This window comes from Chinchilla lanigera, unplaced genomic scaffold (genome assembly GCF_000276665.1).
Source record: "Chinchilla lanigera isolate Chin_1 unplaced genomic scaffold, ChiLan1.0 scaffold00072, whole genome shotgun sequence".
Classification (NCBI taxonomy): Eukaryota; Metazoa; Chordata; class Mammalia; order Rodentia; family Chinchillidae; genus Chinchilla; species Chinchilla lanigera.
The window spans coordinates 5216157-5280762 of record NW_004955473.1 but is presented as its reverse complement, the minus strand read 5'-3'; the positions used below and the strand labels follow the sequence as shown (position 1 = coordinate 5280762).

The window sequence follows — 64606 nt, the reverse complement described above, 5'->3', positions numbered from 1 at the left end:
TCCCCACTCCAACCAAGAGAACTGCAATCACATCAACCTCTGCTGCCCTCTGCTGTCTGGCTCCAGATGTGCTGACCCCAGTTGGGCCCATAAAGGCAATTTCCAAGGACACATCAGTATTACCAAGCCCTGGTTGCCACTTGGCTCTCTCACTAGTATATGGGGATGTGTTGTCAGTATCCAAGCTCTCTCCTGATCTTCACAAATACAACCTATCCTATTCAGACCCAGCATAACCAAGCCGCAGCTGGTGTGGTCCACGACTTTGGAGCTACTGTCTTCAGCAGAGAAGGTGTGCTATTAGAGCTATCCGTATTCTCTCCAAGTCCCCTTTTCAAACATTTTGCAATCATTTACTGAGCATTTGCTGTGTGACCAGCACTATGTAAATGCTGCACATGCATTATCTTATTGAATCCTGGCACCAACTTTGCAAGCAGGTAAAATTATTATCTTCATTTTACAGATGAAGAAACTGAGCCTCAGAGAGGTAAATGCCATGCCCCAAGTCACAGGGCCAGTGAAGGGCAGGGATGGAACCTAAAAAGGGATCTCTCTAGTTCCAGTGCCTGTGATCTGCACCACAGGCCTTGCTGGGGAAGGTGGTGGGAAGGGTAAGAGAGTGAAGGTAGACAAGCTAGTTAGGGTCTGTGGCAATAATCCATGGCAAAAAAGCCGGGATGCTCTTTAGATGTACTTAGGAGGTGAACTTGACAAGACATGGTGACTGACTGAATGTGGAGGCAGGGGCCCAGGACTCTGAAACGGCCCTCTGGTTTCTGGCTTGGGCAACTGGGTGAGTAGTGACGGATTTGGCTATAGGGGAAATGCAGGGATTCATTTTAGATGTGCTAAGAGTGAGACATCCAGGTATAGCTGATCAAGAGGAATTGGTTTCATGAGTCTAGAGCTTAGAAAAGAGGCCTGGGATGCTTTCAACTAGGATGAAGGTGAGATTTTCCAGGGAGAGTGTAACTCACCAGAAAAGAGGGCTGAGCCTGGAACATCAACATTTAAAAGGAAGGCAGAATAAAAAGCATATAGATAGAGGACTAAGAGTAGACTCGGTGCAAGGCTGGCCACCGTGAATCCAGAGTGACCCAGATCCACAGGAGGTGGTCTTGCACAGAGAAAACAGATATTTCAAATGTCTTGTGTTTCATTCACTCATTCAACAAATATATAAGAGCTGCACAGTGCTAGAGCACTGGCCCTGGGATGTAGCTGTGGACAAAAACAAATAGATACATAATTTAATGCCAGGTAGATGCTCTGAAGAATAAATAAAACAGAATAGAGGATAAAAGTGACAGAAGCAATGGCTAAACAATCAGGGAAGGCTTCTCTGTAGAAATGACATTGAAACAGAAGTCTGCATGAAATGAAAGAATGAGTCATGTTGATTTCTGGTAAAAGAACATTCCTATTAGTAGGAACAATATGTGCAAAGCCCCTGAGGTGGGAGCATGCTTTACTTTAGGGTGGAGATGGACAGCGTGGATGTGGTCAAAGGACAAAGCAACAAGAGTGTTAAACGTGTTTAGTAAAAGGGAAGTTAGAATGATGGGTCACGTAATTTGGACCGAATAAGAACAGAAATGACACCAGGGGATGCTGATAAATGAAGAGAAGCACATAACACAAGGAATGCAGAGAAGTTGAATGTCAGGTGTAGTAAGAGGGTGGGAGGAGGGTCTACTGTCAGAAGGACGGAGGTTGTAGTCAGAGAGTGGCAGTTTGGAGTTCAGTGTGGTAGAGGACAGCAACCCCCGGCAATGACAAGGTGCAAGATGCTGCTTTGAGTGGGTGAGGGGCTGGGGCAGCGGTGTAGCTGGAGTTCGTGCCTCTGGGAGGGGTCCTTCGATTTGCTGCCCTCCAACATTTCTGAATATGTGAACCTGTTTAAATACTGCCCCAAAAGGTGCTGCCTGGGACAGACTGCCTCTTCTGCCCGCCACACACACACACACACACACACACACACACCACCGGTTCATGACACACATGGCTGAGCACATGACCCAGCTGGGGCTCGGGATCCAACTCAGCCTGTGATCACAGAAGCAAACCAGGTTAGCTGGCCTATCCAGAGCTCCAGTCAGGCCCCACTTATTCCACAAGGAGGAGGGGGAAAGGAAAAGAGGGAGGAAGAGGAGCTGTGGGCAGCTGGGAGCTACTGGAAAGGAGCTTCCCACTCAGTCCTCCAACTACAGCAAAGAGACGACCAACACTCACTCTCAGGACAGACCCCTTCCTTGCTGGCCAGCTGTCTGGGTAGGAAGGTCATGGGCCGTACAACACCAAGGATCAGCTCCATAAAACAAATTCTTGCCCCTTTCCCTCTGACCAGCCCTCCCTACACACACACACAGCACAGCAGGTATGATGGAATGAACACACACCAACACATGCTTTCTGGGGCTGGGAAAATACTCTCCATTTAGCACATGCCTTTCAGGCAAGGGATGAAGAGGCTGAACCACACACAGCTGGAGTTTCGTGTTCACTCAACAAATTTGTATTGATTTTTTGCTGGGCTCTGCCCTATATGTTCTGGTGGATCTAAAGATTTACAAAAGCAAGATCTTACCCTCAGGGATGGGTGACTTAGGAGGTACAAGTATCCTACTCACTTTCCTCATTGCAGAGACACAGTACGAGACACCCACAACTTAAAGGATGAGAGGTTTATTTTGGCTTACAGTTTCGCAAGTTTCAGTCCCTGGTTAGCAGACTCAAACACAAAAACAACCTGGTGGAAGAACCTGCCTCAGAGGAGAACTGCTCGTGTCACTGGTGCCAGGAAGCAGCGAACAAAGGGAAGAGCTAGCCAGGAAGAGAGATATACACTTCCAGGTCACACACTCAGTGACCTGCCTCCTCCAGCCAGACCTCACCTCCCAACAGCACTCTCATCTCTGATTCCTTCAATGGATTAATCCACTGATGAGTGTAGCTTGAGCCAATCATCTTCCACATACATGAGGCTTTGCGGGGGACACCCCAGATCTAAACCTCAGCAATAAGTAGAGGAAGCAAAGGATTAGTGCAAGGCTTTTAAAATAGATGCTCAACCAAAATTCTACAGGAGATGGAGAGATGAATTTGAGGCAGTCAGGGCTTAATGGGTGAAGTGGCTTTTGAGGTAGACGTTGATGGATGGTGAGAATGTGAACAAGAAGTGATAGGTAATGGGACGCATCAGGGAGAAAGGCTTTTTGGCTGTGGGGATGCAGAGATTGAGTTCACTGCTGAGGGGAGTGAGAGCCATGGGAAAACTTTAGGTGGGGGAAGACAGTGGGCCCCAGCGGAAAGAGCACAGGCTTTAAAAACCCCCGATCCTGATTAGAGTCCCAGTTCTGCCAGGGGGTCAGCTTGGACCCGTGAAAAACCACTATTCTTCTCTGGCCCTATTTCCCTTTCTACCACTGAGGACCCCACTTGTCTCCCAGCATGCTGCAAGGCCTAACGAGAAGGTGTGAGAGGGTTTGGAAGAAGCAGTCACGTGCTGTGCCCACAAGGCCAGGGGTCTTCAATCTGTCAGCCTCCAAGCTCACGTCAGCACTTAGGCCCGACGTGGGTTAGCTCAAAAGGCCCCTCCCCACTTGCAAACTGCAAGACTGCAGGTTTTCTTTGACTGTTTTCTCCTCTCAGTATCTTGGGACACTCCCAGGGGTGGTCAGCAGTCGTTGGAATCCCCCAAGGACTCTGCTTCCCCCTGCCACAGGCCATGGGGCTGCCCACCTGTGATCCCTCATGCTGCTCTTTGTATCGCTGCCACCAACATGCACCAGACTTCCGGCCCTCCCCAGAGCAGCAGACCGCTGCCTGCTCTGCCCTGCTGCCTTCACCTCCTCCTCCCTGCCTGCCTCTCCCTGCTGCCTTCACCTCCTCCTCCCTGCCTGCCCCACTCTCCAAGAGGGTCCCACAGCACAGCTGCTGGCGGCCCTGGTGCTAGAGCTCCTTGAATGCTGCTCGTTTTATACACATTTTCGCATCCACATACATCAGATAGGTGTTACTGTAAGCAGAGCTGTGATCCAGACACGGAGCAGATGCCACCCGGCAGGAGAACATGCGTGTTGGTGTGCTGCATTCTGATGGAAGTTAGGCAGTCATTGGTGCCCAAAGAGTGTAGGCCCAGGTCGGAAGCCAGAGCAACAAGACTCAGGTGGGCTCAAGTTGCAAGAAAAGAGAAAGAGACCTGGCAAAACAGCTTCTCCAATTTCAGAATTTGGCCTTTAAGCTCGCCCTGGACCAAAAAGTGCAACAAGTAGAGGCCAGCTGCCTGCGCGGGCCACTGTGGGACTGCAGTGACTCACAGCTCTTCCAAACACCGTGGATACAAAGACCCTTGTCCGTTCACCCTTCCCATCCCGAATCACTTCTTTCCACTTCAGGCCTGTTGCCAACTTGGGTTCAAGTCCCCATCGATGGGTGTAAAGATAGTGCTTTCAAGATAAGGAGATAAGGGAGGAGCTGAAGGTGAAGGCGGCAGGCCACCTTCACTGCCAGGGCCAAGGTGGACCCGGGGTGGGGGGTAGAAGTGGAGGCCATGTGCTGTGTGGAGACCATCCCTGGGCAGAGTCCAGACGCTGAGGGCAGGCTGCGGTTTGCTGGCTCCTGAGGCCCTGAGGCCTTGCTGATGTTTGCTAGAACAGTAACTGCCATTTCAGCAGTGTGGGAGGCCAAGGATGAAAAGAACAAGGTACAGATGAGACTCGCTTCGGTTCAAGTTTGGTATTTGCATTAATAAACACGTATATAACATTTACTCTTTACTCTCTGCCAGGCATGTTCTAGGAGCTTCACAAGCATTAACCCGTTCAATCCTCATCACACACCTAAGAACTTAGGGTTACTGTGACCCCCATTTCACAGGTGAAGAAACTGAGTGTTCAGAGAGCTGAAGTCACGCCCAAGCCCATGCAGCTAGACAGTGCAAGAGCTGGCATTAGAACTCAGGTAGTCTGGCTTCCAAGTTGTCCTAGCACTGCTCATAAAGAGGCAGGACTGTGTTTGTCCTTCAAGGCTGCCTTTGGGCCCCTGCTCTGTGTCACCCCATAAACTACCTGCTTGCCCTTCGGTATGGCTAATCCAATGCACAGAGGGAGCAAGGGGCTTTGAGGGAGCATCTCTGTGGTCCTCTGGCCTCCTGGAATAGCTTCATCATCAGTCCTAGAAGGAGTAGAAGAAAGGGGACAGGTACACAACAAGAGCTTCCTGGTCGGTCCTCTGCCCTCTGCTTTTATTCCTGAAGGTGGAGTTCACAGAGCCCCTCACTCATTCAACTCTGGCTGCCACAGGGTCCATGAAAAGTCCCTTTCCTTCCATAAAATAGCCTTCTGTACAGTCTTTGAATGCACTGTTACTGAAAGCTGCCTTAACATGATTGCAGATGTAGGGAGAGAATAAATACATTAAAAATAAAATCAGGAGGGACGGGCAGTATGCTTCTGGCCTGCAGCGTGAGCACTCAGCCATGGTGAGCACAGGTCTGATTGCCTGTCGGAAGCATTCCTCTCTGGTCTCCTCCTTGCCCGAGCCCAGAGGTTCTACAGGGGTGAACTGGGAGCTGACTTGCCGCTGGTGCTGCCTACTACTCGCTGATGTAGCTAGGTGTGAGGACGCGGCCTCAGTGTGTCCGCTTCGCTCATAGGAAGTCATGCTGTTTAGGAGTGACCTGCACTGCAGGGTAGCCAATCCCTGTACTAAAGCTTTGAGAGAAAGGGCATTTCCAGTTAACCAAATCTGTCTTCTCAGAGCCCCCAAACTCTGCTTTCTCGGTCTTCTCCCTTCGGTGGTATCATCCCCTGATCCCTCCAAATTGAGATGCCTTTGGGTTTCTGTTCCCTGCCAGGTGTGAATGGCTCTAAACAATGTGGACTTTGCAAAGCACAGAACGCGCAGCTGAATGGGACTCATAGGGTCTCTGAGGAGGGCTGCAGGCAGCTTCATGGAGTGGATGTTTCTGGAAGAACTCACACCAGCTCAAGCAAGGAACTCTCCAGCTGCCACCACCTTCCCCAAGGGCTACAGCGGGGCTTTCCTGTCGCAATGAAAGAGGACACTGGCTTTTTCTGGGAATGGCCAACTTGGAGGGGGAGCAGAAGGAGGGACCGATATTCATCCCAAAGCAAAGACAGGGCTGTACCCGAAGCCCCATGGGGGGAGCTAATGGGAAACAGCTTGCAGGAGGGAGGGAGGGGGACAGAACTCGGGAATGGCAGGGGCAGAGCTTATGAAGAGGGGGCTGGGAGAAGCAGGCTGATTGAGAACAGCTGTTGCTCTTCTGTCTCAGAGACCTTTGGACTCTGCCCGGGGCAGGCTCATAGCGCATGCCAAGCTACAAGGAGCCTGCACAGGTTGCCGGAGACAGCCCAAGGTTCCTCTGCCCACCGTGGCTCCCAGAAACTTCTGAAACAAAGGACCAGAGGAGAACTCTCCACCCAACAGCCGGACACATCCTCCCCATTGCCAGCCCCATCTCTGTCTGCCGCTGCCCAGAAAAGGCCTGGAAGACGAGACAAGAGGAACAGCCCTGCCCTCTCAACCAGCCCTGCGACTCTCTCAGCGCTGGCATCTGGAGACCCCATGGCCCGGGCTCACTGGGGTTGCTGCCCCTGGCTTGTCCTCCTCTATGGTAGGTGCATCCCGGCCTCTCTTGGAGAGCAGCTCCAGCCTGTCCCCTCTGGGCTCAGGAAGGGTTGGAGTGAGGGCTGGGGCCCAGGTTGTCTCTGTCTCTTGGTGGCCCTGTCTGTCTCGAGGAAGAGGCTCCATCAGGGTCAGTCTTCAGGGTCCTTGTGGCTTAGGTCAAACCTAGTTTTGCACCTTCCCACTCCTCACTACCAGTGACAGGATTATTATGACACTGGTTCGGAGGTAAGGAAGACTTTATTGAAGACTATTGCAATGGGCACCACGCAGCAGGGGAGATAGCAAAGACCACTGGGGATTTATAGCCAGTGAGCAGAGTTGGGGGTCAGTGCACGGAAAGTTAGTAGGAGTCTCCCAGAGGAGTCACCAAGGGTAGTGGGATTCTTGCTGATCTGACTTCCCAGGATTCTTGCTGAAGGCAAGCCAGGGTGATCAAGAATGGCCATGAGAAATCTAATCAGATATCAAGGGTTCTCTCCAAGCTCAATTGACAGGATTCTTGTCAAGAGGGGGCAATGCAGGCCTGGCAAGGACGGCATAGACACAAAAGGCCAAGGTTGAGGCCTTGTCAAGAAAAAATCTCAGAGGAGCCTATCTGAAGTTCCGTCAAGGAGCTTCTTTGTCACCCACACAGTGCCCTGTTTGTCCTCAACTAGGTGCACAGTTCAGCTCCTCTCCCTCATCCTGGCTTTAGGGAGGCCTGTCTTCCCTTCGCTCCCTGTCAGCAGGACCCTACTCAACATCCAATTCAAGTACTCCCCAGCGCTGGGCCCTGTGCTGGCACCACAGAGTGATTCGGCTGCAAAGCCTGCTCTAGGAGAACAGCCTCAGAGAACAGCAGATCCTTGTGTCCAGAAGGATATGCATTGGGGCTGGGGATTTAGCTCAGCGGCAAAGCGCCTGCCTGGCAAGCGCAAGGTCGTGAGTTCGGTTCCCGATACCGGAGAAAAACCAAACCAAAAAAAAAAAAAAAACAGAAGGATATGCATTAGCTGGGTTCTGATTCTCAGATTGGCATCTTAGTGCCACCATCTTGCGAGAGATCTGTTCCTGTATAAATAGATGTTTATTTTCTTAACTTAATAGTGTCAGTTTCATCTCACGCTTGAGTTTATGAGACTAACAGCCAGGCAGGGCGTCCATGGTGTTAGTCCCAGCCACCCTCCTTCTATCTCACCTCGGAGGTAAAAATACAGTCTCTCAATACTTTGGCCTCCATGTCTCTCTAGGGAATTCCAGCCTAAAATACACAGAGTGGAGAGAAAGACTACTAGAGATTACTGGACCTTCAGGGCAGGCAAGGACTGTAATGCAGCCCTCTCTTTTACAGAGGCTCAAAGCTGGAGAGCAAAGCCCAGTGCATGACATAGAGTAGGCCCTTAGGAAACATTTGCTCAATGAATATTGGGTCACTCTCCTAGGATCACACCAAATTTGGGGCAAAGTCCAAATTGAAAACTAGGTCTCCCTGTACTCTATCCCTTCTAAGGCATCCCAGCCCCTTCCAGGCCTACCTTCCAAGGTTGACACTGAGAGGATGGAAAGGTTAACCCCCAGCTTTTGTTTGGTTGGCAGTGCTGAGAACTCAACCCAGGGCCTCGTACAGGCTAGACAAATAAGAGCTCTACCACTGAGCCACACCCCCAGCCACACTCTTGTTTTGTATTCCAGTGACTTGGGTTCAAATCGCCATTTGACCACTGACTCATTGTGACAAAACTTGGGCAAGTTACCAAAACTATTTGGGCTTTGGCTTCCTCCTCTGTAGAAAAAGAACAATAATATGCACATGGGGTTATTCCAAGTATCAAATGAGATACAACTGTGCATTGCTTAATGATGGGGACATGTTCTGCAAAATGTGCCATTAGGAAATTTTGTTGCTGCGTAAACATCACTGAGTGACTTACAGAAACTAAGATGGCTATGAGATCATGATATAATCTTTCAGGTCCATTGTCACATCTACAGCCCTTCGCTGACCAGAACAGCAATATGCAGCACATGACAGTGCTGTAGACATACCCATTGCTGACTTGAATATCTGGCACCTACTAGGGGCTCTTTAAAATGCTAATCGTCTTTCTCCATCAGGCCACGATGTTCGACTAGGAGTACTGTTTATAGATTTAGAATGTGCCTGCAACAATAAGCAGAGATTTGGATTATAAAAACAGTACAAGTGGGCCTTGAGTTTAAGTAAACCCAATACAAAGAATTAGATTTTTTAGGAGGCTAAAAGGAAGGTGATTATTTAGTGAGATCCTCTAGAGCATTTCAAAGAAAATTTGATTACAAAAATTTAATTTACACACAACTTTTCCACTTCACTAGACCCTGAAAAGACCCAATTAGATTAGAAGAAAAATTGATGTAACGAACACTAAACCCATCCAAAAGTGGCAATCGTTTGTCGATGAAACTAGTGTCTTTGATTGTGACCCAGGGTGCCATCCAATTCAGCCTGATTTCCTATAAAATGAGATTATTTTTAACCTCAAGTAGAGTTGGTGTGTTCCAAAGGGTGGAGTGGGGGAGGAGGCTGGAGGCTATCCCTGCTCTCTGAGGTCTCTCTGGTCTCCAAATAATCCTGAATTTTTTTCCTAGCTTGTGTCTGGTGCCACCCAAAGCCAGGGGACCTTGGAAGAGAAGATGTGAGAAACTGTTCAGCCAATCCTCAGGTGAGGCCTTGGGATCACCACGCCAGGGTCTGCCCTCACGCGTGGCCCGACCCTCGTCCCCTCCATCCCCCTACTGACTCAGTTGCTAGCCTCTCCGCCTATAGGCTTTCTCCTGATTCCTTGTTCTGGGGCTTCTATTTCTTATTAACATGCATCAATCCGGTCTGGCAGCTGTAGAGCTCTCTAACAGACCCGGACCCCTGTCGTGTCCCTTACTCACTACTTCAGCTCTCTATTTCCCCCTTAGGGCCTGGGAAACACCCGCCCCCAAAGGGAAGAGAAGGAGGGAGAAGTAACAAAGAGGGAGGGGCATCTTCCAGCTGGTCTTTGGGTGAGGCTCAGCGGAAGCTAGGCAGAGGCTGTGAAGAAAGAAAAATTCTAGAAGAACGGCAAAAAGGGAAGCACAGAAAAGAGGAGGGAGGAAGTCAGTGGGCCAGAAGAGCCAACGGAAGCGCAAAAGAGGGAGGCCTCTAGGCTATGAAGAGCAGAAGGCCAGGCAGTTTGGAGCCAGAGGGAATCAGGTGGTCAGCTTCCCAGCTGGAGACCAGAGGGACGGTGAGCTAGAGTGGGGCTTAAAGATCTTCTCCAGGCAGGGGTGGCCCCGAAGTATGAGGCGGTGAGCAGACATGTGAGCACCCTGAGCCACAGGATAAGCACAGTGCATCTACATGTGGGGTCGACTTTATCATACTATTTAGTTAGGCAGATGGGTGGGCAAGCACATTGCTTTTATATTAAAATAACCCTGGATAGACCCTTTAGTAGAAAACAAACAAAAAACATGGTTTTCATTTGAAAGATAAACTGGCCTTTGTTTTTTTAGTTTGTTTGTTTGTTTTTGGTTTTTCTCTGGTACCGGGAACTGAACTCATGACCTTGCGCTTGCCAGGCAGGCGCTTTGCCGCTGAGCTAAATCCCCAGCCCCTAAACTGGCCTTTGAAGATGCATCAGGCTTGGAGGGGATCTTTCCAAGCCATGCCTTACACTGACAGGAGTGCTCGTTCACTGTCCTCTGCCATTTGGGACCAGTGAGAAACAACCTGAAAAAGCACCCAAGATAGGGTTGCCAGATAAAATACAGGACACTCAGTTACATTTGAATTTCAGATGACAGACAATATTTCAGTCGAAGTTGCCCCAAATAGTACAGGCGACACACTTACATTAAAACATTATTCACTGTTCATCCGAAAGTCAAATGTAGCTGGGTGGGTGTCCTACATCTTTATTTGCTGAATCTAGCAACTCTAACCCCAAGGTACCCACACTGGGGGCTGTCCCGCTGGCCTGGGCCAGTGCCTAAGCTCAGGCCCTGCAGTTCTCACCCACACCCGCTTCCCAGACTACAGTGCCATTACTGTCACAAGGAGTCTTTCCCCAAGCTCTGCACTTCCATCTCAGCTCAGCACAGACATCTGAATCTAGGCTTGGGAGGAACATCTCCTGCCCCCACATCCCACTCAGGACTAACCACCCCCAGCCCTGCCTCAAGAAATGCTGGAGGCTCCTCTAAAGGCTTCGGTGGTGATGGCTGGAGAGGGGTGGAGGTGACATTTTCTCTAAGCAGTGTATGTATTTGGGTGTCTTCCTGTCATCTGCTAGCACCTTCCAGTCACTGTGGTCAATACCACAGTGAGGCTCTTAGCCCTCCGCCAGCAGATGGAGGCCTGGAATCTCTCTGCCTACATCATCCCGGACACGGATGCCCACCAGGTAAGGGACTGCTCCTCGCTGCCTTGCCATTGCCTCTGCGCCGGAGTTGGCCTATGTGCACAAGCACAAACAGGACACTTTGTTAAGACTCCAAAGGTGAAGGCAAAGAAAAGATCTGACAGGCCAAGAGGTAAGTGGAGAGCTTGCAGACAGTAGTTTTAGGAAAACTGAAAGAACATATTCCTTTACTTTACACAGGAGGGAAGACATAGCCAAAACTCCTTGACCTCAAGAAATGAAACTATAAAACAACTTGAGAATCAATTCCGACCAATTCCCAGGTGGCAGATCCAGAAGGAATAGTTAAGGCATCCCTGCCCTAGGAGGTTAGAATGGAGACTGGGAATTGGATTGGAAGGACCTGAAGCTCCCTCCCAGCCCAGGCCCTCCCACAGACGGAGCAATGACATGATCCAGCATTATATTATATATTATTATAGATATCTGCATTATTATAGATATATAATCTATGCACACTCTTCCATATACTTTACATCTCAAGATTATGTATAAACCTAATACAAGGCAAATGGATGTCATACTGTGTTATTTAAGGAATAATGATAAGGGGAAAAGTCTGTACATATTCAGTACAATCACAATTTTTAAAAAACTATTTGGGCCTGTGAGGAGGTGAAGCTGCAGATGTGGAATCCATGGGTACAGAGGTCCGACTGGCACAATACCCAGAAGCGATTTATGATGTGCCCGGTGTACAGCAGGCGAACAGAGAGGGAGAGGAGCTATCTGGAGGGCAGAAGCAGGTGTCAGGACCCTAGATACACACAATTCACATTCTGATCAGGGTGGCAAAACTCCTTTACAGAATAATCCAGTGAAACCCTGAGTCCATTGTTGGACAGTGGGGTTGAGACCCCAAGAGCTACAGTTGTTCAAAGGTGGGGGAGACAGAGGGCTGGGGCACCTATAGAAAGCTTCCTGGAAGAGGTGCCCGGGATGCTTAGCCATTTGGGACTGGTTGCAGCTGACCAGAAAGAAAAAACTGGGATGTGGTTAGGGCCCTTCTTTACGGTGTCTGACTAAAGAAAGCTAATAATTATGCTGTTGTTGATTTCCTAGAATGAATACATCGGAAAACAGGACGAGAGGCGGGCATGGATGACAGGCTTCACAGGGACTGCAGGTGACAGCCATTACCTCCCCTCGTTGCTTCTGTTGGTACATCAGCAGACTTGGCATAGCTAGCTCCTTCGCAGCCAAGGACCTCAGGACCTAGGACCCAGAATCCCCTTCCTTTCTCCCTGCCACCCACTCTTCTGCCACCCTGAAGACAGGTTCCCCAAGATACATCCTTCAAAGCACAGTGGCCACCTTTCTGTGGAGAAAGGAAGCAGATGGCCCTCCTGGCTTCCTCGCCATGCTCACTGCCTCTTCTACAGCCAGGCCGAGTCCAGTACTCCCCGGGCTCCATTTCTGAGATAGTTGCTACTTATGGACCCGTTCTTCCCTTCACATGTTGGCTCATTTGGGGCTAAAGTTTTACTTGCAGGTCTTTTTATAGACAAGATCACTTTACATGGTGGAAAGAGACACAAACACAGAGACCCATAATGCTGTCCCAGTTTCTGAAGGGACATCTGATCCTAGCCCATTGAATGCAATCTAAGCTGCCTTTGTTGATCCTCTAACATGCTTTCCTGAGCCTCGAGCTGTCCTGCCTTGCCTATCATAAGCCTTATTTCTTTGCCAATGTTGCTGGATTTGTCTTCCCTACCAATCCTCACCTAAGCCTCTGGCTTAGTGTGCCCATCAGCCACCAAATCTTAACACTAAATCTCATCTTTCCTGAGAGCACCTACATGCAGCATGAGTTCCTCAAGGCTGGCCAAAACAGACCCAGTCTCCTGCCAAAAGTTCTGATGACCCCCTGAAGAGGCCCTCAACCCAAAGCAGAGATGCCTGCCTTGGGACACTTCTTCTGCCAGACCCTCCTTCACACTTCCTGCCTCACTGCCTTCCAGTGGAGGAGACAAACTCTTTCTAGCGATACCTTGTGACATTCTCAGAGCCCACACTGTATCACACATCTACCATCTAAAGCCATAATCCTCACCTTCACCTTCACCTCCACCTCACCTGCAAGTCTCCCTGTTGTGCCCCAGGTACTGCAGTAGTGACCATGGCGAAAGCAGCTGTCTGGACTGACAGCCGCTACTGGACTCAGGCAGAACGGGAGATGGACTGCAACTGGGATCTCCATAAAGAAGGTAGACAGCCACATGGGTTTGTCCCCATCAAAGACATATGTGGTAGGACTGTCACAGACAGAATCCCGGCTGGAGGGCCTAAGGCTGGCCCTGCGGGTGACCTCTGAATTTCCTCATGTCTTTCAGTTGGTATCAGTCCTATTGTCACCTGGCTCCTAGCTGAGATTCCTGCTGGAGGGCGTGTGGGCTTCGACCCCTTCCTCGTCTCTTTTGGTATGTTCTTCCTTCAGTTCCATGGATTTGTCCTCAGCAGCACGGGTGGCTCGGTTTCCCTAGGAGGTGAAAAAACACTCTTTTAGAAGGAAGGGCAAGGGGCTAGGGATTTAGCTCAGTGGCACAGCACCCCCTGGCAAGCGCAAGGTCGTGAGTTCAATTCCTGGTACCAAAAAAAAAGAAAAAAAGAAGGAAGGGCAATGTGACCATAAAGCTCAAAGTGTTTTGAAGACATGGTTGCAGAATATTTTAAAACAAAGATATATTCATGGATTGTATAAGTTAGAAATGCTAAAGGAGGGCCAGGGATATAGCTCAGTACCACAGCACCTTCCTGGCAAGTGTAAGGTCCTGAGTTCGATTCCTGATAACAATAAAAAAAAATGTTATAGGGATGAATACAATTTTTTTTAAAAGTAGTAAATGCAGAAAGCCAACATAGAAGACAAGGGATCATTAATATCTCTTACACGAATAGACCCAGATGTCCTTGCATTTGAACCATCATCTGTGTCCTGAAACTACTCAGGGATAGTACTCAGAATGACTGGGAAGTCCTCTTCTAGAAAGTACCTTAGAGGATCAAAGGAGTTGGTAGGGACTATAGCTTGCCGAGCTCCATGCCCCAGATATCCAGCCTGCCCATGACCTCAGAGGTAGAATCCTCATGAATATGCACTGACAGGCTCCTACTTCTGAACTGACTTCTTTGCTAGCCTGCCCAGTGACCTGAACATCACCATTCCCTTGAACCATAGCATGGAATCTTGGTGAAAATAGTACCCAAAATAGGGACTACCCCCAGCCATTGACACTTACAAAGGCAAGACCAGCCAACTGTTGGTGGACACCATTGAGGCAGACTCAGGGTATCTCAGCTTGGAAAGCAGAAAGAGGAGAGGCACAGCCCCACGGTGGGGCGCACATTACAGAAGGTCCAGATTGCTGGGACAGGCTCGGAGCCACTGGAGCTAGAGGTGGGACTGGGGCAATTGGGAACGAGACTAACTTTATTTGAGCCACAGGTTTTCCTGAGATGTAAACAAGCAAGGGGCAAATGACTCCTTCCTGTCTCCACAGGCTCCTGGAACAATTATGACACAAACCTCCAGGGCTCCAATCTACAGCTGGTGTCCATCACAACCAACCTTGTAGACCTGGTGTGGGGCTCAGAGAGGCCCTCGGTGCCAAGTGAACCCATTTATGCCCTGGAACAGGCATTCACAGGTGATTCAGCAACCTCTCTCCTTTCCAACTTGTACCAACACAGGTCCCCACTACCATGGGCCCCCACTGCTGCTCCTTTGACTGAAAACGCACCACTGGAGGTCCCAAAGCAATGGTTTGCAAAGCTTAGCAAAGACCAAAGTTGCCTGACATGCTTGGTTAAAAGGCACATTTTTGGACCCTCTGTCCACAGAGAGTCTTAGTCCAAAGGTCCCCAGACCATATTTAGAAACTTGTGGAATAAAGAGTGTCAGGATTTAAAGCAAAAGGCAGAGGCAGGGGAGAAAACAGGAGAATCAGAGAAAGACGGGACAGAACCCTCTGAAGAGAGAAAACACATGACGTGCTTTGCTTGTCTGATAGTGGAGGCTGGTTCATGTTGAATCATTCATCCCTTTCAGTGATGACCCTCCTGTGATGAGATATTTAGATTTGTGAGATGACTGGGGTAGACAGAGGAAGTAAATAAGTGCAGGGTCAGTCTGTGGCACAAATGAGGGTTCAGGTTTTAGCTGGACCACAGAGGAAAGTTAACTGACCTAGAAAATTCTAATACCGTCTAAATCTTTCCTCATAAAAGATCAGTATGCACTCTGATTCTTGTAAGTGATAACTAAAGTCCTGACTGGGCTAGGTTACTTATTATGAATCAGCATCTTGGCTACCAACCACCCCTACTTCTGGGAATTCTGAGAGAGCCAATAGATTTGGATTCCCAGTCACACTGGGCAATCTGAGAGACCCCTTTCCACATGTGGGTCTATCTATGTTTCTAGTTCAGAAAGGAGTCAAAAACTAGGAAGAAAATTTCAAAACTGTAGCTATGATGAAAGTAGTGAAAATTGTGTCCAATTCTTTTCATGTGTTCCAATCTAACTTGCAGAATCTTTCTTCTGCATCTTGACAGTTTTTAAAGAAACTTTCAATCCAAGACTGATCATAAATAAACTCATTTTATTGAGATAAAGAAAGTCACAAACATGGCAGGAAGCTGCAGGGATAAAAAGGAAAAATCTATCAGGGCTTGGGACAGAGTCATATGGGTTTTGTCACTTCCCACAAGTGAAGGGATGGCAAGGCATCACAGGCTGCTAGTCTTCAAGGAAAAGCTATCTGGAGCCAGAACCAAGCGTTGGAGGCCAAAGGACAGAGTTCAGCTTAAAGAAGCTTTGACAAGAAAACTTTTAGGTTGTAGGTTTCAAAGGAAGGGTAGAGGGGCAGGGACAAAGGAAAGAGCATGAAAAGTTAACTACTCAAAGGTAGCTGTATGCATCAGACCATTTCAACTTGGTTTCTTTTGTTTTCTCAAAAATGTGTCATGTTCATGAATCTTAAAAACATAATTCTAAGAAGCCAGTCAGAGAAAGCCACATATTATACGATTCCATTTATATGAACCAGCCAGCGTTGCCAAATCCATAGAGACTGAAAATAGATTAGTGGTTTCCTGGGCCTGGAAAGAAGGGGGAATGGGGAGTGAGTGCTTAATGGGTACAAGGTTTCCTTCAGGGATGATGAAAACGTTCTACCGATAGCAGTGATGGTTGCACAACATTGTGAACGTCACTTAAAGCCAACTGAACTGTGTACTGTAAAGCGCTAAATTTTATGTGATGTCTATTTTACAACAATAAAATAAACCTAAAAAAGTTTATCATACCCAAAGTTTTGGTTCTTGTTGAATGGTTTTACCTGTTTGCATACAGTTTTTAATGGCATTAAGTTATAATTTATGCTGTATCTGAGCCCAAGTAATGCTTCCTAATGCTTATGATATTTTGCCCCCAAAACACTCCCTAGTGTTGCCTAAAGGCAGACTGTTTTCAGTACTGGGAATTTAAACAGGGCCTTCACCATGAGCTACATCCTCAGTCCTTGTGTGTTTTATTTTGAGACAGGGTCGCACTAAGTTAGCCAGGTGAAACTCAAATTTGTGATGCCCTTGCCTTAGCTTCCCAACTGCTGGGAATGGACAGTAGACTATATGTCTTACCGGGGCAGGGATAGATGATACAAACTAAAACCCTAGATACAAGCGTCCTAGAGAGGACTACGCTGGGACACCGAGTGGGACAGGTTTGGAGACTGACAATGCTGTCAAGGCAGTACAGTGTCTGCACAGATTAGTAGTTTGAGCCATATAGCCAGACAGACCTGGGTTCAAATCCAAGCTCCACCCCATGTAGCTATGAAACTCTAGACAAGTCACTTTGTCTCTCTAAAGGCTCAGTTTCCTTATCTCTAAAATGGGGCTAAGTGAGACTTAAAACAATGTACATGAAGTGCTTAGTTAGCCTAATACCTGTGGCTTAATGGGGTTAGTGCAGGGAACAGTTGAACATGGTCACGGCCCTCTCCCTTTGCCCTTCAACTAGGGCCACTCTCCTGATCTCTTTGTGCATACTTATTTAAGAGTGAGAAAGCTATACCAGACTTATTATATACCACAGCACCTTTCTATATGCTTTACAAATCCTCATTTGATCCTCATAGCAACCCTGTTGAGGTTCAAAACTATTATTATATCCCATCCTCATTTTATAGCTGCACAAAATGAAACACAGAGGGGGCAAGTAATTTGCCCAAAATCACCCAGCCAGTAATAGCAAAGCTAAGATTCAAGCCCAGTCTGGGTCCAGAACCCATGTCATTAATGACCACATAGGTTTGTTTGAAGGAAGGTTTCTAGTGCTTCTTAAGGAATGAAAAGGCATTACCTTAAGGGAAGCAAGTGCCAAAGGTAAGGTATGTCACTTACAATGTCTTTGGGTTCCTTTGCTTCTAGGGAGCACTTGGCAGGAGAAAGTATCCAACATCCGAAGCCAGATGAAGGAGCATAGAAAGGCCCCGACTGCTGTCCTTCTGACGGCGCTTGATGAGACGGCCTGTGAGTGTGGATTTGTGCACGTGGGTGGGTGCCATCCCCTCCCCAAACCTCCTTGGCCCAGCAGCACAGAGCTCTTCCCACAAACAACCACGCACACACCCATTGTTGCGAGCCACAGTAACCATGGCCTCGGGGAACCGAAAGGGGTAAGGGAGCAGCAGCTCATCCCTACAGAATAAGGAAACCCGCCCCCTACCCCCAGCAAGCCAGGGCCAGCCCACAGGCCACCAGAGGAGTGGGCTAGCCACTGCAGCAGAGTACATCTGCTTCCTTAAAGAGAAAAGGACTAGCAACACCTCCCACAAGCCTGGCCACGATCCCAGGACATTCACTCCCCCGACTTCAACACCAGGACAACCCTACTTGGTCCCAACATGTCTCAGAGCTTCTTGCCCAGGCCCTACGGCTGGGCCACAGACATCCTGGGGACCCACTGAAAGTGCGTGCTCACTGTAGGTATCCACATTTTTCTAGAGGGAGAATTTTATAGTGCTCCTCCACATCTCAACGACGTCCACACAAAGATTGAGAGACACGCAGCGGCACATGCTGGCAATCATTTGGGGCCAACGCAAACAGTGGGGCAGAAATGCTTTCTCCCAGGCAGATCAGCCTCATACAGTCCCCACCGATTCTCTTTCCAGGGCTCTTCAACCTTCGCAGCAGTGACATCTCCTATAACCCCTTCTTCTATTCCTATACACTGCTCACGGACTCTTCCATCAGGTACCGCCTTTCCTCGGCTTCTGTCATGAGCTTCCTCTGACTTCCACACTCTCGTTTTCCCACCACTGACCCCACCCCAGTATATAGTCTTCACGCTGCCCACGAGCTCGGCACCTGCCCTAGCAAGATCCTCTAGGAAACCATCTGTTGGCTTTTCCTAACCCCTTGACCTCTGCTCCCAAGAAATCTCAAATTTGGGTGCTTGGCTCCCTATGCTGGCTTCTTCTGACCTTCAGGAACAAAGAAACTGTGTGTGCCTCTGGTTCTTTGTGCTGTCCTTAGCAGACACTCAGGACCCTCCCGGTCTTCCCTCCCTACCCAGGCTGTTTGCAAACAAGAGTCGTTTTAGTCCTGAGACCCTGCAGTACCTGAACTCTGGCTGCACGGGGCCCATGTGTGTACAACTTGAGGACTACAGCCAAGTCCGTGACAGCGTCCAGGCCTATGTCTCAGGAGACGTGCGGGTCTGGATTGGGACCCAATACACCATGTATGGGCTGTATGAAGTGATACCCAAGGTGGGTTTGCAGTGCCCTAGCTCATGCCAAGTACTGACCCCTGCTCAACCGTTCAGTCTGCTCGTCAGTGGACAGAGGTGCAGTGTGTTCCCTCCTAGGCCTCTCTGGGAAGAGGTAGAAGAGGAAGAAGTAGGTATGTTTGTCCACAGAAAGCTCATACAGTTGTTGAGGAGGCTAGAGAGAATGCAGCCTGGTCAGCAGAACCTGACACTGAATCTCGGCTCTGCTCCTAACTGGCCATGCAGTGACCTTGGGCAAGTAGCTTAGCCAACTAGGTCTCTGTTTCACTGCGTAGAAAATGACAAGAGTCCCGCCCCATAGGAGTTGCTCTGGGATTTAAAGGAGATGGGACACGTCAAGCCCAGTGGCTGGCACAGGGTGGGCGCTGTCTGTAATCTGGACAGGAAATTCACACTGTCCGAACAGTCTGTCACCTGACCCAGGCTAGGATCTGAGCCATTCCAGAGTGCTCATGTCACTAAGCTGCCTAGCTGGGCAGTGTTAATCAAGGAAGCCTGCCAGAAGGGAGAGAGGGAAGGAAAGAGGGCAGATGGGAAGGTTAAAATAGGCCCTGAAAACTAGGGAAGACATATAGCCAGAGAGCACAAGAGGAGAGGCATTGCCACAATGGGGAGCAGCAAGTCTCACCTCCGCTAGGACTTCCCAACAGTCCTGGACAGCACTACTGTGCCCTAGAGGGTGCTCCCACCCTCCTCTTCCCCCTCATTCCCAACAGGAGAAACTTGTGGCGGATACCTACTCCCCAGTGATGATAACCAAGGCGGTGAAGAACAGCAAGGAGCAGGCCCTCCTCAAGGCCAGCCATGTAAGTCCATGTGCAGGCAGACATGGCCTCTTGGGAGCTCCTGGTCTGATGGGTCAGAGAAGAAAAGCTTCTAGAGCTTTCCAAAGCCTTCTAGGGCTAAAGAGAACCTCACTGAAACAAAGGAGTAGACACCAAACTCCTGGGCAGCCCCCAGCCCCTTGGCCACTCACACCCAGTATAGTATAGTGGTTTAAAATGCAGGCCTAGAAGGTAAAGGGTCTAAGTTCAAACCTCGGTGTCACCTGCTTCCTAGCTGGGTAACCCTGGGCAATCACTTTTATAGGCCTCAGCTACTTCATTAGTAAGGTAAGAGGGATCAAAATAGTAATCTTACAGCATATAATTATTGTGACAATTCAATGAAAGCTATACATAAACATTACACAGGTTGATCAAAATACACTATGAATGTTTACATTTTAAAAATGTATTACAGTAAAAGACACATTGCCATAAATTTCCCTTGCTTTGAATATACTTATTCCATTGTCATGGCACTTTCTGAAGCAGTTCTGGAAGTCCTCCACTGTGAGTGTGTTACGAGGTTTGATCAAGATGTGGGTGCTACTGCCAAGGGCCATCCAACAGAAAGGCAGGCTCATAATGTCATCACTGTGTGTCCTTATCGACCTAATTCACTGGATCTGGCACTGTATGACTTCTGGGTCTTCCCCAAAGTCAAAATAACCATGAAAGTTAAAAAGTTTTAAATCAATTCAAGACATCGAGACTACAGAAGCATAACTCAAGACACTTATGAAAGAGGACTTCCAAAACTACTTCAGAAAGTAGCAAGAATTATGGGGAAAATGTGTTCAAAGTGAGAAGCACCATATTGAGGGGATTAATGGCAATGTGTCTTTTACTGTAATAATTTTTTAAACTTTAAACTTTCATTTTTTGAATGGGGGATCCCATCACTCAGGAGGCTGAGTCAGGAGGATTACTGCAAGTTCAAAGCCAGCCTGGGCTACGAAGTGAGTTCAAGGCCAGCCTGAGCTGCATAATGAAACCCTGTCTCAAAAAGACAACAAAATTAAAAAATAGATAAGCTTTCATTTTTTCAAACATCTCTCCTCTCTCTCTCTCTCTCTCTCTCTCTCTCTCTCTCTCTCTCTCTCACACACACACACACACACACACACACACACACACACACACAGTGCTTTGAGCACTGCCTGGAGCATCCTAAGTGTTAGTTGCAATGATTTCCTCACCCTGGCAAGAGAATGGTTCACCTTCTTTTTTGTGTGTGGAATTTTCTTGTTAAAATCAGAATAAAATAGGGCTGGGCAAGGTGGCACACACCTATAATCCCAGCACTCGAAAGGCTGAAGCAGGAAGATTGTCATGAGTTTGAGGCCAGCCTGGACTACATAATGACTTCAAGGCCAGCCTCAACTATTTAATGAGACCCTGTCTAAAAAAATAATAAACAAATAAAAAGGCTAAAACATTTCACAAATAAAACACCTTTTCTTAGGGAAGCTTTTCAACATAGACTATGGTAGAGAAAACAGCGTAACGACCCTTGTGTCCCCATCGCCCAACTTGAGCACTCACCAGCGCTCATCAACTCACGGCCAGTTGGGTTTCCTCTGTAACCCCGCGGAACACCCCACGCACGACCTCCACTGCTGCTGGCTTATTTTAGAATAAAACCCAGATATCATATCATTTCTGCTGTCAACACTTCAGGAAATATCTCTAAAGATAAAAATGCTTTTCAAAACATGAGCACACTGTGATCAGATATAAACATTAATGAGAATCCTTTGATATCAAATAGCCAGTCAGATCCTGTTGTTTTTAACGCTCCAAATCCCAGAGCAGCCATGGGGATCTGTGGCTGACACTCTGACCGTACCTCAGCCCGCTTCTCCTGACTCCCCGCCCACCCCTGCCGCAGGTGCGGGACGCTGTGGCTGTGATCCGGTACTTGGTCTGGCTGGAGAAGAACGTGCCCAAAGGCACAGTGGACGAGTTCTCAGGGGCAGAGTTCGTGGACCAGTTACGAGGGTGAAGGATGGACTCTCGTTCTGTCTGAGGGCAAGGGCAGGGAGGGGTCATTATTCTCCTAGGTGGGGATCAGGATGATCCTCCTCCCCATTTGAAGTCAGAGTAACAGGTTCTTGGGTGGTCTGGGAGCTGGCAAGGGGATGTTGAATGACATTCCCCAGCCCAGCAGAAAGCTGAAAGTGGGGACAACCCAACAGCACCCCCTAGTGTCTGCTTCAGACCCAGGCTTGCCATGCCTGGGAGAAGCTGGTCCTGGCCAGGCTACACTGGACCACTTGAAAATTGCCGGAAGGGAGTAGGGCTCCCAAGGTGCTCTCACACTGTAGGTTTGAGGCGTATGACACCGGCCTGGGCTCAGGTAGATTTCAGATACAGGAAGCTAGCTCTCTTCTACTGCAGTCTGTAAAACGGAGATGGAGGTGTAAAGTCTATCCTCCGATCTTGAGTTCTCTGTAAGTGACAGGACAGGGTTGAGGAGATGGAAGCAGGAGGTGGGCCGGGGTGCGAAATGGAGTTGGGCTGCAGTAGAGACAGTCGCGACCTTCATTGGACCTGGTGAGATATCAGGGCACAGCCTAGTCCCTGAGCACATTCACCGACCGTTACTTGTCTGGCACTCTCCAGAAAAGAAGACTTCTTTTCTGGACCCAGTTTCGAGACCATCTCTGCTAGTGGCCTGAATGCTGCCCTCGCCCACTACAGGTACTTCAGGAGAATGAATTTGCTGGGGCTCCGCGTGGGGACTTCTAATGGGCGCAAAGGGTTGGGGGAGGGGAGGGAATGCTGTGGGCCTTGAGCCCACGCTTAAGGTTCAAGGCCCTCGGCGGTGTGAGAGGTGGGGTGGAGCTTGGTTTCAAGGAGCCTCCTTGAAATGGAAAGGCCTGAGCAGCTTCTCCCCAAGACACTGGGACTTTGTGAACACTTGGATCTGAGGGGTGTGGAGGGCAGACATGGATGCTATCAGATGCTTTTCTTCGGCTTTCTGTGAGTTCTTTATGTAAGGTAACCCTTAAACTTCATGAGCAGTCATGGAGAGAGGGCTGTTCACTCAGCCTGAACAAGCCGTGGTGGCCCAGGATGCAGACTAGCCAGATAGCAGCCCCACAGAAAACAAGCCACGGCGCCCTGCCTCATGAAATGCGGGGGAAGCACACTGACCAGATGCCTCAGCCTAGCATGAGCATAGCAGCAAGAAGGTGGATGCCCCTCCAAGGGATGGCCTGACATAGCCTGGAACTCCCACCCCTGGTGTCTCCTGGTCTCTCCCAAGCCCTCGGCTGCCCTGCTCCAGCCCCTCCTCCCCAGCAGAGCTAGAGGGTGGCAGGGTAGCTAATCCTTACCCCTCCCCACTCTGCCTCTCCAGCCCCACCCTCAGGGTCTCCTCCCTTCCTGTGCCCTGGCTTCCTGAGGCCCTCTGATCTGCTGGCAGCAGGAAGTTAGAGAAAGAGCACAGGATGGAGGATCCAGGTCCAGGCCCAGCTCCTCCCTGCTCTCCTGGGTGGCCTTGTGCAAGCTCCTTTGCCTATGTAGGCGCGCTTCTCCTTGTGTAAAAGGAAGTACTAGACTGGGTGATCTCTATGACTCTCCTAGCTGCCACGTTCTGGGTTCCTTCCCTTATCCCTTCTTTGGAGACCAAGGCCTTGCTTGGCCAAATGCAGGATAATCTGAAGTGTGCTGCGCACAGTAGCAGCTGCCGTTTGGACTCTTTGGGAGACAATGACTTCCCCAGAGTACCGAGCTTGCAAGCTCAGCCCCCAGGGTTAAGCTTTCCTCTGCTGTCACTCAGGGACACCCTCCCAGCCCAGCGCAAGGTCAGGCTGCTCCCCTCTCAGCATTGTCTCTCCTTCTCAGCCCGACCAAGGAGTTGAACCGCAAACTGTCCTCAGATGAGATGTACCTGGTGGATTCTGGAGGGCAATACTGGTAATGTACTCCCCACCCACCTGGCTAGCTCAGCTCAGAGATCCTGAGGTGGGCAAAGCTTCCCTTTCCTGGCCCATGGGTTCACCTGAACCTGGAGAAACCTGCATTGAATGGACCCTGAGCATCCTTCTCATTTTTAACTTGGGAGGTCAGTGCGCAGTGGGAAGCACACAGAGGCCCAAATGGTGAGGGTATCCATGCAGCACCTCTGTGAGAATAAGGAAAAGACTTGCTCATTAAAATACTTTTTTAAGTCCACACATTATTGCACAGCCCTGCCTGGATGCACAAACACACCCCCATAGTCTCACACAGCCCCCACACCGCCAGCACCACACGTACTCCTGAGCCCCTGTCTCCCCAACGGTTCAGGTGAGATGACCATGTCAAGTGGGGGTGGGGCAACTAAGAAAAGCAAGCCTTTAGATATGTATATGTTCCTTGTGCAGTGCACAGCGGGACACTCAGACAAGACAGCCACGCAGATTAGGCCAATGCTAATCCTTCCAAGCATGCGACTGTTCTTTCACATCAGACCCGATCTAACTGACCTGACCCCAAAGCTGTTCCATTCTCATCTAGGAAGCAAGTAGGCTGAGGGATGTGCTGAACTGAGGACGGAGCAAGGAGTAGTTTCACATGGCTTCCCAGCTGCTTTCCCGGGCATATAGGGAAGATGCCACGACAGAGGCTCTTTGCATGTTCTCAGTGCAGCTCTCGGGAGCCAGTGTGGCAGGTGTGAGCTCAGCAGCCTTTGCTAGTAACCAGCGCGGTGCCGTGTGTATTTGAGATGGCTGATGTGCAAAGGGAAGTGAAGTTGTTGGGGCGTGTGGGCTTGGGCCATGCTCAGAGTAGGGTGAGGCTGGGGAAATGGTCACCTCACTTCCTCTTCTCTCCTTCTGAAGAAGTTCACCACGCCCCATGACCTACTCCTGAGGAGGAGCCCCTGGACCATAGGACATTTCTCCCCTCCCCCCTTACCCTGGGAGGGAATCACAGGCACCATCCCACTGCAGCTCGAGGTTGGGGGTCAGACCTCTGGCTTCTGGCTTCACCTCGCTGGGACCCTGAGAAAATCCCTGGATCAGATCCACGTTCACAGGGAGTGTGGAGAGTCAGTGCTTGCTCTGAGCGGCTTCAGCAAGGCCCAGGGTCTCCCAGCCTCAAGGCTTTAGTTGCCTCATTTGTGAAATGCGGATGATGAGCCCTGCTCCACCATCCTGCCCAGGGAGCTGAAGAAGCATCCTCCAAATGGTAAATAATTGTGTGAATATGGGAGTGTTGTGGTAGTTTCAGAAACTCAGTCTCCTCTATAAAAAGGAGATAATCCCTGCTGCCTACCAGGAAGCCTGGAAGGAGCCTTGATTTTAGAGCCAGCCTGACCCACAGACACTAGAGCTACAAAATAACCAAAAGGGAAGATGTGTGTGTGAGGAATCGAGATTGTCGGAGAGCATAGTGACTTGGAACTTCAGAGTTCTGCAGAGCCCTCTCGGGTATGGCTGCTGAAGGTGTGATGTCAAGGAGGATAACTACCTTCCTCTCACCTCCCTTTGGCCTGATCCCAGCCCTGTCGCTGGGATCTCAGTGGAGGACACACAGGAAGCCATGGTCCCAACCTTCTGCCTGTTCCCAAGCAGTCAGCAGGGCCAGACATATCGGTTTCCCCTTTCCCCAGGGACGGAACCACAGACATCACCAGAACAGTCCACTGGGGTACCCCCTCTGCCTTCCAAAAGGTAAGCCCCACGCCCAGCACTCCCTTGTGCACCCTCCCGAGAGGGCCCCAAGCTCTCGCTCCACCAAGAGCCCTTTCATTTGACAGATAGGATGAAACAGAAGCCCAGAGAGGTTCAGTAGTTTGCCCAACAACTTAGTTCCAGGAAACTCAGAGTGCTCTGCGGGTCAGCCTCAGAGATTTCGGAGCAATAAGAAGGCCCCAGTGCAAGCTTATCCTCCTCCCATTTTGGTGCATTATTGCCCAGATGTTTCTTCCGTGCTGTGTGACCTGCCTTGTGCTTGGCAGAAAGGCGGAAGAAGGGCATCCCAAGTGGAGGAATGCTGCACAAGCAAAGTCTCAGCATGGAAAAGATCTGGAGGGGTTCAGGAAGCCTCAAGGGCTGGTCAGCTAGGGCAGAGGCTGGGGTGTGTCTTTTTGCCTAAGGGGCCGCTAGGGGTGGAGCAGAGAGCTGTATTCCTGTATTGAGCAACACACTGTGAGTCTGACATGCTGGAAACAGAGAGAGGAAGTGCTGTCTGGACCTACTGCCTTCAGGCTGCTGGGCAGCAGGTGACAAGTCTGTGTGGACACATGGTGAAGACTGACAGCATGGGCACTGGTAGTGACCAGAAGAGGCCACCCTCAGCCCTGACAGAGGAAGGCTGGCCTGCCAACTGACCAGGCCCAACCTAAGTTTCAGGTCTTAAGGAAACTAAAGGTTGGGCTGGGAGTGTGTCTCCGTGGTAGAGCACTTGTCTAGCATGTGTGAGGCTCTGAGTTCCATCCGTAACACAGAGAGAGAGAGAAAGACAGAGAGAGATAGAGACAGAGCTCATCAGAAGCACAGCGATTAGAGTGCTAATATTTACTTAAGGATTTATTTACTACATTACATTTATTATTGATCCATTCCTCCTCTTGACCACCTTAGGAGCTAGGTACTGTTATCACCCCATTGCAGAAGAGGCTCAAAGAGGTAGAACTGAGGCAATAAAGAGGTGAAAGTTATTATCCCTAGGTCTCAGAGTTTGAGAAAAGGGAGTGGCCAAGGCAAGATTCCAGCCCAGGAAATGTGCCTGACACCCTCTGCAGTCACCACCTTCTACAAGCGTGTCCTAAGCACATTAGAATGACCCCTGTGGACCAGGCAAAGGAAACCGCAGGGACCAACACCCAGCTTTGGGGATATCCCCCTCGGCCGCCTTTGGCCATCATCCGGAACCTGGGTGACTGCGCATGAGGACATATCTCCCTAAACCCCGCCGTAGGCACCACCGCCTGGGCACCCACACCTGCATGCCCCCAGGCCATGCAGCCAGGAGCTCCCGGCCCCTCCACACCATTCCTTCCTCTCTCGTTAGGAGGCATATACCCGCGTGTTGATGGGAAACATTGATCTGTCCAGACTCATCTTTCCTGCTGCTACATCAGGTGGGTGTCAGAGACCAGGCTAGACCTAGAACCCCAGACCCTGATGTCATGAGACTCAGACCGCCACCCCGGGAGGCTGCTGGAGCAGGGATTATATCATCATCCCACCCCCATGTAGGTGAGAAAAGCTAGCCTAGAGACAGAAAAGGATTACCTAAGGTCACAAAGACCTAGGCAGATCTCTTAGTGGGAGAATGGGGCCGGGAACTCAGATCTCCTGCCTCCTAATCCATTATTGTTGCTCAGGGATAGAGGAGATCAGTGTGGGCTCCAACAGTCATAGGAAGACTCTTGGAGGAAGTAGGTATCAAAGTGCTAAGCCTTGACCCAGGGAAAAATTCAGTTCCATTGTCATCAGTCCAGGTAATGGGTGCAATGTACAGTGTGCTGCAGATAATGAGGATCTGGGCTGACTTCATCCATGAGCTGCTGTCCATCCCAACCCAACCTCACTGTGTCATTGCAGACTTTCCTGCCTCTCAGGACTCTCCCTCCTCTGGTCCCACCTTGGTGGTTGAACAGGAAAAGGCAAAGTGGGCAATCTGGGATCCAGCCAACTAACCAAGAGTGATCTCTTTTCCCTCCCAGGGCGTGTGGTGGAAGCTTTTGCCCGCAAAGCCTTGTGGGATGTTGGGCTCAATTATGGCCATGGAACAGGCCACGGCATCGGCAACTTCCTATGTGTGCATGAGTGTAAGGACTCCGCCCCCACCCCAGAGTCCCTCCTTAAGTACACTCCCCTCTGAAAGAGAGCATTTCACAGGTATGGGAATTACCAAGATCCACAGAGATGCGATGAGTCATCCAAGGTTACTCAGCTGGTGGGAGGGCATGCTCCACAGAGTAAATGAGCAGTGCCAGGAGCTGGCCAATCCTGCTTCCTGTTGGTATACAGAAGGGCACCAGAGAGAGGACAAAGGTCTAGTGGCTGACTGGTATAGAGCCCAGAGAAATAAAATCCGGTCTGATGTATGCCAGCTCCAGGTAGACAGTGATGTGGTGGACAAGTAGTAGGATGCCCCCAGTTAACTGGACTTTCCCAGAACCTGCTTGTTCCAAGCTAGTGAGGACAGGAGAGCTGACACTATGCCTATATCTTCCTTTCCAGGGCCAGTGGGATTCCAGAGCAACAACATTGCCATGGCCAAAGGCATGTTCACTTCCATCGGTATGGCTCTTGAGCCCCTCCACCACACTACCCCATCCCAGAGCCAGGCTCGCTGGGCACTGCAGTCGTAGGTGTGCTGCTTACCTTCAGAGAGTATTCCAAGCACAAGTACAGAGCCAGCCCTGGGTTCCACTGCTTCACCTCCTCGCTTCCCAGCTCCCGTTCCTACTCTTACCCACAGGAAGAAGGCAATGCCTCCAGAATCCCAGTGGGCTCTTCAGTCTTCCCTGCTGTGGTACAAGGGAGGAAGAGTCATGCCTGGGGGAGAGCAGAGGCTACACAGTTACCTCTGCTTACCCAGTGAGCGTATAACAAGTTATGGGGCTGCCAGAGCCAGTGGCCAGAAAGCAGCAAGGTAGCCTGGCCCTCCAGCTCCTTGTTGATTGGTGTAGAACGCCTGGGCATGTGTACGCTCTGCTTAAAGCTGTTAGTATCTCTGTGTCTCCCAGAACCTGGCTACTATCAGGATGGAGAATTTGGGATCCGTATTGAAGATGTGGCCCTTGTGGTGGAAGCAAAGACCAAGGTAAAGTGACACTAAGCTGGGCTGGAGGTGCGGATGGTGTGGCAGGCACTTCGGGTTGTAGGGGGGGTTGGTGAGGGAGACCAAAGGAAAGGGCCATTTTAGTGTGCATGGGAGCACACTTCATTTGGAGTCTTCCTTAGTGCCATAGGAATTCCATAAATCAGCTTCTCAAACTGCAGGTTAGAATCATCGGAAAGCTTGTTTTCTAAATGTCAATGCCAGGCCTTGCTCCAAACCAAGTGAATCCATATCCCTGCCCTAAATCATTTGGTTCTCAGCGCACATAATATTCGCCAGAGGAGCCTGTTAGAAATAAAGATTTGCTATTATAGTACCCCACAGGATGAAATACCTAGATATAAACTTTAAAAGACTTACCTGGAGAAATTCTCTACTAAGGGACATAAAAAAGATTTAAGTAAGTGGTATTCTCTAGAAAGAAGTCCCAATATTATGAAGATGTCATTTCTCCCTAAATTAATCTATAAATTCAAGACAACCTCAATTTCAATTTTAACCAGATACTTTTGGAACTTCACAAAATGATAGTAAAGTTTATTTGTACAAATAAACATGCAAAGACAGCTAGATAGCTAAGAAACTTCTTAAAATGAAGAGCAATGTGGGAATATCAGATTTGAACACAAGCTACTGTAACTAAAACAGGATGACACCAGAGACAAAATAGAACAATGGAACTGAATAGTTAGTCCAGAAATAAACCCTCTGGTTCCCATAAATGACATGGGGATTTAGTTTCTAATAAGGCTGATGTTTCAAAACAGGTATAGTAATTATTCAGTAAATAGGTAAGGAGAACCAATGGCTAATCATTTGGGTAGTGAGTAAACTGAATAATACAACCATTACATCCAAATAAAATCTTGTAATGATCAAAGTTTTAAGGTGAACAATGAAACCATAAAACACCTAGAAGAAAGCTTACAACAATTTCTTTAATACCAAGGTGGAAAGGAGACTTTTTATTCAAAACCCAGAAGCTATGAAGGAAAAGATTGATAACTGACTTAATTTAGTAGAAAATATCTATATGGAAATAGTACCATAAACAAAATCAAAATATCTATGATAAATACAGCACATGTGGCAAAAAGGGTGACATTCTTTAATTTTAACATGTGCTTTTACATAGGCAAAACAAGGTACATGCCTGTATACCCAGCCCTTGGGAAGCTGGGGCAAGAGGATCACAAGTTTGAGGCCAGACCGGGCTATGCAGTGAGTTCAAGGCTGGCCTGAACTATATAATGAAACCCTGTCTCAAAAATAAATAAATAAAATTAATTTTTTTAATTTAAAAAAATGGGCAAGGCAAAAAATGAGCAAAGGCTACAAAGAGGCAACTCACTAAAATCATTGCAAATGGTGCACACATGTAAAAAAACACTCAACTTCATATTTCAAGGAATATAAATCAAGATACCAACAGAATACTATATTTCACTATCAGATTGGCAAAAAATAAAGGCTTTGATATCTGGTGTTGGTAAGTATGTAGTGAAATGAACATTTCTCATACATTGTTAGAAAAAGTATAAACTGGCACAAACTTTCTGGGAGAAATTTAACAAAATCTATCAAAATATCTATTGAAATTCCTGTGCCTTTTGCCTCAGCAATCCCTGCATGAGGTCTGTACCCTCTAGACAGTCTCAAAAGTTCATCAAGATGTTTACACAGTGATATTGATTTGTAGCACTGAAGATAATAATAAAAAATTGGAAACAGTATAAAAATCCATAATGGTTACATAAATCACAGTGTACCTCCACACTATGGACTCTTATGTGGCTTTTTAAAAGATGAAGTAGGGCTAGGGATGTAGTTTAGTGATAGAGCACTTGGCTAACATGCACAGGGTTCTGGGTTTGATCCCCAGCACCAAAATGACCATGACGGTGATGAAGATAGTGATGATGATGATGCTTTTCTTGTTCTAACTAATATGGAGAGCTCTCTTGGATTTACTATTAGGTAAGGGAAAGAGAAAGATACAAAGAAATGTGTACGGTAAGATCCATTTTGCGTGAATTTAAAAAATATATACAGATACATATGTTATATACGCCTAAAATGTTTTCAGGAAGGAAAATGGGCAGTGGGGACTTTCCATTTTCATTGTACATTTTTGTGTAGCTTAAATTTCCTAAGCACATACACGCAGGACTCTCTGGGAGATGAAAATTATGGGATTTTTCCTCTTTATTTTACTTGTCTCTATTAGATAGATGAATCAGTAAATAGATACATAGCTCCAGCTAGTTGGGAGGCTGAGGCAGGAGGATGGCAAATTCAAGCCCACATTGGGCAACTTAGTGACTTAGCAAAACCTATCTCAAAATAAACGTAGGCTGGGAGTGTAGCTGAGTGCTAAGGACTAGGGTTCAGTCCTAAGGACCATAAATAAAATAAAATAAATGGGGCATGGTAACATACACCTGTATTTCCAGCACTCAGGGAGGTGAGGCAAGAGGATTGCTGTAAATTCAAAGCCAGCCTGGACTATACAGTGACTTCAAGACCAGCCTAAAATACATAGCAAGACCTTATCACCAAAAAATAATTAATTAATTAATTAATTAAAAGGGGCTTGGGATGTACTCAGTACTCAGCCCTGGGTTCAGTCCCGAGCACTGAAAAAAGAAAAAAAAAGATGAACAAAAAATTCTAATAACTTCCTTTTATGTTATTTAAATGTGGGTTGCCAGCCCTGCCCTAGAGATTCTGCTTTCACTAGGTCTGGGAGGTCCGCCCTGGATTCTACATACTTCATGAGCTCCCAGGCATTAATGCACACACTCTGAGAAGCGCAGACCAGACCTAAGTCACAATGGCAGGCACAGGAGGGGAGCTCCAAGCTGGGATGTCGAGTGGTAGACAAGAGGACTGGCCAAGGGAAGGGACTCTGGAAGGCTCAGGCCCAGGTCGCGTGTCCAGGGTAGACAAGTTCCATGTGGCCGTGGCTTCTGGGAGAAGTGCTCCCTCCCTCCCTTTCACTGAGCTCCTCTTCCTCCCCCTTTGTCACTTTCCCTGTGGGCTCTCAGTACCCAGGGACCTACCTGACCTTTGAAGTGGTGTCCTTTGTGCCCTATGACCGGAACCTCATCGATGTCAGCCTACTCTCTCCTGACCAGGTGAGTGCTCCGCAGCACTGCCTGCCCTTGAGCTTGTGATGACAGCCTTCTCCCCAACCTAGGCCTGTCCTGCTTCTACTGCCCCTACTCCAAGACCCTCTACCCTTGCCACACCCAGGAGGCTCTACACTGGCGACCCTGTAGGCACACACTGGGTTGTACCTCCCCAGATCACCAGAGGCCCCAAAATTTTAGAAATGCCCAAACAGACCAACCCACCCAATGTAAGGTAATGAATACTGGAGAAGTCAGACTAGGCCTCTGAGCTCTGCCACTGTAAGTCTTAGAACTAAGCAATCCCTTCCTTCTCCTCTCTGGGCCTCAGTCTCCTCTTTTGTAAAATGGGGCTGCCAGCCTTGTTTATTCTCACTCATGAGCCTGAAATCCACCCACCCCACCCTCCCTGGAGATCACCACAACATTAAGCAGCCACTACGGGGAGCTGCTTCTGAAAGCCCAGAGAATACCTGAGGCCTGATACTGGCGGGTCCCTGGGACCAAGGCTGACAGTCGGAATACCTCACAGAAGAGACTGACACCAAGCCCTTACCTCCTAATGCTCAGCTCAAACCTTCTTCCCTTTGCAGCTCCAATACCTGAATCAATACTACCAGGCCATCCGAGAGAAGATAGGCCCAGAGCTGCAGCAACGCCAGTTGTTGGAGGAGTTCGAGTGGCTGCAGCGACACACAGAGCCCCTGTCTGCCGGGGCTCCACACACAGCCTCCTTGGTCTCTGTGCTGGTAGCTTCTACTCTTGCCATTCTCAGCTGGAGTAGCTAGAGGCTCCCGATTCCCTGCTGACACTCCACCTGGACGTAAGACTCACTCACTCAGCTCCCCTCTGCCTGAACCATGCATCATGCCCTGAAAGCCCCTGCCAGCCCACAACTGGAAGCCATTGCCCTCCGCTTGCTCCAGACCAGGCCCCAAGCAGCACATCCCCTCCCCAGGATCTGTAGGCCTGACGCTGGACTCCCAACCCTAGGCCTGGAATAGCAGAGCCGGCCAGTCCTCTCCTCTTGTAAGCACAGCTGCTGTGCCTCTGCACAAATAAAAGACCAAAAGGGCAACGCTTCTACCTCCAGGAGCTCCATGACCCAAGGAGAGCCCTCCCCGTCACCACCTGCTGGAGAGCTCCAGAGCTCTTCCCACTCACACTGGGTCAGGGCTCTTGGGTCTTCCATGCAATTTAGGCTGCCTCTGGCCACCACCCCCAGCCCCCAATTCTATAGTGGTCTCCTGGCGGGGCTGGGGATTCAGCTCAGCGGCAAAGCGCCTGCCTGGCAAGCACAAGGTCGTGAGTTCGGTTCCCGGTACCGGAAAAAAACCAAAAAAAAAAAAAAATATATATATATATATATATAGTGGTCTCCTGGCTACATCCCCTGAGGCTGAAAGGACCGGCTCCTTCCAAGTTGCCCGATGTACCTGTAGAGGGAGGGGAAGCAAGGATGGCTACATCCTCTAGTTGCGCAATGCCAGTCTCGGCCTAGAGAGAACAGACCAGTCGAGGCAGAGTAGCCCTGCAGCTGGAGACCAACCAGGAGCATGCACCCATGTGTGAGCCCATCGCTCCCAAACCCTGAGTCCACTCTATGCCAAGGGGCAGCATAGGGCATTTAGGTGCAGGAACTTGGCTATGGGGTAGAAGGGAAAGTGGCCCTATAAGAGATTGAGGAACAGCCTAAGCAAATGCACACGGTCACTACCCCAGACCTCCCCAGCATTCCAGGAGCCCCTTTAACTTTTGAAATTGCAGCTACAGACAATGCTGTTAAACCCTCCCATGTGCTTGGATGGCCCTGCGCCTCTGTGGCAGTCTGGTTTAGCCATTTTACAGACAGGAAAACTGAACTTCAGACAGGAGGTGAGCCCTGCCCCAGGCCACACAGCCCGTGGTTGAGAGGCGGTAGGGACAAATGGGCCTGCAGTCTAGCTCCTTTGCCGTCTAGAACCAGGTAGACTCTCCTAACTTGCCCGTAGCTCCCTCCTCATTCTCTGAGCCCACTGTTGGGGTGAGAAGAGTTTTCTCCAGCCGCAGTCTGGCTGGCCTGCCTGCCGTTAGCCACCTGGGCTCACATCCTGCTCGATACTTAAAACAGCCTTGCAAAGTCGCCTGCCTCTGGTTTTACATTGTGTCTGTGTTGCTGGAGGCTGTTGTTACCTGTGGCTTTTGTGGTGGGGAGGAAGAGAGGCTACAGTGGGGGTGAGGATGTGAGGCTCCTGGCAGCTCAGCGGGGGAGCACATGGGCTTGAGAATGTCCACGTGAGCATGCGTATGAGTGTGTGTACATGCACCTGTGCACAAGCGCATGCACACCACTCCCTGCCAGCGCCTCCAGCCTGTGCTCAAAATGGTGTACCTTTGTGAAGTGGACGGAGGAGCCTCATGCTGGGGAACTTGTCAGACGGGCTCCATGGTCCAGAAATGTTGGAGCTAGCACCTTTGCCGCAACAGAATACAGTAGGGATGGGGAGAGCAAGGCTCTGGGGGCAGGGTGCTGGGCAAAGACATCAGGCTGAGAAGTCTCTTGACTGGGACCACAAGGCCCAGTTTGCTGAGTGTGAAGATGACCTGTGACAGTTACCAACACCAAAGCTTGCATCCCTAAGGTCCAACCCTGACCCACCCTCACTGAGAGCCTGCAGCAGCCAGCAATAGACCTTTGGTTTGCTACGTCATTTGCCCTCTCATCTCTCACCTCACAGACAGCTACTACCAATAAAATCGAAGATGTTGTGGTCATCACCATCATCATCATCACCATCATCACCATCATTGCTACCATTACCCTTCTGTGTATACCGCTATGCAGAAAGCTTTACACACATGTTCCCATTTTATCCTCACAACCCAGGAGAAAATACTTGCATTCTTCCTGTTTTACAAGTAAGGAAACTGAGACATCCTAGAGATTAACCAATTTGCTCAAGGTGACTGTTTTAATCAAAAACAAGATTCAGACCAGTCTTATGGCTCCAGAACCCCTTCTCTCCAAAAAAGGACACATGGTATGGCTCTCCCCATTTTTCAGATGAGAAAACTGATGCATGACAAGGATCACACAGCTAGGGAGCAGCAGAGTCTACATGGTACAAGTTCCCCAGGGCCCACCCGGCCAGGTCATCCCTGTCGCTTGCTCCTGGGGTTCTGGCCAGTCATAGGCACTGATGAAGAACCACTTTCAGGCCTTTCAAGCCCAAGGCAGCTCAGTGTTAGCCTTTCCTCTCTTCAGCCCAAGGCCCAGGCATCCACCTCATCTCCTCACTACTTAGCTGCCCTTCCGACCTTCCACCTTGGGGTTGAGGACCACAGCCCTGGAAGCATGGCTGCAGGAGAGGCTGCCATCAATCCAGCTCTGGCTTTCGCTGGGGTCCAGACAGCAGTACTGACTATGCCTGCTTTGGAGGCTTCCCTCTGGGTCAGGCAGGGAGACACTCAGGGTACACAGCAGAACCCAATATGTGGGGGCTCTTGTGACATCACTAGGAATAATATCTCTCCATGCCACTTGAGTTCTTGTCCTTTATTTTCATGCTAGAAGATGGAGTTTACCAAACTTCTCCTTGCATGCTCATTGCAGCCATGGAGCAGACCACATGGAAAAGCCCCTTTTCCTAAGAGTTTGCATTCTGGGATTCTGGTCCCAGTTGTACTAGCTATGTGGCCTTAGGCAAGTCATTTCCTCTCTCTGGTCTTCAGTTATCCCTTCTCTAAATTACCCATACTGCCTTTCTGGAGAGGTGATGGAGAGCAGCCCACAAGACCCAGATGTGGCAGCATTCTCTAACCCAGGAAATGGCACAGACAAGAGATGATAATGTGGTTATTCACACAACACAAAGTCAACTCTTGCTCACCTTTGGAGGAAATAGGGAAAAGTTTAATGACCCCACTTATACATGTACATAGCCAAAATAAAAATGTTTGGGAGCATACATCTAGTTTGTAGGGTTTTTTTTTTTTTTTTATCCCAACTATGCTTCCTGGAGCTTGAGGCTCCTCAGAAACGCTCCAAGGGTTGTAACAAAAAACAAAACTCCAACAAAAAGCAGCCCTTATGGGCTCCCCAAAAGATGGTGTTTGAAGTAGTCGGGGGGCCAGCTTCAGGAGTATATGACCTGTGCAGTTGCTGAGGGACTTCTGCTGGGGGTGGGGGATAATGCCGTCACATGTCTTGTGATTCTTATTATTTTTAAAAAGGACCCCACATTTTCTGCCAAGCTCCACAAATTCCATGTCTTGTCCTGAATAGGAGCTACATGACCAAACAAACATCTTGGGGCCAGGGATATAGCTCAGTGGCACAAGCACCTGCTTGGCAAGTGCCAGGTCCTGAGTTCAATTCCCAGTACCGAAAAAAAAAAAAAAAGAAGCAAACATCTAGTTCAATCTCTTCAATGTGCAGATTGGAAAACTACAGCAGCCCAGAAAGAGGAAGGGACATGCTCAAGGTCACACAGCCCTTTAGAGCCACAGTGAGGATCCTAATTCAGCTCTTTGCTAGCTCATCCCCCCTCCCGTCACTTGCAGTGTAGCTGTGACATCTCTGTCTCTCCTACATTTCTCTAAAGAGCAGACTGAGGCCTATGAAGACCTGTTCGAGAGCACAGATGTGACAACCACAGTGACAATGGTATTGTGCTACATTTCTTGATGTTGCAAATCCTTTCTGGAAAAAGAGAATGGGTAAGATGATAGATACGTGCACATACACACATATACACAAATACTCTAAATAGCTCATTTTTAAAAGATAAGTAAATCAATCCTCACTCATTTGCCAGCCAGCTGGCTGCAGCTGTTCTCGAGCTGGGGCCTCAGAAGGGGGCTGGGCTGGCTACTCTTCACCCAGCTAACCCACGTCAGCAGTGCGTTTTACCAGCTCACTGGGCACTTTCTCAAACAATAGATGGACACACTTGGCACCAGAAAAATAAATATGAAAGATGCAGTAATAACTATTTCCCTCCCCACAAGGCCCGTCACGGCTGGGAGTGGGAGGTGCTCCCCAAACCTGACCCAGTCAGTCCTCGCTGTGAGGCCAGCCCATCTCTTCACTTCCTGTTTCTTTGTGAAACAGGAACTTAGCAAGCAGCTCAAATTGGGTAGGATGGGTGGTTGAGAAAGCCCCAGTGGGCCATGGCAAGGCAGTAACAGTGATAATGTGGTTTCCCTCCCAGCCGGTCCCAAGCAGCTTTAGGCCTGCCTGCTTGTCACACCTCCTGTGCCTGAGAGTACTTTGGACTGAGGGACCTTGCACACCCTGGATATGGGCCATGGGGTCATGTGGCAGAGATTCAGACGGGGCCCGGAAGACTTATAGAAGAATGCACCAAGGGGATGTCTCTGAGAGAAGGTAGCAGCTCCCAGTCATTCTCAAGGTCTTCCTGGCTTTGGCAAGAGGAGAGACTCTGGGTGGGAACGTGGAATGATTTGATGTGGAGGCTCCCGCCAGGTAGCCACTATTTTCTGCAAGCCAGACACTGGGCCGAGAGTACCGCATGTGTGTCATCTGACTAGTAACCCTTTTCTCTGTCTCTCTCTCTCTCTCTCTCTCTCTCTCTGTCTCTCTCTCTCTCTCTGTCTCACACACTTACACACAAACAGACACAAAAACACACGAGGACCATATTGTGACCGATACTTCCTTCACAAAGGCGCAATGCGGGAGATGTCACTTGCCCAAGCCCATGCAGCCAACAGTGATCCTGGGACACTTGGGATCCTGTTCTACGGTCCCCATCTCTTAGAGGTGTTATTCTGTTCCTCTGTCTTCCCTAGGGCTCTAGAGAACTGTCTCTATGGAGCCAGGGGCCATTGTTCTGGTAACCTGGGGAAAATTCCTAGGCAGAACAGCCCAACCTAGGCTAGTCCCCCATAGAAAGGCTCTCTGGTGAGCCATGAGCATGTTTTGATCCGAGCACCCATGTCCAGCATCCTCTTCTGAGGGTAATTGCCACAGTTACCTGCAGGTGTTTTTTTTATTTTTAAACCGTGAATTTAGAGCTCTAGAGATGACTATCTTTCCCTGCGGGGGCTCCCCATGTTCCCACACTGAAAGGTCTGTGTATGGAGTCTGTGCGGCTTGAATGGAGACAAGAGCCTCCTCCCCCTTGGCTCATTAAACTTCTCTGCCCCTTCTCCTCCCTGCCATTTTGTCCTGTTCACCCTCCCTGCCTAAGGTGGCCACCATGGAATTCGCTAATTGGCTGGGCTGCTAAGGTGGGCTTCATCTTGTAAGTATCTGAGAATTTTCAGGGGACTGTGTGGTCTCTGTTGGGCTACTTCTGGAAACAGAATAAGCACTACTTACCACCAGGGTTGAACCAGTACCATCTGAATAGCCAAACTTCTCCCTTAGAATGAACCCAAGCCTTTCGTGTATCTGTTCCTCATTGTTCCTAGCCACACAGACAGGTCCCCTTCCTCTCCATGACAGCTGTTGCAATTCAGCTTGCTTCAAATTCCCCTACCCAACTCTCTAAGCTGAATATGACAGGTGTTTAGTACTTCACATGTTGACAAGGGCCTCCCTGGACGTCAGCCCCACTTAATCAGCCCTAACTCCTGCAGCTGTTGTGCACATGATGTGACTTCCAGATGCCATCATCATCCTGTTCATTGGGCCTGATTCAAGGTGAGACCTGTGGTGCCTAGTGCGGCATGCACTATAGCCTAAGGCACCAAGAAAAAGCTGTAAGCGGAGGGCCCACAATTCTCACACCTCCCTGTTGAGGAACTCCGCGCCAGAGGCACTTTAGCCTCATGGTCAAAAGCACTGCTCACAGACCAAGACCTGATCTGCATTTAAAATTCACCTCTTGCTGCTTACTAGCTCTTATGATTTAAATTAAAATGTCCCCCCAAAGTCTCATGTGTTTGGAGGTGGGGCTTTCAGGAGGTGATTAGATCTTGAGGGCTCTAACCTCATCATTGATATTAATACAATGATGACATCATAATTTTTATTAATTAATTTATTTTTATTAGTGCAGGTGTTATGGCTTGTATCTAAATGTCTGCCCCAAAGCCTCATGTGGTCACAAGTTAGGCTTTTCAGAAGTGGCAGGATCTGGAGTGTGTGACTCTGGGATTAAGTGTGTGATGCTGAGATCAAGCAAATATGATTACTAAATTAGTCCACTGATTGGGTTGGCATAGTTATCAGTGTGGATAATGGGAACACCCTCCCTGGGTATGAGTGTTACTTGCCCAAAGGGCATGTAGCGTGGGTAGAATATAAGGGAGAAAAAGAGGGCTGCTGTGGTGGTTTTGCTGCTCCCTCCCTACTTCGCTGCTTTGCTGCCTTCTTCTCACCATGAACTGTTTCTCCTCTGCAATGCCCCTCTGCCATGCCATCCTACCTTAGAGCTAGCCAACTATGAACTGAAAAATCTACCAGCTGTGAGCTACAATCAACCTTTCTCCCTTTAACTTTGGGTGCTGGGTAGTCTGTCTCAGTAATGAGAAAAAGTAACTTAGACAACAGGTTTGCTATGAATAATGTTTACATTCCTTGTGTGCAGTTGGTACATGTACATCACCCGTCTTAATTCCTTTTTTATCCCCTTTCCGTCCATCCCTTCCCCCTCTCTCTATCTAATGATCCCATTCCCATTTGAAAAAAGATCTGTCTAGCTACTTCCTCTTATCTCTTAGTTTTCTCTTTAGTTATAATTTGGGTTTCTCATATAAAAGAAACCATATGATATTTAAGCTTGTGTGTTTGATTTATTTCACTTAACAGTATGATCTCAATATGCATCCATTTTCCTACAAATGACTCAAGCTTATCCTTCTTTATGGCAAAGTACTCCATTGTGTGTAAATACATTTCCTTTTTCCATTCATCTATTGATGGACGTATAGGTAATGTCCAAGATTTAACTATTAAATTGCACTGCTATAAATATGGCCATGCATATATCACCACCATATGATGTCTTTAATTCTTTCAGGAAGATACCTAGAAGGGAAATATAATAGTTGGGTCAAATGTAATTTCTAGTTTTTGTTTTTGTTGTTGTTCTTTTTGAGGAATCTCTATACTGATTGCCATACTAGGTGTATTAGTTTACATTCCCACCAACAATATAAAAGGGTTCCTTTTTCTCTATAGCCTCACCAGTGTTATTATTTGATTTCTTGGTGGCCATTCCTTCTGGGGCAAGATGAAATAGCAGTGTTGTTTTAATTTGCATTTCTCTAATGGCCAGAGATGTTAAGCATTTCTTCACGCATTTGTTGGCTATCTATACTTCTGTGATGGCATTATTGGGAGGTGATGAAAACAGGAGGTGGGACAAGACATGGGGGTATGAGTTTAAGGACTATACCTTGTCTTTGGCACCTTCCTCTCTAGTTCTTTCCTTCATTCTCTGCTTCCTGGCTGCTGCCAGTTGAATGGCTTTCCTCTGCTTCACCCTGCCAACATGATGTTTTTGCCTCACCTCAGGCCCACAACCATGAAGCTGGGCAGCCATGGAATGAAATTTCTGAAACTATGGAAACTGTGAGCCAAAATAAACCTTTCCTCTTTTCATTTGATTTATGTCAAGTATTTTGTCACAGCAACGGAAAGCTGATTAACACAGTAGCTATGTAGTCTTTGGCAATTTGATTAACCCCTGTGTACCTTGGCTTCCTCCTTGGGAAATGAGGATAACAACAGCAGCTGATCTAGTGGGTTGTTGTAAAGTGCACCACCTGCCTGGCTATTTTTTCAACTGGATGTGGACAGGGAAAGGGGTGAGTAAGAATCTTTTAGGAAGTTTTCCCAAATATAGGTATTCCTCAGTATCCAAACTGTTACTATCTCAAGGCAAGGATATGTCTATTCAGGGAGTAAGGGAAGGATGCTTTCAGATGTGTCTGGATTGCGCCTGCCCCAAATATCTCACCCACAACCATCTACCAAATCTCTTGCTGGCATGCTGATGGGGACCTGCTATCATAACCTTGGTGTTCCTCCCTGCATCCACCCTCCCAGGGTTTAGACTCATCTTGCTATCACTGGGACACACACACTCGCACACATACATCTTGCAACACTGCTGCTAACTCAAAGTTCTCCTACCTGACATCTCTGCCTGCAGGCATATCTTTACCATACTTATCCCACTTCTAACTACCTACTTCAGAAGTTTGCAGCAAGATTAAAAGACATTTGTAAAGTGTCTAATGTAGTGTTTTGCAAAGAACACACATTAGGTAAATGTCAGTTTCCCTGTACAATGGATTTTGACAGCTATTTATTTTGTACCCCTTCAAAGTGCCTCGCACAAGGGGCTGGGGATTTAGCTCAGTGGCAAAAGCGCCGCACAAGACTGTACCCACAGCAAGCTCCTAGGCCCTGCCTGCCAGCACATTATGAAGTTAAAGGTGGCCCTATTAACTGAACTACTGACCACTACAAATCATTTCTTTGGCCTTTAGCCAAAGGTTCTGTGTACCAGGAATGTAACCTATAAAGTGCAAAAGTAGTGCTGGGGTGCGGGGGTGGGGGACTATTAAATCAGTGTTAAAGGCCCATTAGTGTGCACTGGGGCTTGACCTGCTGGGACTATAGCCAGGGCCATCTGTTGGAAGAAAAAGGTTGGGAGAAGCCAAGACTGCATAGAGGACACCCTGGACCCCCAAAGCTCCAGTTGCTGATCAGAGGATGAAGATCTGGAAAGGAGAAAGAAGGATGGGGCTGAAAACACTGTCCCAGGACCCGTCACATCTCTGTATTTCTCTCCTAGGTGCCCTCAACCGCCCTCTCACTACCTTTTCCCAGGCCTCAGTGGCCCAGCGCCCTGGTTTACTAGCAGCAGCCTGTGAAGGCTCTGCGGTTACCGTGTGAGCTCAGCTTGCTGCCGGGGCGGAGCAAACAGGAAGTGGGCACATCCTGCGTGCCTGTTTGGAGACAGGCAGCCTCTGCGCAGGCGCTAAAGGTTCTGAGAACTGCTCCCTCAGTTGGGGCTTCGGGCCTTGAGAGTGCCTGGTACCCGGGGCCTCCGTAGCCCCATAACCCGTCCCAGTCCCTGAATGGCTACCCTCTCACACCTGATCACCCCGTCCCTAAAGGCACCATGAGTTGGTTCCCTACAAGGCTGCCAGGCTCCTCCACATGCCCACCGTAAAGCCTTAGTCAGTTACCAAACTCTTGTCCCAGGGCGGCCTGAAGGGGACTTTTGGGGTGGAAAAGGCAAGCCAGTAGAGAAAAGATCTGTGGTGCACTCTTTTCATGAATCTTTGTGGCCCCTTGAGTAGGCCACAGCCAAAGGAAATACAGTTTCAGCTTAGGGGAGAAGGACCTTGTCTTCCCTGCTTTCACCCCAACTGATGGATTGGGGGAATGTGGGGCAGAGTTGGAGGAGGAAGTCACAAGCACATCTTGGGAACATGGGTGGGCCCTTCAGGATTTCGCAAGTGCCACATTCAAAAGCTTTTTAAAAGGTGCATCTGTTATTTATGATCTCCTAAGAGGTTATGGGTCAAAGATGATCTCTGTTACCTGGAGGCAGGTCTTAAATCAGGTAGGAAGATATCCCTATAGTAGATTCATTGAAGGTGAGTATTTGGCTTCATGTTACTCCATGAATTTATTTCCCTGTTGTTATCTTCTAAGTTTAAATAAAGTCTTCTTTGAATGTTAGGAAAAAAAAAAAAACTTTTACTTTAGCAGTTCCCCTCTGGACAGTTATCCTAAGAACAAAATTGTGGATGTGAATGAATATTACCTAAAAGGCACTCAATGAGTACTTAAAAAAAATCCAGCCAGAGTTCATCCGGAGGAGCTTGCCGAAATAATCACACAATGGCATGTTCAGCAGCCATTTGCAACTCACATAGTTGAAGAATATTTAAGAGCATGAGAAAATCTTAATGGCTTCCATGTGGAAAAGCAGATACAACACACTTTGTAAAGTTTGACTTTTTCATTTTTAAAAATTTAAATGCAACTCTATTGAAGTATGTAGTTGACCTTCAGAACCTGCACATTTTAAAATGTACAATTTGGTAAGATTTAACATACCTATATATCCATGAAGGCATCCCCACAATCAAGATAGGGAATATATTAATCACCCCAAAAGGTTCCATGTGCCCTTGGTAATATCTTTTCCATCTCCTCAAACCTATGATCTGCTTTCAGTGCAGTCAGATTTTAGTAAGAAGAAAAGGTGTATTGATAGAGAGGTAGATAGATGTTTAAAACAGAAAAGGATAATTATTTTTGTTTTTGTTTTTGTTTTTGTTTTTGTTTTTTTGGTTTTTCTCCGGTACTGGGAACCGAACTCACGACCTTGCGCTTGCCAAGCAGGCGCTTTTGCCGCTGAGCTAAATCCCCAGCCCCAAGGATAATTGTTTTAATGAGCATAAAAGATAATTATGGAGAACTTTTTGATTTCTTGTGTATTTATTTGTGTTTGCTAAATTGTGTGTGGTAGGGTCTGGGATACAGCTCAGCGGCACAGTGCCTGTCTGGCAAGCACAAGGTCCTGAATTTGATTCCCAGTATCAAAAAAAAAAAAAAAAAAGTAAATTGTACGTGATAAATACCAATTGCTTTTGTAGTAAGAATGAGTCACTGATGTTATTAAAATATCTGCCATAGGTAATTTCAAAAGTGAGCATAGTGCACAAGCATTTGAAAAACGTTGCTGATGGTGGTAGCCTTACCATGATGGCTATCAATAGGAGTGGCAGTAGCAGTGACAATGGCCACAGAGGTGGTGACTGTGGGATGATAGTAGTGGTGGTGATGGCAGTGATGACTCTCAAGATACAAGTTGACCAGAAGCACTAGCCCAGTGGCAGAGAGATAGTCCCCCTTCTGGTTTCTGGATTCTGGTCAGTGAGTACAGGGCTTGAGTAGGCCACATAATGTGAAGTTGATCACTACCTCTGGGGAGATGGAACAGAAGGCGATGATTGACCTGAGACAAAAGTATAGGGACTTTTCTTTGATTGTTCAACCAAAGAGGTGCCTGCCTCAGAATCTCTGGAGACTGAAGCTGGGACTTCCTTCCTCCCTAGGGGCCGCAGGGGCTGCGATTACTGTAAGAGCAGGTCACGTGGCAGGGCTTCCTGTATGCTGTTGCTGCCGGGTGTCCATGGCCCGCACCCCCAAGCTGCCACTGCAGCAGTCAGAGTGGCAGCCGGAGGCTTGGTCCATGCTGTGCCCTCCGCACGGTGCTGGTGAGGCTAAGCAAGAGGCCTCCACATCTCAATACCTAGGAGAGCAGGGAAGGAGTCTCACCAGGGTAAAGGACCATGTTACGCCGCAAGCCCTCCAATGCCAGTGAGAAGGAGCCCACTCAGAAGAAAAAGGTGAGGAGCATCTTCAGGAAACTCACTTTTTCTTTCCCTCCTTTGGAAACTCACTTCTTCCTTCCCTTCTCTGCTCTCTCCACGTATCTCCTCCAGGACTCAGAAGTGGGAAGAGCCAAACGCCATATGTTGAGCCTATAGGTGAGGGCTATTCTCCTAAATGGCAACGGGACAGGACCCAAAGGTTACTAGTGTAACAGGAGGGTAAAAGAAAATTTTAAAACTGAAATAACAGCTACGCTATAGACTCTCAGAGGTCTGGAGTTATAGATTTCAACTCTACCGTGCCGTGCTAAAGAACTAAAATTAGGCATCAGAATCCTAAACTAGACTTCAAGAATTACAAAATGCTACGCTCAACTTGGACACTTAAGACTTAATTCTCTTTTCCCTCCATTGTTTTTGCCACCTCTTCTGCTGGAGTGTGGCCTCTCTGAAGCCATCTCACTCAAAGATCCCGACTGGGCCACCCAGCCAAGATGATCCAGGGCCTCCGCCCTTTGGCCAGCACCCAGACCCTGCCCACTGGGCTCAGCTCTGTTGCAGCTCCCCAGGCCACTGGTGATAGGGCCTGAGGTAAGGTCCACACTCAGGCAAAGGACCCCCCAAGCTGTGGTGAGATGCAAGGAGCTGTACAGTTTCTTCCCTGTTGGGGAGAAAATGTTTGTGAGAAATGAGAAACGACGCTAGGAAGATAGTGAGTAGGAGTGGAAGCCAAGGAGGAATAATTCAATGGGCGAAATTTCAAAAACCAGGAAGGGAAACAGCTGAGGTGTTTATCCTCCTGGGGCACAGGCCAGCCTCAAAGATTCCTTGAAGCCTTTGCCAGATCTAAGTTTCTCTGGTTGGGTCTGAGGATTGGGTTGCATCATAAGATTCTCCCAGTCAACCAGCAAGCACACTTTGCACATCTAGTGAGACCATGGGACCGTGCCAAAGTAGGAGGCCTGAACCAGGTCCACAAGCCCTGGGCCCAGGTCCTTATCTGGGGCCTCCAGGGCTTCACTGTGCCCTACCAGTTTTCCCTGGAGCTCAGCCCAGGTGTACTATGGGAAAGCCCCCTTGTCAGAGGAACAGCTCCCAGGCAGAGACTGAGACAGCTGAGAGATTGTGCCCCCCGGGCACTGGGGTGTACATCCTGCCCCATCTCTTGGGTCCTAGATGGCTACCACTTCCGGCTGTACTCTCCCCACACCAGCTGCTTCTCTAAGGTTGCAGTGGTGGTGGGCACAGGAGGGAGGAGATTCATGAGTCTTCACACAAACCCTGTCATCCTCGTCCAAACCTTGCATGGTGCTAGGCCCAGCAGACTTGCCATTGGCTGCCGCTCCTGGGTGAGTGGGGCCGTTTCCTCTTGCTCTCTGGCTCACGGGGGTGGGAACCAGAGACTTCTTTTTAGACACCGCTAGGCCCCAAACCACAGGGGAGCTGAGCTGGAGGAAAGAGTCTGAGAAAGAACTAACACTTTGATACTGAGATCCTCTGTCACTTCAGATAAAGGTGCTCAGGGCCACACATAAACCACAAGTCCCCTTCTTTTTCCTCAGCTTCAATTACCCAGATTCTGTGTTTGGCAGGTGGCCCTCTAGAATTTTGTCCAGGCCTCTTCCAGGAGAAACAAGGTCTATGTGGCACTGTATAGCCTATATCCTTCAAAGAAGGGTAGTCCAGGCAAAGCCCACTGTACCCATGCCAGAGCCTGTCCCAGCCTCTGAGCCAAAATGAGCTTGCCCACATACCCTCAGCCCCATCCTAGGACAATTCCATTAGAAAAGCCAGGCTTCCCGAAGGGAAAGACAGCACCATCACTGTTTGCTCAGTGACCATGGACAACTGAGGAGACATGAAGACAAAGAAGACAAGAAGGCAAGGGAGACATATCTCTCTCTCTCTCTCTCTCTCTCTCTCTCTCTCTCTCTCTCTCTCTCTCTCTCTCTCTTTCTCTCTCTCCTGCACTTGCTTCTCCTGTGAGGTCTGCCAAATGGAGAACGTGCCAGGCAGAGGGCAAGAAAATGGAGTTGGAGTTGTGCTGCACTCTAGCTGTAGGACCTTGGACAGTTCATTGACATCCTTTGGGGCTCAGTTTCCTCACCTCTGAAAAGGGAGATAACTTCCAATCTGCCCACCTCAAAAGATTATACGATCACCTGGAACAGTGGTTGTGAGAGCACTCTGTCACATGTATGCACATGTCCACAAGGGGGTGCGTACTTAGGCAGGGACAAAGGTTACACATTGCAAAGAAAAATAGGTCCTGGCCCCAGCCCTGAAGTGGAAGAAAAAAGTACTACAAGCCAGCACTGAGGGAGAGCTCAGCAGCTGGCAAACACTGAGCTGTACACTTTACCCGTCATCTCTTAGCGTGCTAACACCTCAGGACAATTTCATGAGGTGGGGGCAAATATTGTCATTAGCCTGTTTTATACTCAAGACTCACAGAGATGAAGAAACTTGCCAAGGGTCACACAGCTAGGAAGCTGAAGAGCAGAGATCCAAGCCAAGATCTGTCTGATTCCAGAGTCTTAACCTCTTCTCTCTGCACTCGCTTGTCCCCCTAACTGATCTCAAAAACACCGGAAGAGTCTGACGAAAATAAGTGACTCAACCCACCAGCAGGAGAGCTCTGCAGGGCAGACCCAGATAGCTGTGGAACGAGTAACCTTCCAGCCAGCAAAGCAGAGGAGGGAGCAGGTCCTCCAGGATGGGAGGGGTAGGCCACAGCATCAAGTGTGGATCATGAGGGACCGGGCAGGCCCCAGGGTCTGAGGACATGTCCCTTGGTTGATCTCAGGTGATTTTCACTCCCTTCAATTCTCACTCTGCACTGGTTTTGAGCTGATTCTATTCAAAGGCCAGTGCTGGGGTGTAGGAAATGGAAAGCGTTTGTCCCGGATTTGCTTCCTGTAAGGATGGCCCTTCTCCACCACACTCCCACTTTCCACACATCTCCACTCTCCCGCCAGAGGAAATGGAGAGGGTCATCCATACTGTGAGAGCAGCAGTACTGTCTCTTTGCTGAGTATGACTGCCACAATCAATATAGCCATTCTACCGTTGATGAGTATTTGGGTTGTTTTTCGTTAGGTTGGAATTTGAAGAAGGTGAGAAACCATGGTTGACAGAGGGGAGGGCAGGATAGTTCTGATCGGGAAATGTCCAGAGTAAGCGCATGCAGGTGGGTCTTATGAAAGGCTAAGCATGAACGCATTCGGTGTTGGATTGCTGGGTCAGGCAATGTTTTAAGCACGCTGCACGTGTTTCATCCTCACAACAGCACAGCGAGGTAGATGCTTTGGCCTCCATTTTACTGCAGAGAAAACCGAAGCCTACAGAAGTTAAGTAACTTATCTAGCTTTACACAGCTAGGCAGTAGCACAGCTTTGCCATCTGATGGCAAATGAAGGCACTTAGGTTCAGAAGGTTAAATACATTATCTAAGGTCTCACATCCCAAAGTTGAACTCAGCAATGTCTGATGCCAAAAATGTAGATCTTTCCACCAGGCCCACATGCTCCCCTTAGACTTAAAAAAGTGGCTGGCAGCATATGGCACTAGCTGCCCTGCATGCATGACTGCCAGCAAGCCCTCACCACAAAGAAAGGCCAGGTAGAAACCCCACTGGGTCAAGTGCTTCAACTTATTCTTGGGCGGAGTTCACCCCAGGGTCACCAAAAGGCAGCAGGGATATTGGGACTGCTCCTAAAGTTGGAGGTAGGTCTGGGAAAAGGCCACTCTGGGTGGGCTCTCATCATTGGTCACCCAAAGAATATGTGTTAGTCCTTTCCATCTCCCTGCACTGACGAGCAGCCAGCCTGGCCCGAGGCCCAGCACCACCTCTGTTACCTTTTTCAATTGTCTTCTGCTTTGGGCTAATGCTGGGACTGAGGGGCCTTCACACCAGACCCTAGAAGCCCAAGGCCCTTCCTCCCAGCTCCCTCCGCCCCCAACTGCAGATTAATGACAGGAAAAGGTCTAGGAAAAGAGCTGCGATTAGAGGGGAGCCGAGCTATGAGTTTACTCTTCCCTAACAAAGCCTACTTCTGGCCCCCGCCTGCCCTCCTGCTCACTTTCCAATCTTACCAGTCCCTGGGGCTTCAGGGGCGACTTAGCCTCCTGGTCTACAGAGTGGGCTAAGGGGTGGCAGAGGAAAGGCCACAATAGGACCCATCAGCCTATAAATAGCACCTCAGCCTGCACTTCTTGGGCCCAGGCCAGCTCAGTGCCCACCCTCTCTCTGTTCCCTCTTTTCCATGTAATTAGCGGAGGAAGTTATCCAGGCAGCTGCATCCTACCATACAAGAGGAGGAAATAAATGGAAGGTGGAGGACGGGGGAAAAGAAAGGGCCCCAAGAAGGAAAGAATAATGGGAGCGGAAAACCGAGGAAGGAGGATGGAAAAGATGCATGGGAACCACAGTGGTCAGCCCACGGTCACACTTTCCCCTCTCAGTCCCCACTCACAGTCCCTTTTCCTAGGTCCCCAAGGGAGCAGAGAGGAGACTTTCTGACCTAGGCTGCTGGCAACCCAGTCATGTGGCCCTGGTGATGCTAGTCACTGCTTGGCCTGACTGCTGACCTAGTTTCTGGTCAACTACCTCTAGGAATGTGTGGCTCCTGACCCCTGATTGCTGACTTCACGTTGGTCAAGACCCAGCAAAAGTATTAGACTGCTGTACGGCAGTCCTCAAGAGATGGGACCAATTGTGCATGCCTTGGGGGACAGTAATACTGCCCCTGACCTGGGAGTTAGCCCTGGACCTCCCCCGTTGAGTAGGAAAGAGGATGTGAAACCTTCAGCTTTGTGTGGGTTTGGGGCTTTGGTTCCTCAAGCCCTTATCTCTCCGTCCGCAGTCTATCCCACTCAATCTGTCTGGCCATCTGTGAACCCTGGTTCTCGTGTGTATTTTCTGGTCTTGACTGTTTATCTTGATACAGGCTCAGCCTCAATGTCTTGCATCTACAGCCTGCCTCCTTACCTGCCTTGCTCTGGTTTCTGACTGCTATCTTACCCTGGGCATGTACATACAGTTAAGAAAGCTCGTTTCCAATCATTTGTGCACAAACCTCTAAGTACCTTCGGTGAGTAAGCCTCTACTGTGCTTTTCTAAAATGTATAATGCCAGGTCTTTCTGGCTTTGGGTGAGATTGCCTTGATCTTCCTGGGACACAAGTTCATCAGACTGGAGACCCCAGTATGTTTGCTCCTATCACTGTGACTACAGACCAGGCTCGGAGCAGACCCAGATCATGGAGATCAGAGCCATGGGGTTTGGGAGGGATTTGCCCTCAGTTAGCTTCCAATGAAGTTCTTGCATGTGCTGAGGTGTACATTTAATCTGTCTCACTCAGTCTTTCACTGTGGGTTTTGGGGACTGAACTTCAAATCTTCAAATACTGAAGGAAATTTGTGCTTAGCCTAGGACCTCACTGAGGTTGAAGGCTTCCAAGATCAGGAGCTTGCTCTGTGGCCCAGGATAAGGTGAAAAACAGGATAAAACCACACAGCCCAAAGGACATCTTGACGTTTCACCTCTTTAGCCCTGGGCCCTTGCATGTGTGTGTGTGCGCGCGTGTGCGTGCGTGTGCCTGTGCGTATGCACGTTCACATGTGCATACATAAGGGGCACATTGGGAGGGGAAAACAGATCGCCCTCATGCAGCTATTTTAGCGCCACTGATTGCAACACAATTGTTTCTTCCAGCTCTCCCTTCAGCGCTCCAGCAGCTTCAAGGATTTTGCCAAATCCAAACCCAGCTCCCCCGTGGTGAGCGAGAAGGAATTTAATCTGGATGATAATGTGAGTTTTGGAACCTCCTTGGGGGATCTGGCTGCAGCCCTCCCCCCATGGGGAGGGGGATGACAGGGAGGAGGGGGAAGAGGAAATACTAGAACTGTTCTAGGAATGTCTCCTTTAACAGAAGGCCTGCCTCTCACACTCCAAAGTTCTGGGCCTCAGCACTCACCTGCCTTCCTTTCAGTTACAAATTTAAAAAAAATTAATTACAATCTAATTGAGCTGAGAACAGGGCTGGGGCTAAGGAGGAAGATGAATAGGGTCTCAATTCTAATTCTCTTCCAACTTTTGCCATGACCCAAAGGCCTCTTTTTACTCTAAGTCGTGGGCTCGAGCAAGGTCACTAGGGTCCCTGGACCTCTTCTTTTGTCACCATAGATTCCAGAAGATGACTCAGGTGTTCCCACCCCAGAGGATGCTGGGAAAAGTGGCAAAAAGCTGGGGAAGAAATGGAGAGCAGTGATTTCCCGAACCATGAACAGGAAGATGGGCAAAATGATGGTGAAGGCCCTGTCAGAGGAGATGGTGAGACTTGGGAACCTGCAGGGGGTGCTCTGGCAGGTATAAGGGTGAGGATGACCACCTGGACAGCCACTACTCAGGCCTAAAGGCCCTATTCAGTGCAAGTAGAAAGATCACAGGGGAGAAAGAGCACACCATCAGCCACAGACACAATAACCAGGCTGAGAGTTCAGGAGACTGGCTAGGAAAGGCAAGGCCTTTGAAGAGGGATGGAGATTTTGCAACATAAGCTTCCCGTGAAGACAGGGCTGTGGGAGAGATGAGAAGATTGCCTGAGGCAAACCCATTCACCTCAAAGCTCTGCTTGGAGCTAGCCCCTGGGTTCAGGAAGGCCTAATTCTTGGAGGATATACAGAAAAATATACATGCTCCTCCATTTATGATGGGTTGTTTTAATAAACCAATCATAAGTTGAAAACGCTGTAGGTGACATGGTTGTTCTTCTGTCTTCTATTTCTATGCTGAAAGAAACTGTCAATGAGTCTTTGGTTGACCAGTATTGCATGTTTATATCTGTTTTCACGAGAAGCCACTTTGAAGATATCAATATGTAATACAACCACCATTGTTAATTCCCTACCACTTTGTTGGTAACTCTGTGTTGTCTGTATTGTGCTTGTGATATGTTGTAAAATGTTGTATGTCTGTTAATGTTTCCCTCCTTTTATCTTTAAAATAAAAAAAAATAATAAATAAATAAATTTTAAAATACTAAAGTTTAAAAAAAAAAAAAAAAGAAAACGCTGTAGGTGAAAAGTGCATTGACTATCCCAGAACTCTGGGAGGCCAAGGCATGAAGATTACAAGTTCAAGACCAGCCTAGTGACTTAGCAAGAACCTATCTCAAAATAAAAAACTTAGAAAAGGGCTGGGGATGTACCTCAGTGCTATAGCCCAGGGTTTAATCTCCAGTACCACAAAGATAAAAAGAAGAAAAGCCGTGAATACCCTAACTCACTGAACATCAGAGCTTAGAGCAACACAGCACGCTGTAGCGTGTTGGTTGTTTCTCTTTGTGAACTTGGTTCTGACTGGGAACTGTGGCTGCCCAGTACCAGAAAGGATCAGACCCCATAGTGCCAGCCTGGGAAAAGACCCAAGTTCAAAACTGGAAGCGTGGTTTCTACTGAATGTGTATCACTTTCACACCATCGTAAAGTCAAAAGATTCTAAGCTGAACCATAGCTAAGTTGAGAGAACATAGACAAATTTGAGAAGGCTGGCTTCGGCTCAGGAGGAAGGTGGCAGAGCTATGGGACAGACACAGCCACAGCCACAGTAGCTTAAAGCAGAGTGAGTCTGGTGTGCTTGTAGCTCTTACAGGAGGCACCAAGCTGTGGTGTGCTGGACTCAGCTTGTGAGCAGTTGGATAAATTGTAGGGAATTTTGCAAGCTGGTTGTTAAATAGAACCATTATTTTAAAAATTATATAAATGTACAATTAAATAAATTCTATTAAAGACAAGGGTGATCCCAGAAATCTTCAGGATTCATCACACCTGTTTCTCCTATCTGTCATTGAAGATATTTGCGTCTATAGTATCCGTGTAGTGGAAATAACCTAGCTATCGCCTCCTCCCACAACTTCTCTGGTGAAAACCCAGTGGTAGCCTGATGCTGGTCATGGTGGGGAGTACATACAACACAAGAACTGGCCAATCCTTGAAGCTTTTATTCTTGAAGAGCTAGGTGATAAACAGTATCACCTTGAGATAGGGTGAGCTGGGCAGAGCTCTGGAGTCAGACTGAGCTGGCTATGGGTTCCTGAAGGCCTTGGCAGGGTAACTCTTCATCTGCGAACCCAGGCCAACCGTACCACTCACTTCTAAGGATCACCCTGAGGATTAAGTGAAATGGCAGGCAAGCCTGGCACATAGGAGCACAGGCAAAAGTAGTTTTCTTTCAGAAGCAATGTCTGCTTGACTGGGCTGTACCAATGGCCCTGAACCCAACCTCAGCAATCATGGCCTTTTCTGCATGTACATCAGCACTTGAAAGTGATGAAGCATTTTCACCCGCCGCCCTGGTGAGCCTCATGCCAGGAGGTAGGCAGGACAAAGACTGTCAGCTAGGGCTCAGAGAGTGTCCCTGAGCCTGTAAGTAGCAGAGCTGAAGTTTGAGCCAAGCCCAGGCTCAGTTCTGCTGCTACCTTGGCAAGGCTACTCAGGGCTTCCTGCCTACTCTCCCCACAGGCAGACACGCTGGAGGAGGGCTCAGCCTCCCCAACGTCTCCAGATTGCAGCCTTGACAGCCCTGGCCCTGAGAAAATGGCCCTGGCCTTTGCTGAGCAGGAGGAGCATGCACTCCCAGTGCTCAGCCGCCAGGCATCAACGGGTGAGTAGAGCAGGTGGGAGGACACCTGTAAATATGGAGGAAAGGATGGGATAGGGACATGCCAGTGGGCTGTCTGGGAGGGGGCGGTAAGAAAAATATTTCCTGTCTTCCTGCTGGAAGCTTTCCCAGGCCTCTTCACATTAAATCTTCCCAACAAGCTCATGGGACCAATTCATTGACGTGGAAACTGAAGTTTGGGGAGGCTAAGTGACTTACTCAAGGTGGTCCAGTCTTGAACTCAGATCTGCCCTAGAGCAGCTTCCTCTTGCTGGGCCCAGGCCCTGGAGGGGGCCACAAGCAGAAGAAGAGCCTCACTGCCCTCTTGGACCAGTGTGTCCCCCACCTTCCAAGGGAAGGTAGAAGCTTGAAAAGCTTCTTGAAACGTTCATCACCTTGCCATTCCCAGGGAGAAAGAGCTCACCCGAGTTTCTGTGGGACATTATAACCAAAGATTGAATCCTATTAAGTAGAGAAAGTAAAGTATTAATGCAAGGTGTGGCTTGCTGGGGGCACTGGGAGTCAACAGACTCAGTGCCGCCCTGCGTAAAGTGAGAGGCTTCAAGCAGATCACCTAGCATGGCTGGCCTTCGCTTTCCTCATCTATTCGTGGCAGGGTCGGTCACAAGACCCGCCCCCCGCAATTCACCCATTATTTGGTTTGTGAGCTGTCTGTCCTGTCAACTCTTCTCATTATCTGAGGTCTCAGAGGTGAAGCTATCCTTCTCCAGGGTGGCCAAGGGGCTGGGTCCAAATCACTCAGCCACCAGAATGCAGCTCTTCCCCCAGCCTGTACCCTTGAGACTTTTATCAGGCCACCTGGAAGGTGCCTGCTGGGCACTGGAACCAAGGTAAGTCTCCTCCCTGCCCACTCCCCTGCAGGCAGTGAGCTCTACAGCCCCAGCACAGGCTCCGGCAGCTTTGGGGAGGAATCACCTGCTCCGCTGCACATAGGACCCTTCTGTGGCCGAGCTCGAGTTCACACCGACTTCACTCCCAGCCCCTATGATCACGACTCGCTGAAACTGCAGGTAGGGTTGGCATCCAGGCTCCTCCAGAGCCTGGCGGGATGCAGCCATAAAGGAGACTGGACTGAGCTAGGTAAGACAGAACCAGCAGAGGCCAAGTAACCCCGCTCTGCTCTCCTGTCCTCTCCTCTCCCCCCACAGAAAGGAGACGTGATCCAGATCATTGAAAAGCCACCTGTGGGCACATGGCTGGGCCTGCTCAATGGAAAGCTGGGCTCTTTCAAATTCATCTACGTGGATGTGCTGCCTGAGGAGGCTGTGGGGCCTGCCCGCCCCAGCCGCCGACAGAGCAAGGGCAAAAGGCCCAAGCCCAAGACTCTGCATGAGCTGCTGGAGCGCATTGGCCTGGAGGTTTGAGCATGGACCAACACTGGTGTCTAGGAGCAAGGGAGGCACACTTGCCCCTGGGATGGGGACTGGAGAATGACAGCTATGAGTAGGGGGCAGATTCTAGGCAGGGGTGGCTTATATGCAGCCGTGTCAGTGACCTGCCTCTGCCCCCAGGAGCACACATCCACCCTGCTTCTCAATGGCTACCAGACACTGGAAGACTTCAAAGAGCTACGGGAAACACACCTCAATGAGCTGAACATCATGGACCCACAACACCGGGCCAAGCTGCTCACGGCTGCCGAGTTGCTGCTGGACTATGACAGTGAGTAACTTCAGGAACAGGGGGATGGTCATGCACACTGGCGGCATTCCAGAGGACAAATGCTGGCCCTGGCTCTGTCCTCTGACCGCACACTAACCTGGAGCACCTCTGCTGTAAGAAGGTACTTTGTATACTTGATTTTGAGTCTCAGGGAAATGTGTGGGGGTAAGAGGTTGTAGGGGTGATCAGGCCCCACCCCATTTTGGATCAAAGGGGAGACTTAAGGCCTGAGAAGGTAAGGCATTTATGTGAAGCCTCAAAGCTGGGGGATATAGCCAGGGTTCAAGCCAGGTTGGCAGGACTCAAGCTCATTGCTGGAGAAGTTTCAGCTCCCAGGCCACCTCAGAGTAGCCTGCAAACACCTCTCACCTGCTTCTAAACTGAAAGTGGTGAGAGGAGGAGGGGTGGTAGAAGGGGTCAGAGGGACCAACTGCCTCCAGGAGACTTCCCAGGGCTCTTAACCCTACCCAGGAGCTCCCAAAGGCTTCTGGCCCCTCAGCATGGGACCCATATTCTGTCTTCCTCCCCCACCCTGGCAGCTGGCAGTGAGGAGGCCGAAGAGGGTGCTGAGAGTGGTCATGAGCCAGTGCTGCACACAGTGTCAGAACCCAAGGTGGACATCCCACGGGACTCCGGATGCTTCGAGGGCTCCGAGAGCGGGCGTGATGAAGTGGAGCTGGCAGGCGCTGAGGAGCAGCTGCAAGGCCTCTCCCTAGCTGGGGCACCTTGAGGTAGAGGTGGCGCAGGCCAAGGTTGGGCCTGAGCTGCAGAGGTCGCAGGGATGAAACGCCTGGGCCCAGAGGACAGTGCCAAGCCTGGTCCTGCTTTCCCAGGGTCACTTACAGCCACAGGCATGGCCAGAGCCCTATAAGCTCCACCTGAAGTGGACAAAGGGACACCCAAAGGCACATCCCACCTGCCAGACCCCTCCCTCTTCCAACGACTGACAGTACAGCCCTCCTGGCACCACCCACTCCCCTAGGCCACAGCCTTAGCAGGTGGGATATCAAGGGAAGAAAGCCCAGTGTACCACACTTTCCTTCTCCCTAACTGTCTCAGAGGTCTGGCTGCCCAGTCACGATGAGATTTGAACCAAGCGCTTTCCCCCTCTGGGCTTTGTACTTGCCGAATAGAACGGGTAGTCACTGAGGACCTTCCTGGCCAGCTGACACTCTAGGATTTTAAATGCCTGCTCTCCTGCTACCTGTGGCCTGGGGCACCAGTGGAGTTTATTGAAGAGGCTGGAGGAGCCTCCGGCTTTCAAGTGAATCGGTTCGTCCTGCCTATTTCACACCTTCAATGTGCCAGCCTAAGCTGCAACTTCCTCCGGTTTAAAACAATGCCTATACCTTATATAATGTGTGCCCCCTTCTGTCCCTGGCCCTCTCAAATTAGACTTCCCACCAGACTAATAGCAGGTGGTCATACGCGGCTTCCAAGGACACAGATGCCCCTCAGATGCCAGTTGCAGGTCTAGGTCCAGACTTGGCCATGTGTGTGGGTCCTTACAAGCGAAGAAAGCACCAAGCTTGACACTGAGAAGGCCACTGGCTGACACTGCTTTGCTGATGTTGTGGTGTGCCTTGAGCTGCAGAGAGTGCGGAGTGCATCTGGTGATAAAGGCCTCCCTTGACCCCAGTAGCCAATCTTTGCCACATGAATCACCCAGAAGAGCCCTTCCCTGGTACAGGACAAACAGTGCCCACTACCTCTAGGACTGCCTGCTTTGTAGTCACACTTCTTGACCTGCTATCAGGAACTTTGGGACAAGCTAGCTTTGGGGAAGGGGCTAGGTATAAATATGAAGGGGTGGAGGGAGACAAATAAAGAAGAAATAAAATATAGGTAGAATTAAATCACTGTCTTCAGTTATCTTTCCTATGGAGTGAGGGTTGTGGGGAGGGGGCAGACAGATGTCCACAGCTGGTCTCAGCAAAATGCCCCTCCACTGACTTTTGGGGCCATCCACCCCCTCCTTGATGATGCTCACTGCCCTTGGTTCTACTTATCTAAAGCTCCATCTGAATCCTTGGTCAGCTTTGCCCTTCCCTCTATGCAGCCCTTCTGAGAACAGGGCAACGGCTACAGCTTTCCTGGGGTCCAAGAGTGGACAGAAGGAAATCACTTCCACTTTCCTTTAACAGTTCATTTTAACAAGAGCCTTGAAGATCCTCCTCCCTGTGAAGAGGGCCAGCATTGGAGGGTTGTCCAAAGTGCAAGAGGGGAGAGTTGCAGTCAGCGTGGCCTTTCCCCTGAGGCCCTCTTCTGGGGGCCTGCCCAGTACCTACTAAAGCTGCAACAGGCAGGATGCAAATGGAGATCCTGATTTCCTCCATTTCTGCTGCCTTCACTACATTAGAGAGGGCAGACTGGAGTGAGAGCTGTCACCAGAGTGAAGACAAGGTCACCCTCTTTCCAGGCTGGCTTCTCGGCCGAACTCCTCCTCATGCCCATAGTGACGGTGGGCATCAGGAAACTGTGAGCATTATCCTTACGCAGAAAGCAAGAGCCTTAACAGGCTCAAAGCCACAAGAGGACTGAATAATTACTGCCCTACTGAGCACAGATGCTGAGAACTTCATGTATATTATAGCATGTAGTCCTCACTGAAACCCTGAGCTAGGTATCATCAACATCCCAACTTGCAGAGAAGGAAACTGCGGCTCAAAGAGGTTGATTATGAAGTTGCAGAGCCAGAAGTCTACCTGACTGTCAAGCCCATGTTCTCAGGCACCTATACAGTGCTTCTCAAAAGGCCTCTTCCATCAAGCTTGTCAGAGGCTGTAAGCACTTCGAAGGGCAATCTGGCCATCTGACTCAGCCTTTCCAATTCCAAGATGTGGTCTACAAAAAGAGCCATACAAATGCACAAAGACAGGTCTGTCTGTGATATTAAAAACCTGGAGCCAGGTGTGGTGATGCATTCCTATATCCCACTACTCTGGGAGGCTGAGGTAGGAGGATTGCAAGTTTAAACCCAGCCTGGACAACTTAGTGAGACTGTGTCTCAAAATAAAAATTAAAAGGACTGGGGATGTAGCTCAGGGCAGAAGCTACAGTTCTATCTCCAGTAACCTCTCCCCGCAAAAAAAGAAAAAACACAAATGACAAATTAGGTAGAATCCTGTCCAACCTATAGCCCACGGGTCAGACACATCAAAGTTACCATAATAAATATTTTAAAATATAGCAAGTTTTATTATTTGTTTTGTTTTTATAGTACTGAGGATTAAACCCAGGGCCTCTATACTAAGCTATATCTCCAGCACTTTTATAAAATTTTGAGACAGGGCCTCACTAAGTCGCTAAATTGGCCAGGCTGGACTCAAACTTGCAATCCTCCTGCCTCAGGCTCCCAGAGTGCTGATATAATTATCTTATATATTTTATATGTGGCCCAAGACAATTCTCCTTCATTCAGTGTGGCCCAAGCCAGAAAGACCACAATGTGTGTTCACACAGTACAATGTGGTAATTTGACATGATATTGTAGAAAGCTAATGGCATGAGAGAAATTTTCATGAATCTTTCACTCTTAGATTTAAAATTATATAAATAATATACAACATTTTTGTTGTAAAAGAAATTAATATTGTATCAAGGGAAAAGCAAGTACTTAAAATTATTTATAGGGTGATTCTATTTTTATCTAAGAAAAGAAAAACATACACACAGAATAAAAATAAGAAAAACATACACAGAGAATAAAAGACTGAAAAGATCAGCAACAAATGGTCATGGGTGATGGTCTTTTGAGACGTGGGGTGGGACTGGGGCAGTGAGGGCTTACAAGTGTTCACTTTCTACATTCTTGTTTCATTTGACTTTCAAAAGTATCTATTACTTTTATATCTATGAGAAAAGGAACAATATTTCCATTTTTTTTTTGAAAAATAAAGCTAATAAATAGGGCCCAACCCTCCAGTCTCTAGTAAAGTAGCAACAAAGGCATCTGGAAAGATCAGGCTAGTGTAATGAATAACACCCAATGTGCTTTAAAAAAAATTCCTTCCCTCCAGAGGGCCCCTATCAGGGGACACTCCTAAACCTTTTCAAACCCCCAAGGAGGGCTAGGAGGATAGCTAGTGGCAGGGCACTTGCTTACCACACACAAGGCTCTGGGTTCCATCCCCAGCACCCCAAACAAACAAACACAAATATCCTGGGTAATGGCTATTAGTTCAATGCTAAACAAAGGAAGATATCAGAAAAAAGAAATGCCTAAGAAAATGATGTTTTCGAATCCTCCCTACCCTGGAGATGGGGAGTGGCAGGATGTCTCAGAGCTATTGGCTCAGTATGGCCCATAAGGTGGTTACAGGGTGCAAGGAAGGAGCCACACAAGGGCTCCAGTGATTGCAGGAGTTTGGGAGAGGCAGGCAAAGAGGAACATCAAAGAAATACAAACAGGCCAGAGCCTGAGGAGTGGAAAGGCAGAGCTGAGCAGAGCCAAGGGTCAGCGCGAAACTCCTCCTGCAGGCAGAACTGCCAGGACCGCTTGTCCTGTCTGGGGACTTCTAAAAGATGCCAAGTAATGTCCTGACTTCAGAAAACCAAGGTCTGGGGCCCAACAGGCTGACTCGTACAGCTGGAGACCCTCTACTCCCACCCCAGCCTGGGGTGTCAGAAGCCCAGGGACCTTTAGCCTCCAGCTCCCACTGGAAGGCTGGGGATGCGCTGGTCTCAGAAGGAAGTCTTCTGCCCTTGAACCCCCTTCTCCAGGGCCTGGAGACAGTGAGCACAATCTCCTCTAAGGCAGATGAGGCTTAGGATTTAGGACTCACTACTGGGCCACCTTAGACCAGACACTTAACCTGAAGCCTCAGTTCCTACATCAATAAAATAGGGATAATAGTACTAGCTGTACAGGGCTATTATGAAGGTTTAAAGAACTAGTGTACGTACTTAGTACAGTGTCCAGCACAAAATAAAGGCCCAATGAGTAGCATGTCTGATTGCTTCAATCTGTACCACCCTGCTACTTCCATTTCACTCCCTTCACGGCCCATCTCACCTCTGACTCCTAGTTAGTACAGTGACCAGGAACAAAGGCTTCACAGTTCAAATGTTTCCAAATTCTGGCTCTACCACTTAGTAGCTACATGACTCCAGGGCAGTTGCATGTGTATGCATTTCTTTACTATAGAACAGGAATAATCATCTAATAACACCTAGACTTTTTAGAGAAATAAATGAGGTAGTATGCATTAAGTTCCTGGCACACAGTGACAATAAGTTGCAGCTATTTGACCTTTCTGTAACCTCCAGGCACAAAGGGTACATCAACATGTGCTTGTCTGAGACTGACATCCAGCACTGCCATAACCCAGACACAAGCTGATACCCAGCAGGTAGGGGCTTCAAGGGTTGATGAGGGTTCCGGCTCTGGTGCCCAGAGAAGCTGGTGATGGAGGTAAGGAAAGCCCACCTGAGGAGTTTGGGTCAACCCTGGCTCTGCCCAGTTCATAGTAGGATGATCAGCTCTAGGCATTTGACTTCTGTTGGGCAACTCCTTTGGACTTCCATGGGCTGCTGGAAAGAAGAGGATCATGGCCAGACTCAAGACGAAAGAGTCCAGCCAGCTCTTCCCAGTTCACAAGGACAGCCACTTTCCCCTTCTCCTTTCCATCAGGGGAGGCAACTAAAGCACTGGGCCATCCTAACCCAACTGTCTTCCCTCTCACTTGCTGCTTCTTTACCTCATAACCCTACTGGAGACCACCCCAGCCAGGTTCTGAACAGCTCCCCAAAAGTCTCCACACAGTCCCTCTCCTACCACCCGCAACCCCTATGGCAGAGTCCCCAGCCTCTGCCAGTTGCCTTCCAACATCTCATTCATTGAGCTCCCCTCTCAGGTTTTTCGTGGAAGTGGAGGCTGCAGGTGGACCATTAGAGGCCAAGGGCATTAAAACAAATGCTAAAGACAGTTTTTTTGTAAGGGAAAAAAGCACACTGATCCCCCAAACCCCCAATAGGGCCTAATACCTTACCTCCTCCCAAGCCAGGAAATTCAGGATGAGGTATGAGGTTTCCCAGCTGGGAAAAGAAGCAACTCTCCCAGCCCTCCTTCACAATAGAACCCACCTTAGCTTCTCACACAACGGTAGCCACATTACATAGTATTCTGCCTATAACACAATCAAGTGGGAAGGAACTGCCTCCCTTCTAGACCCAGCCAAGACCTCTCCTCCAGGAAGGACCTAAATAAATGGAATTCTATAGTACTTAATATGTAGGCTTCACCTTTTCCTATATTTCACAGTGACCAATATAGCATTTGTATACCATTGCCTCTGGGACCTGCCAGGGATAGCGTCAGAAAGAGCCCAGGGCAATGGCCCTCACAAAGGGACAGCCAACTTCACTGTGGGAACCTGGCAAGGCAACTTCCTGACTTTCTGTACTAAAGAAACCCCACCATAAGTTCAACCTATATTCAAGTATAAAACAAAAAGCTAACAACTGCTCCATGTCATCATGACTATATATAGTCAGCCCACTATATGACTAAAATGGAGAGATTATCAGTAATACTAATCCAAAATGGCAAATAACTCTAAAACCATTGCTGTTTCTCAATTTACTTACAAGAGAATAGGGTCAGCAATGCTATTTCTCCTAAAGTTAACACATGGTCAGGATTTGAAAAGGATTTATTGACAGAATGAAAGGCTCATTTCATTCAAACAACATTTATAGTTATTCAAACTCCTTTTACTGTCTATACCTGCTTGACAGGGGCAGTGAGTTATTCTAGAAAGTTCTCCAGACTCGAAGTTGGTACATCTTGGTCCAGTCTTGACTCTGTCAGTAATTCTTTGTGAGCCCTGGGTAAATTACTATACTTAAGGGAGTGGGGGATATGATAGCACAAGAGCTTGGTATGGACTCCATATATGATCAATTTGTTCTTTTCAGCTATGTTGGTCAACAAAGCCTCTTTTGATGACAAACATGTCACCATGTCTCTTACTTAGACATAAAACTCCAACTCTTTTAGCAAAGTTAGAACAATCAAATAGCTGCTGATATACAGCCAAATAGATGGACAGTAGATGGCAAAGAAGACAGCGGGAAGGAGGGCTTGAAGAAAGCAAAGGGGCACAAAATGTCAAGGAGATAATTCTACTTCATGTTTTGGAGTAGTAAAACCACTTTTAAATCAAGGGTTCTCTCATTTCCTGGCCCACGGTGGAGTGTGAATTCTAAGCTCTAATTTATTAATCAATTAGAAAGACACCTAATACCAGAAGAAAAATAGACAAAGGACTTGGATAAAAAGAATAAACGCAAATGGCAATAAACATAAGGCAGAGGAGATATGCAGAAAATGTATAACATCTCTTTTAACCAAAGAAATATAAACTACATGACACTGAGATAAAAGTTTACAACTATTAAATTACTGGGCCAAATGCTTAAAAGAGATAGACTGAAGAATATTCTCTGATCTATAACTGGCAGAGCAAAATGGGACACCCTTTCTGTAAAGCACCTTGGCCATGTTTATCAAGAGCTTTTAAAAGGACATTCCTTTTTGACTCCATAATTCCACTCCTAGGAATCCACTCTAAGGAAGAAATCAGAGACATGCACATATATAAGGAAATTTATCATTGCATCATTAATAATAATGAAAAATTAGGAAATGCCTAAATGTCTAACTCTAGGAGTACATGTTGTGGAGTCATTAGGAAGTATTTTCAAATAATTTCTAATACTATGGAAAATGCTAAGTTAAAAACAGCTTTACAAAACTATATTTAGTTGAACTCCAGTTATATTTAACATATACATACATTAAAAAAAAGACTAGAAAGAAACATACCAAAGCATTAACAGTGATTATTATATCATGGTGATGAGCTTATGGGTGAGTTTTTAAAATCTTACTTTCCCAATGTTCAACAATGAACATCTGTTACTCTTAAAATACAGTTTAAAACCATATTGGAGGCTGGGCTGAACCGCGGACATCTTCAGGAAGCCCGGTGAGTCTGGGCTCTGCCTCCCTGACCAGCGTGCAAGGCAGGCGAAGCCTCGGGCACCCTCTCGGGCCTTGGTGGCTACCCGACACACCCGTAGTGTGTGGGCCCAGGCTGGCCTGCCACCATTCACCAGTACAGGAGCTACACTGAGCACTGGGGATCTTCAGACTCTCACGCAGCCACTCACAAACAATCAGGACAGTGAGACTGCACTACAGTGTGTCTCGGGTTCTTCAAAACTGACAAAACAAAGGAGCAAAATGCAATCCCAGACGTCCACACCACTCAAAATAAGTCCAGAAGGCATCAAAACAGAAGAGCCTGGAAGTCATACACCTGAAATTTCTGAAGTGATAATAACTGAAGCAAAGAAACAACTCCATCAGGCCATAGAAGACATCAGATCAGAAACAACATCTCAGGTGAGAAAAGAAATGACAACAATAATGCAAGACATGTTCAGCATATCCAAAGATGACATAGACAAGAAAATAGAAGAGCAGAGACAACTCAATGAAACTTTCAGGGAACAATATAGAAAAGAACTAGAAGGTATGAAACAGATGCAAACACATATCCAGGAATTTAAAAATCTCATTGAAAACTTGCAAAACCACCTGAATGAAGCTGAAGATAGACTTTCAGACCTTGAAGACAGCATTGCCACCAATGAACGTGAAAGGAGGGATCTCTTAAAAACAACAAGGACCCAGGAAATAACAGTTCAACAACTGCAAGATGAAGCAAAGAGAAACAATGTCAGATTAATAGGTATTAATGAAACAACAGGTGCCAACACAAATGACATAAAAAGACTATTTGCAGAAATAATAACAGAAAATTTCCCACGCATGGTAAAAGAATTGGACATCCAGATAAGTGACACATATAGAACTCCAGTTAATCATTACCAAAATAAATCTACCCTCAAACATATAGTGATCAAGATGCCAGAAACTCAACAAAAGCTCAGAATATTAAAAGCTGTTAGAGAAAAGAAACAGATCACCTACAAAGGATAGCCTATCAGAATCACAGCAGACTTCTCAATACAAACCATCAAGGCAAGAAGAGCTTGGAGTGATGTACTTCAGGTACTGAAAGAAAACAACTTCCAACCCAGATTGATGTACCCTGAAAAGCTATCTTACAAATTTAATGGAGAAATAAAATATTTTCATGATAAAGAACAACTGAAGAAATTCATGAGCACCAAACCAATCCTACAAACAGTATTAAAAGATATACTAGAAAGAGATCAAACAGACCAAAACTTCAAGAACAACCACAGAAAGAAGCCAACAAGCAGAGCAAGCAATTAAACAGAGGGAAAAAGGAGGATGCAACAGCAGGAAAATATCATGACAAAGATAAGCCAGTACATAACCGTTCTAACCATCAATGTAAATGGTCTCAATGCACCAACCAAAAGAAGCAGACTAGCAGAGTGCATTAGGAAACAAAACCCAACTATATGCTGTATACAAGAAACACATTTAACTCAAAAGGAAATTCAAAGACTGAAAATTAAAGGATGGAAAACAATACTCCATGAGACAGGAACCCAGAAAAACGTGGGTGCAGCTATTCTGTTTGCAGACAACGTGAACTTCAAACCAAGAACAATCAAAAGAGATAAAGAAAGTCACTACATACTTGTGAAGGGGAAGCTTCAACAGGAAGAAATAACAATTGTAGACATCTATGCACCAAATATAGGAGCACCCACCTATATAAGACAAATTCTAACAGACACGAGAAACGAAATAAGTAGCAACACAATCATAACAGGGGACTTTAACACACCATTGTCACAAAGAGATACATCAACTAGACAAAAAATTGGGAAAGAAATAACAGAACTTAACCAAACGTGTGAACATACGGACTTAGTAGACCTTTACAGAGTGTTCCACCCATCAGCATCAGAATACACATTCTTCTCTGCTACACATGGGATGTTCCCTAAAATAGATCATATACTAGTACATAGAACATGTTTAAGTAAATGCAAAGGAATTGAAATTATCCCATGTATACTATCAGACCATAGTGCAATGAAATTGGAAATTAATGACAAAAGAAAATACAAAAACTCCATAAACAGTTGGAAATTAAATAACATCCTTCTGAACAACCAATGGGTCAGAGATGAAATCAAAGTAGAGATTAAACACTATTTACAAGCAAACAAAAATGGAGATACAACCTACAGGAGCTTGTGGGGTGCAATGAAAGCAGTCCTCAGAGGGAAATTTATAGCAGTGAACTCCCACCTCAGGAAAACAGAACAAGCACAAATAAAAAATCTTATGCTGCACCTCAAGTTCCTAGAAAAAGAAGAGC

At 48.2% G+C, this 64606-nt stretch overlaps 2 protein-coding genes across 2 annotated transcripts; both read left to right on the top strand.

Annotated features, from left to right (window-relative positions):
* Positions 1-6293: 6293 nt before the first annotated feature.
* Xpnpep2 (X-prolyl aminopeptidase (aminopeptidase P) 2, membrane-bound) lies at positions 6294-32698 on the top strand. Its single transcript, XM_005401259.2, has 21 exons — positions 6294-6643; positions 9265-9338; positions 10941-11051; positions 12132-12195; positions 13175-13279; positions 13406-13492; positions 14573-14719; positions 17505-17606; positions 18251-18332; positions 18655-18850; positions 19587-19676; positions 21586-21695; positions 22320-22397; positions 23547-23618; positions 25297-25357; positions 26700-26769; positions 27358-27462; positions 27878-27937; positions 28387-28463; positions 31529-31618; positions 32206-32698. Exons 1-21 carry the CDS (start codon positions 6595-6597, stop codon positions 32398-32400), a joined length of 2025 nt encoding a protein of 674 aa, XP_005401316.1. The 5' UTR covers positions 6294-6594; the 3' UTR covers positions 32401-32698.
* Positions 32699-43696: 10998 nt separating this feature from the next.
* On the top strand, positions 43697-56128 carry Sash3 (SAM and SH3 domain containing 3). Its single transcript, XM_005401258.2, has 8 exons — positions 43697-43942; positions 49644-49739; positions 50115-50261; positions 52451-52592; positions 53472-53620; positions 53759-53968; positions 54122-54272; positions 54812-56128. The coding sequence occupies exons 1-8, from the start codon at positions 43886-43888 to the stop codon at positions 55000-55002; spliced, it is 1143 nt and encodes a 380-aa protein (XP_005401315.1). The 5' UTR covers positions 43697-43885; the 3' UTR covers positions 55003-56128.
* Positions 56129-64606: the final 8478 nt, after the last annotated feature.

What these genes read in the sequence shown, in the direction of transcription:
- Xpnpep2 (XM_005401259.2), top strand. Translation starts at nt 6,595, where the DNA reads ATGGCCCGGGCTCACTGGGGTTGCTGCCCCTGGCTTGTCCTCCTCTAT. An exon ending in CGGACACGGATGCCCACCAG is followed by an intron (nt 11,052 to 12,131) that starts GTAAGGGACTGC and finishes TTGATTTCCTAG; the next exon opens with AATGAATACATCGGAAAACA. An exon ending in GATTCTGGAGGGCAATACTG is followed by an intron (nt 23,619 to 25,296) that starts GTAATGTACTCC and finishes CCCTTTCCCCAG; the next exon opens with GGACGGAACCACAGACATCA.
- Sash3 (XM_005401258.2), top strand. Translation starts at nt 43,886, where the DNA reads ATGTTACGCCGCAAGCCCTCCAATGCCAGTGAGAAGGAGCCCACTCAG. An exon ending in AGCCCACTCAGAAGAAAAAG is followed by an intron (nt 43,943 to 49,643) that starts GTGAGGAGCATC and finishes TGTTTCTTCCAG; the next exon opens with CTCTCCCTTCAGCGCTCCAG. An exon ending in TGGAGCGCATTGGCCTGGAG is followed by an intron (nt 53,969 to 54,121) that starts GTTTGAGCATGG and finishes CTCTGCCCCCAG; the next exon opens with GAGCACACATCCACCCTGCT.